The sequence below is a fragment of the Lissotriton vulgaris genome, chromosome 4_1 (genome assembly GCF_964263255.1).
Source record: "Lissotriton vulgaris chromosome 4_1, aLisVul1.2, whole genome shotgun sequence".
Classification (NCBI taxonomy): Eukaryota; Metazoa; Chordata; class Amphibia; order Caudata; family Salamandridae; genus Lissotriton; species Lissotriton vulgaris.
Genome location: NC_141691.1, coordinates 781,452,614 through 781,524,702, shown reverse-complemented (window position 1 = coordinate 781,524,702; position 72,089 = coordinate 781,452,614).

Here is a 72,089-nt window from a genome sequence, read left to right as displayed (position 1 = left end):
CAGAATAGGGCTCTCAGGCACGGTCCTGAAATGGTTTGCCTCTTTCCTCAATAACCGAACACAAAGGGTCAAATCCAACCAGTCTCTCTCCAACCTGAGTCCCTGCACACTGGGTGTTCCCCAAGGCTCCTCACTCGCCCCCACTCTCTTCATCCTCTTCATGGAACCACTGACTGTAATTCTTAAAGACTCCAACATCCAATATCACATGTATGTGGACGACACCCGACTCTACATGAAAATCTCCTCCCTCAAATACATCACATCTCTCAACGGAACCTTCTCAAAACCCTTAACTGGCTAACCTCCAACCATCTCAAATTACATGCCCTCAAGACGAATTCCTTCTCATTGCACCCACTAAGCAAACCCCACTGTTTTGAAATTTCTCTGTAACCTCACCGCCCTCAACTGCAGACCGCACATCGTTGACTCCACTAAATCACATGGAGTTGTGCTAGACAAAACTTAAACATGCAAGATCACATCAGATCATCAACCAAAGGAGCAAACTTTCAACTCTGCATCCTAAAAAAATTCAAACCCTACCTTCCCCAAGATGACTTTAAATCAGCGGTGCAAGCACTTGTCATTTCCAGACTAGAATACTGCAGTGCGACTCTTTGTGGTCTGCCTAAACTCAGTTTAGCACCTGCCAGAGCATCTCTAAATGCTGCCAATCAACTCATCACGGGCTCTAAGAAGGCCAATCACATTTCTCCAGATATGAAATCGCTCAATTGGCTTCAACCTAAGATCGCTTGTATGACCCATAGAGCACTACACTTCAACACCCCACTTTACCTGACAAACAAACTGGAACTTAAGGGTGGGTCCAGGTCCACACTGCTGATCAAGCCTAAGAAATTTAAGAAGCTTAAAACTTACAATCGTACATTCTCTGGCATTGCCCGAGCATCTGGAACTCCCTTCCAGTGGAAACAAGACTAATTCCCTCTACTCTTGCCTTCAAAATGTGATTGTTTTTTGTCTGGTTTACTCTTGATGTATATTGACCTTCTTTTAGCTATCACCCTTCCTGCTACCTTTGCCTGCCCCAATCTCTGCTTGGCCCTGTTGTATATCGCCTCACTGTTCCCATGATTTGTATCACCTACCTATTTTCCTTTGTCTAAATATACCTATGTAAAGTGCTCTGATACCCTCCGGGGTCATGTCCGCTCTATACAAAACGTAAAAAAAACTGAGAAAGGCATATGGTTTAGGGATGACCCTGCAAAAAGGGCCAAGTCCAACAATGACGAATAAAAAACCTTTGAATCTTCAAAGGAAGGCAAAAAGAATTGAGTCACACGCTGAAATTGTGCTCGAGTTCCTCAAGGCAGGAATTATTCCGAATGACATAAGGGTAAGAAATATTCCAGGTTTATTAGGAGAAATTAGGATATTTATGGAGAAGTGTTCCCTGATATCCAATCATTGTTCTCATGAATGGATGATTCTTATTATAGAGACATAAAGAGAGGTAGTAGCTATTTCGATCAAATAAATTGAGGCAATTGAAGAGAATTTGAGAAAAAAATAATGCTTTTGAAGAAGCTAAGTAATGAATCGAGAAAGTGAACCTGGAGTTGGACTCCATCAGTGATAATTTACTCAAGAAAATGACAGATACACTGAAAAAAGATATTAGGATTTTTTAGAAGAGCGAGTGTACCTGTATCTTAGTGAAAATTACTACAATACCTGAAAAGAGAGCACATACCCACCAGCTAATCAGAATTGGTTCAACATGAAAATCCTGACATTCTCAGACACATCTGAGTCAGAAGGGGAGGAACGTTCAAATCAATATGTTACATACAGTAACAGGTGAGCCAATAGGATGGATACAATCATAACAATCATTTTATAGGTTCCAGAAGGGTTAATCATAGAACCAGATTCAGGAACCAAATCGAGGGGAAGAAACCAGAACTCTGACCCATCACCCCATTTTCTATAGACCAGGTGCCAACAATATTGGAGGGATTGAACCCCATTCCCAAATTCAACCAGTCCACTATAGAAGTATATCAACGTATGCAAGATCTCCTCACATGGACAGTCATTTGTGCCAAGTATTATCATTGACAAATTTGATCTTACCAAAGACTTGTTTTGATTTTTCAGAAGGATTAGACGTAAAACATATTTTGTGAATAAGGAAATGGTAGCAGAAACTAATGTCTCTGGCCCTAAACCTCAATCTGCCTTTATTTCTAGCCTTGACATGTTTTGGCCAGAAGTTGACATTTTTGAAAAAGCTGTGGCTCTTAAGAATGTGTTAACATCTGTACACAAGCTACCTTACAATCTATCTGCCCAAAAGAATAGAGCATTTAAAACATTGGGAAATAACCAGCAGATAATGATCAAACGAGGTGAAAAGGGCAGGAACAGTCCTTCTAAATTTGGAAGGATACAAGAATGAAATTAAACAAATGCTTAATTTTCCTGCCCACTACTGTAAAGTCAAAGGAGACCTGGAGAAGAAAATCATAACCCCGATTTCTACCATTACCGAAAAGGCTACCAATCAGGGAAATACTTGTTTTTCAGGGGCCATCTTGTCTTATGTTGTTCTATATTTTTTCATTTCGTATACACATATCTTCTGGTGTTGGGACTCTTGGGTGGTAGCCTATTTTAGATACTTTTTCCTGCTCCTTGTCCATTCAGTTGGAAGATTCTTTAGCTCTCTCTATACGGTGTGGGTGAGTATTCTTTATCCCTATATATACTAGACACTCCGCTCATTTATTGAGGGCATCAAAACTTTTGGGTTTAGTGACAAAGACTTTAAATGACTTTTAAATGAGACAAATGTGGGCATTAGACCAATATCTACACCTAAGGGGCTGAATGATGAATCAAACAAATCTTGAAATCTTAAAAATAAGGCAAAGCGAATTGAGTCACATGCTGACATTATGCTCAACTTCCTCAAGGCGGGAATTATTCCTAATGGCGTAATGGTAAGGAACGTTCCAGGTTTATTAGAAGAAATTAAGACATTTATGTAGAGGTGTTCCATGATATCTAATCATTGTTCTCATGAATGGATGATACTTATCATAGAGACAGCAAGAGAGGGGGTGGCTATTTTGATCAAATGAATTGAGGCAATTGAAGAGAAATTGAGAAAAAAACAATGCTTTAGAAGAAGCCAAGTAATGAATTGAGAAAGTGAACCTGGAGTTGGACTCAATCAGTGATTATTTACTCAAGAAAATGACAGATCCACTGAAAAAAGATATTAGGCTTTTTTACAAGAGCGAGTGTACCTGTATCTTGGTGAAAATTACTACAGTACCTGAAGAGAGAGCACATACTCACCAGATAATCAGAATTGAATCACAAGAAAATCCTAACATTCTCAGACACATCTGAGTCAGAAGGCGAGGGAAGCTCAAATCAATATGTTACATATGGTAACAGCTGAACCAATACGATGGATCCAATCATAACAATCATGTTATAGATTCCAGAAGGGGTAATCATAGAACCAGATTCAGGAACCAATTGAGGGGCAGAAATCAGAACTCAGAACCCTCACCCCAGTTTCTACAGACCAGGTGCCAACAATACTGGAGGGATTGAACCCCATTCCCAGTTTCAACCTATCCACTATAGAAGTAGATCAGTGTATGCAAGATCTCCTCACAGGGACTCTCATTTGTGCCAAGTACTATCATTGACAAAGTTGAATTTACCAAAGACTTGTTTTCCTATTTCAGAAGGATGAGGCGTAAAAAATATCTTGTGAATAAGGAAATTGTAGCAGAAACTGATATCTCTGGCCTTAAACCTCAATCTACCTTTTTTCTATCCTTGATAGGTTTGGGCCAGAAGTTGACATTTTTTTAAAACCTGTGGCTCTTAATAACGTGTTAAAATCTGTAACACAAGCTACCTTACAATCTATCTGCCCAAAGAAATAGAGCATTTAAAATGTTAGAAGATAACCAGCAGATAATGATCAAACCAGGTGGAAAGGGGAAGAACAGTCCTTCTAAATATGGAAGGATACAAGAATAAAATCGAACAAATGCTTAATGTGCCTGCCCACTTCTGTAAAGTCAAAGGAGACCTGGGGAAGAAATTCATAAACCGGATTTCTACCATTACCAAAAAGGCCACCATAAAGGGAATTATCTGTAACCAAAATCGGAATCTTTCAACCATACCAACACTCGGATGCCATTAATCTAGGAGTTCCGAAGACCCATAACAACAGTCTGGATCCACCATTACACCACATTGTATCAACCATTGCGGTGGCCGTAGAATTACTGTTGAAGTATCTGGACATGTTATTTAAACATATGGTGAGTGCCTTACCAGTGTTCATGAAGGACACAAGACACATGATCGCCAAATTGGAGGGCCTTCAATTTGATCCCAGGAGAGAAATACTGGTCTCGATGTATATTGATGCATTGCACACAAACAAACCAGAACAACAAGCACTGGGGGCAGTCAGAGTGGCCCTAAACAATTCAGGGGAGAATGAACACCATGAGTTTGGCATGCAATGCTTAGACATTAAACTTGGTGAAAGTTTTTTTCAGTTTGATGGTACTCTATACCAGCAGACAAAGGGAACTAGCATGGGAGCAACTAATACCTCAAGCGTGGCCAATCTATATAAGGTTTTTTTAGGTGAAATTCATATACAAAAAATTAGCTCCTTTCTCTAAGAACATAAGACAGTGAACTAGATATATAGGTTACATTTTCTTCATTTAGAAGGGAGAAGAAGAACAACTCCAGGAATTCCTTCTTTGGATCCATTTCTATGAAACTATGAATTTAAAGATAGTATTTATCATACTCCCAATTGCTGAGAGTGAAGAAGATTTGTTCCCAAACTGGATCCTTAGAAGAAAACATACAGATACAAAAACAAAAGTTTACAGCTGGAGGGTTTTCCACAGAAATCCTCGATCAAGCAATAATACTCACAAACAGAATAGATCGGAAAACTTTACTAAAGAACCAACCTAAAAAGGATCAACATCATCAAGTGTTTCTGTCGAAATATCTCACGAGTTTACCAAAAGTCAAGAGGATAATCAATAAGAGATGAGAATTGTTACAAAATGAGGTAGACTTTAAGAACCTGTTTAAGGACAAACCGCTGTTTGCTTATAGAAGATCTAGGAACTTAAAAGAAATGTTGATGGCAACACCTAAAATTATCAGGCAAAAAAGTCAATGAATAAAGAAATGTCAAAATTGCACAAACTGTAACAATGTGATAGTGGGTAATAAGATCAATCACCCACATACAGGAGAAGCCATTAAACTGCATCACAACTCTGATTGCAATACACAAAAAATGTAATATACTGGATTAAAAGTCCCTGTGGGTTATATTACATAGGAAAACAGAAAGAAAAGTAAAAAAAAAATGGATGTATAAACATAAGAGTAACATTAGAACACAAAGCAGAACCAGCACGCTAGTGGTACTTTATATAGAGAGTAAACACACTATAGCGCAGTTTAAATTCCAAGTGATTGAAATAGTGACACCTACCCCAGGGAAAGATATCACTAGATCCTTACTACAGAGAGAGATTTTCCGGACAAGGAGATTGGACACTCAGGATCCGAAAGGTCTAAATGGGAAAATAGATTTTGGTTCTTTTTTGTAGAACACACACAGATGATCTATTATGTATATATACATGTATCATATGTACAAAAGCGCAGCATTGTATCCATCTCTCCACCCTGTGCTGCCTTTCTTTCATCTTTCTATTTTCACTTTCTTGTATTTATTTCATGTGAGGTTAAGCACGTTGTTTTCTTTGATTTTTGGTGATTTGCGTCCACACTGTCAGGTTAAGATTGGAAATCTGATTACCACGTTCACAAGTATATTCACTTTCATCCATTACAATATGGCGACCGTTTTCTGTTGGATAAGTTTGGTTCTTGGAAAGAGAATCCGCTGTTTATTTTGAAGTCTGAGTCACGTGGGTTTAGCAGCGGTCCGCCCACACACAGGGAAGCTAACGCGGTTTGTGACGAGCCGGTTAAAGCACATCGGTACGAGCTTGTTTAAACTTCAAGGTGAGAAGCGAAAACATATGGGGTGGTTCACTGATCAGGAATGAGTCTTTAGCAAATGGACCAGTGATCAGTAGGTGATGTTTTCACAGTGGAACGGATATTACGACTTTGGAAGGAGTTTGAGAAGAGGGTCAGTACAATCACTTGGGAGGAAGTAGCACCAGCGTTCCTAAAGCGAGTATTTCAACAGTGGTGTGGACTTTAGAGAAAGCCCCGTAAGTGTGATTAAAATGGGGAGACAACAGAGTTGAATTCAACACAGAGCTGGTTGTTGATTTTTTCAGAATCAGAAGAAGGGCAGCTGGATTGTATTTGACACGAACGGCAACAGCGTACACCTCAGAGGTCAGTACGGTTGAGAGCAGCATTGATATGTTTTCATTTATGTTGGTGGGAATGCAGACTGGTAAAAACTCTCATGTTTTTTCCTAGATCCGATTGCATTTGCTATATGCAGTAAGTACATGTACGCCGGCTCAGGAAATTTGGTTTGATAATGAATAAGCACAGTTTTTTAAGTTAGGGTGTTTTACAATGGTTGCAGCACTCATTTTAGTTTGTCTAACGGTGATGGGAACCTTTCCCTTTTCCGTATATGACCTCTTATTAAACCTCATGAAGTTGTTCTATGGTTCATGACTTTAAACACAACAAAATGGGTATCTGAGTGTACTATCCCACATCTGTGGTGATGAACAACTAGCAAGTAGTCCTAAAAGCATGTCACATTCAGCCATATTCATCAATCTCCCGTTTTGCGAGGCCCTAATAGCAAATTATTGCGATTCGCTATTAAGGACTCGCAAAACGGGATTCATGTAGGATTAGCAAAAAGTTTTGCGATTCCTACTGATTCCTTATTTGCGATTAGCAAATTGCTAATCGCAAATAAGGAAAAACTCCCCATTCATTCCTATGGGCCAAAAGGCCCATAGGAATGAATGGGGAGTATTCCTTATTTGCGATTAGCTATTTGCTAATCGCAAATAAGATTGTGATTTGAAGGGTGCCAGGGGTGTCCAAAGGACACCCTGTAGCACCCCTCAAATGCACATTTGAACAGGTGTTCCGCACACACATGTCCTGAGGACATGTGTGTGTGTAACATGCCAAAGAAAAAAATGCACTAAAGTGCTTTTTACTCTTTTTTCGCAATTTACCACGAAGTCAGATTTCGTGGTACATTGCGACCAAATATTGCAAATTCGCAATTTCAAATAGGGTGATGAATTGGATTTAAGGAATCTCTATTAGAGATTCCTTAAATCCAATTCCTCGCAAATATGCGATTTCGCAAATAGCAATTTTTGCATTTGTGATGATGAATCCCAAATGCAAAAATCGCACTCGCAAATGGCCAGATTCTCAGAATCTGGCCATTTGCGAGCGCAATTCAGGTTGATGAATATGGCTGATTGTGTTTTATTATTCCTTGTGCATTGAGTATCTGGCATTTAGGTAATGTTTCCGATATTTTCAGATTTTTCCCACTGAAGAAGGGCCACAAGACCGAAATGCATTGGGCACAAAAGAAGAATGGGTTTGTTGAGTTTCATATGTGAAAATTCAATATGTTTGTATAAACCAATATGAAAACAAATGTTGTCAATATCAATACAATTTCCTTTCGTTTATAAATTATGTTCGAGTGTCCATCTCTGTGAACCCAATATGAAGTTCACTCCCAAAATGAGTCAGGAAAAAGTGGAGTTCCTGGACATATAGATACAGCACCAAAATCAATAGATCCAGGTTTCTCTCTTCCCTAAACCCACAGCAAGAAATACCCCCTTGCACTTTCATAGCTTCTACCCTCAGTGCCAGAAGCAGGGAATTCCATTTAGCCAGTTCCTACATCTGCGTAATAACCTCATTAATATCCAGGGTTTCCTTACCAGTGCGGAGACCCCGAAGAGCAAATTACTGTCCAGAGGGTATCCCAAAAGCCTTGACCGCAACTCTCCTAAATAAGCAAGATAGAATGACAGGGATAGCATGTTTCAGAGCTGAACACAACAAAGAAAAATTGGTATGTGTAGTACGACATTCAAACCCTGATCACAAAATCAGACAGATGGTGCACTTCCAATTGCACATCCTCAATATGGATCCTATGAATGAAAGGCTACCCAAGCCCACCTTTGCGCTCAAGTGCAATCGTAACTTGAGAAACATCCTGGTGAAATCCCAGGTAGGCAACAGGAATGATTTGTCAAAAGTCTCAAACGGGACAAAGGCCAGTCAATGGGAGCCACAAATGTGGATCTTGCAATGCCTGTGAAGGAGCCCTGGTAGAAAACTTCATACAATTAAAGAAAAATCACCCTATTCTGACATAATTAACTGTAGAACATAGCCGAAATTCAGAGTAAGGAACAGCAAGCATAAGTCTGCTATTCCCAATAGAAAGCCTGGAGCGCTGTTGGTGGAAAATTGAATACCGAGAAGCACTCGGAAAAGGCTGGACAATATCCAACAGCACAAGAAAAAGGAAGTTTCTTAGATTTTCACCCTAGGGACCAAAAACAAGGACTCAATGAAATAATCCCATGGGAGAATGCTACTAATTAACTTCCTTCCCTTTCTTTCGATTTTTCTTCCTGGTTTGCTCCACTGCATTCTGTGCCATCTGCTTGTAATTGGATATGTAGTCACCTACATGATTAAGTTCTACTCTCATGGTTTCAGTTGAGTTTCGGAACGTTGTATTCTTGTAACCCGTGTATTTTGTGTCCTACATGGCAACTGAAGATTGCCTCCTAGTTAGGGAGGAGAAGCCCGCCTAGGTTTTTACCTATGGTCTCCTGCATTGACGCTGTAGTCTTTGTGTTACCCCCTGTATAATTCTTGAATTTGTCCAAATTTCTGTTAAGGTGCTCGTGCCAGGTTTAAGGAAGTTTTGTTCCATTTGGGTGCACTCTTCTCATTCAAGATTGTGCCGTAGTTAAAGCACTCGTTTTAAACAACATCCGTTGGAAGTGTGTCTTCCCCTGGCCTGAAATGGTGCCTGAGTTGATGCTCTAATTGTAGCTGCTAATTTTCGCCATCGCAATCCGACGTGCCGGTGGATTCTATCCTAATAATACATGGGTCTTATTACCACCTAGTACCATGGGAAGAGTTTAGCAGCACCTGCGTTCTGACCCGCGTTTGACAGGAGGGGCTTCGCATCCATATATCGGAAAGTTGCTCAAGAGGTTCCTTTTCAGCTTAGAAATGCCCCGGATCTCCTCTCCTGGCAGACGCGAGGGAAAGCATTGAGCGAGCTGCCCCTATGCGGTCGCACTAGTCCCCGGAAGTAGAAGAGGTGGGGGAGGTTGCGTCAGCAATGACGTGGGGCTGCCCCCCCAAAACCCCCCCTTTTGAACCGGAAGCACTTCTGTGCTTCCGGCTCAAAACGTACAGCAAGCGCCCAGGCAGACTGGTCTGGTCTGGTCTGCCCGGGTGGCGCCCACCCCCTTTATAAGAACTGAGTGGGGAGCAGAACAGTCTCTTGTTCTTGCTCCCCGCTAAGAGCAGTTCCCCAGGCAATAGCGGGCCTGTAACCTTTTTTCTTGCTTTGTTTTGCAGGTTATTCCGTGGAGCCATTAGAGAGTCGAGCCATGGGTCCGGAGGACGCGGCAGGAAAGAGTGGTGTGTCCCTGGTCTTCTGTTCCATTTTATCCCCCTGCAGGTACTCGGCAGGAGATGGAGCCGGGGATCTCTGTGGCCTTATCTTCTATTCCCCTGCAGGTGGAGTCGGCATCGAGTGGAGCCGGGAACCGCCTTCGGCAATGCAGGATTTCCTGACCAGACGGGTCGGCTGCGGAACATCCTCAGGAGAGCGGTGGTCCCCGATCGTAAAACGGCGTGGTGTGGGGGCACCAGATTTTAAAGCTACCGGGCCAGGCACGAGGGACCATTGTCGGCAGCTGCGCATGCTAAAGGTACAAGGGGCCCGTGTGAGTGCAGAGCAAGCGTGACATCGTCCATGACGAGCGCAGTCCTTCTTGGTTCATTTTAGGGCGTGCGCGAGCGGGTGGGGAAGTGATCATCTTGTCGATAGAGCATGCCAGGCAGCGCGAGGTGAATCGGATTTAACGTTTACAACGTTTGTCTCTTCATGAGTTTTACTCAAATCTTGTATCATAAACATTCCTCTCACGTCTTCACTGGGAAATTAATTATTGTTTTCATTTAGCAGTAGTTTCAGTTTCCCCCTTTGTAGCAGCAGATTATTGAATAAAACAAACACACTTTGTGGGGGAAATGGCCAATTCCAGATGCACACTGCGAGCAACAGGCTTTTAGTGCACAGCATTAGCACAGCCTAATTTTCAATCTCTAGATAGCATTCCCCTCAAATCGTTTCAATCGGTGCAGCATAATGAGCATCTCTAGTGTCTTTGGGGTAAATCTTTTGTAAGACACTAAGCAGTTCCTACACTATTTTTTAGGGCAGGGTGTAGTTTGGTGCATGAGAGTTTGTGAGTTTGGTGGGTGTCACTCATCCCAGTGTGCACAGCGGATTTATTGGCAGTGCTTACACAGAAGGTAGGGCCCTGCGCAACATGTATTCTTTCTTTCCGCAGGCACAGCACGCTTTCCCGGGTGAGCGGAGAAGTGTTCATGATTCACGAGGATCGGTGAAGGACATTGGAGGATTTGCGAGGGCAGTACCTGCTAGCCAGCATCCCACCGCTTCTGGGAGCCACAGAGGGTTTGAGCGGGCAGCTCACCTGAGCCTACTGGGCTAGGCAGTGGGTGGTGGCTCTGGTTGCGTGGGTGCAAAGGTTGGCCGGGCTGCTGCTACTTCGGGTAAGAGGTGACAAGGTCATCTGTCTGCGATCCACCCATCGGTGCAGGTTTTTTTGCGTACGCCCAGGGCACATATACAATACCTTCATTCGCCATGGCCCCTAAGGTGCGGTGGAAGGAGAAGCGGTCCCACATGGAGGTAATGCTGGAGACACTGATGCAGCAGGTCCAGGCTATGGGGCAGACCCTTAACAGGTTGCAGGATAAGGTCGAGGGTCCAGGGGTGCCGGAGGAGAGGCCCAGGCTGCCTATTGTACCACCGAGAACGTATTCCCCACCACCTCCAAAACGGAATAAGCATAGACCCAGTAGTAAAGGGGCTGGGGGGAAATCATGGGGGGGGGGGGCCTGTAAGCACACCTCAGGCGCCAGCAGGCATACCTCAGGCACCCGAAACACCTCCAGGGCCAAGTGACGGGGGTCACAGGGCCAGAGGTAGGACCAAATATCCCCACTAAGCACCCCCAAGAGGGGGGATGGTTACGCCGGCTGGTGGTGAGGCCCCTGTTCCTGCACCCCCACAAGGGGGGGGCACAGGAGAAGCAGCGCCAGTTCAGCCCAAAGCCACACCAGCTCTGCCTGACATGGCTGCCAGTTTGGCGGCGGCACTCCCATGGTTGCAGACGGCAGGGAACTGGTCCCATGCAGCGGGGGCATCCTCTGGAGGGGGATGCGATTGAGAGGGCTAAGAAACTGATGGCCGAATTGAGCAAAGGGAGGCCAAAAGAGGTGCCGGCAGTACCGGCGGTGGGTGCTACACCCCCGGCCACAGTACCGCTCCCTGGTGGCAAAGTCATACCAGTAGCGGCAAGCGATGCGAAGAAACCAGAAGCACACAAGCGGCTGATGCGGCAGCACCAGCAGGTAAACGACGTAAAGCCTGGATCTGAGTTCTAGATGAAATCGAACTTACTAATCCTGATTCAAAAAAGTACTACACTGTAGAGTACTTCGTTCCCCGCCGTCTATGGAGCCACAGGGCCCAACACTGCATTACAATTACCAAGGCTTCCTTGCCCCCCTGCACCCCCCACACATCACCCTGTCCTGAGGCAGACCCCGCAATAAGGTTACATCGATACCTAACTACACTGGGGTTGAAACGTCGACTTTTCTACGTCCTACAACCAGCCTGTGTTACCCAAACTGTGGACATATGTGGACATTAGACATGGTTTCTCACAAATGATACATTGTGTGTTCTGCAAACATTTGGCTCCTCTGACGCCAGTAACAAATCAGTGCTGTAAAGTTTATTCTTCTGCCACAGTCACGAGTAATTTGCACAAACCTTACCTTTCACTTGCACAATATCCATTTTCCTTTCTCTTGGGGCACTATTATTACTTCATGTTAATCCTAAAGTGTATTCAATGAATTATACTGAACACAGTGTGATTAAATAACAGTGTGTTGATGAGACTCTCTTAAATTTGTTTTTGTATCCTAATTCGATTACAATATGTTATGTTTATATTGACTGTTCCACTGGGACCCCTCTCCTTTCATACCGCTTTGCACCCAGGTCCCAGTGACTAGTATGGGTATACCCTCTTAACTGTAACATAGATTACCAGCAGACAAGGTCAGGGACTTTGGGATGGCGTTGCAACTCTGCCACCACAGAGGGAAGGTTACTCTTCACCAATTACAGCAAGTGGTTGGGCAATTGAACTTTGCACTGCGCATTATCCCGATGGCGCGCCCCTTTTCTCGCACCATCGCACATGCCATGTCAGGTCTCAGGGAAAAGCATCATCACATCAGGCTGTCCAGCGAAGTCAGGCAGGACATGCTGATTTGGAAAGCATTCCTGCGTGATTTCAATGGCATAGTGGTGTGGCCCAGCCCACCCGTGTCCAGCTTGGAACTGGGTCTGATGACTGACGCTGCAGGCAGCGAAGGTTTTGGGGCCATTCTGGGGCGCGACTGGGTGGCGCAGTGTTGGCCGGACTGGTGGAGGAGCTCTGGGCTCACAAGTAACATAAGCTTCCTGGAGCTTTTTCCAACTCTGGTAGCACTGTCTGTGTGGGCCGAAGATTTGAGAAATCAATCTGTAATTTTCTGGTCTGACAACATGGCGGTCGTAGAATGCATAAACAACCAAACCGCTACATGCACCATGATGCTGCGTCTGTTGAAAGAAATTGTGTTACAATGCATGAAATTGAATGTCCTGTTTAAAGTGAAACACGTGCCGGGGGTTTAGAACCATGCGGCTGATGCATTATCTCATTTTAAAATGCAGGCATTCAGGTCACACATCCCAGAAGCTGCAGTTCACCCGACATCTTTCCCAGGGCAGCTTTGGCAGCTTGGTGCCCCCGAGTATCAAACCTCGTGGCAGCAAGCCTAGCACCCAGAACCAGGAGTGTTTACGAAGGGGCGTTTAACTCTTTTTGTCTTTACTTGGGTGAACAGTGGAACACAAGTGGCACAAACATGAGTCGGTAGTGGAATATCTGGCTTTTATGAGGGAGCAGGGGGACACAGTATCAGGGGCAAGGAGGCATATCTCAGCTAAAACTAAAAATAAATGGTCATTGCAAGACAAGGCTATCATTTAAAAGTAAAAAATATTGATGTGACTGTTTTGAAGTTCTTGTTCTAAGATGTGAACATATATTCATTCGAAAACTTCATTGCTTTTCAGCAGAATATGGTTCTGTTTGTTTTGGCAATATACAGATCATAACATCTTCCTGGACAGCTGAGAAAATCAGTAGAAATACATCTACAACGCATCATACAGAAGAAATTATGCAAAGTTTTTGCTCTTAATTTACCGTCTCGTTGTGCAGCCTTCTTGTGAGATCTTTCACCCAAGAATCAGCCTGCAAATCGGGTGGCAGAATCCCGTAAAGGCACCTCTGCAGACTTGCATATTTGAATCTCCTTTTTGATTTTGGCCTCCTATAACGATTTCGAATATTGTAAAGCAACACCATTTCGAATGTAGATGCATTAAAACATGTTTACTAGCCATAAATGTGGTTAATCTTATTTTGAAACCATCAGAGCAATGAGAAGGCCAGGCTTTTCATTTCTGTAAATCAGAGACACAGTTTAATCTAACAACATTAACTCCTTTGGTGCTGCGGATGGCCCCCGGCCGTCCCACGTGACGGTGGGCGTGTGCGGAGGACGGCCGGGAGCCACTCGCTAATTCGCCCACACAGCGAGAGAATTAGCGCAGAGCGCAAGGGGTTAAGGTTATGCCAACTGAAAAGTGTGAAAAAACAATCCACTGCGCATTGCAACGCAGAAATGAAAACGTTCATTGTGTTTATTCACACACCAAACGCCTCTTTAGCACTTAAAGTCAGACTTAATCTTTAATTTGTGGTTAAAGTCCTTGCTAAAGGGCTAAAAACATGCATGCAATTTGTGTGTTAATGTTTCATTAAGGGGCATATTCTCAATGAGGTATATCTGAGTTAATAGCACTTTATGGCAGCCAAAGACGCGATAACTTTATCGCCCCATTCACAAGCTGGTGCTAACAGCCCATAGCACCAGTTTACCTGCAATAGCAGCCACAAAAAACATCGCCACCGATGGCCCCCTCAACTATCGCTAATGAGATGCAGTGTAGGCATTCCTGAGCAAAAACCCACAACAACACCACTCCACAACATTCTGAATGACCAGCCAGATCGGCGATAAGATCAGAAAACTTTCAATAAGGCGCATTAGCAGCAGGAAACAAACACCTGCTCTTACCTGGTGTAAAGTTGGACCACGGCCTCCACCACAAATGGGAGCCCGACCCAGAGCCACACCTGAAGAACAACAGATGCCATGGAGCCACTGATCATGCAGCCTGGACACTCCAGAGGGCCACAACACCCACCGCCACCACCCCCAGGACCCCCTCCTCGTAATCCTCCCCCAGACAAAGACATGCCATATCAACTACATGGAATCATGTACCAAATATGCCACCAGATGTTGCACAATCACATCTGGTTACATGCATGTGTCTACACAAAAATGAGCATCACACGTTCACCTTTGAAGTAACAAATAAAAATGTATTAAAACAAACACAGAACAGAAATGAAGACACATGGCAGCACCACTCGGGACACTCCATAGGTCACAGCCTGCAAGACAAAAATCATGATGAGAAGGTGTGTCCTGCACACATCAAGGGACAGAGAGAGAGAGCAAGAGGGAGAAAGGGATAGACGGACAGAGAGGAAGAGAGGGAGATAGACAGACAGAGAGGGAGAGAGAGATAGATGGACAGAGAGGGTGAGAGAGAGATAGAGGGACAGAGAGCGAGTGAATGAGAGAGAGAGAAAGAGAGGGAGAGAGAGATATATGGACAAAGAGGGGAGAGAGACACAGATAACAGAAGAGATAGACCGGGAGAGAGAGTGCTGACACTGCAAACCCAGGCCACACTGCTCACCTGCTGCCACCGGTGTGTCTCCAACCCCGTGCCGATATGTAGTGCAGTTCACCAGGTCCCACATTTGAGACTAACCCATCATCTGAAACAGAGTCCAGATACAGGAATGGCAAAGTACATACAAATGCACATGCCATCATCACCTGTCCGCCCCTGCGCACGCAGGCAGCTGCACCCCAGCCCCTACCGCCGCCCAGCTCACTGCTCACCTTCCGCCTTCAGCGTGTAGACAAGACAGTACACCACATGCTGCTGCAAGCCACAAGCCCGGGGCCCGTGGACATGGCACCCTCCACATCATGCAGCCCCGCTCCGCAGGCCACCGGGTCTCACATTTGGTGCTGGGTCTTGATTTTGCAAAGGTAGAGGACATACCAGTGCACCCGGCATCATCGCAGGCTGCACACCCGCTCAGCACTTGAGGTGCCACTAACTCTGGGAACCGTGAGGCGACGCCATGTGGCGGTAGGCCCTTGCTGTCTGCAAGCTCAGGCCAACACTGTGGTCCAGCAGGGCACACAAAACCTGAGCCGTCCAGACCGCCAGGATGGGGACTCATCGTAGGCTGCACACCAGTTCAGCACTTAAGGTGCCCCTACCTCAGTGCACCAAAAGTCATCATCTTGTGGTGGTATGCCTGAGCCGGCCGCAGTGTATCCGGTGCCACCAAGTCTGTGCCCCAAAAGTCATGGACCCTCCATGATAGGGTATTGTGGTGCAAAAGCCATCATGTCACCTCTGGGCCTGCGGATTGTGATGTGGCAGGCCCCTAGCCCCCCATGAATACATGCACACCACACAATACACCCCAAGAGATGTTGGAAATGGCGTCGTGAACGTGTGCCTGGGGCTTTTTATTGTCAATGTCACATGTCCTGTGATGGGTGTGCTGGATGGGTGTGATGTGGGTGTATACCAGCCATGAGGGAGTGGCTGTGGCATGCAAACAACTAGACCTGTGATCAGCAGATCACTACAGGGAAGTCCTGGCCCAGGTAGCGTTGTTGTCCCCCCCTGGAGCGTAAGCATAGTGGGTTGGCCTGGTGTATGCCAGTCCAGTGTAAGGGTTTGAACAATGACTCCGGGCCTCTAGGCATGGTACCGAATGGGTCTGGACAAGGAAGTAACAAATGCATGTGTCGCTGTTGTTGCGTCTGCGCCACCCGGATAACATTGGGCAATGTGTCACCCTGTGACCCAAGTCCAACGACAAGAGCCACATAGACGTAGGGGGAATTCACTGACCGTACATTCCTCAATACTACCACACATGAAAGACCATAGACACAACACATCTGTGTGATTCGGAATGTTTAATGCACATTCAGTGGAGTGTTGCATCTGGAGCAGTACAGGGCCATGCACACCCTACTTTACAATGTTGGCCCGTGGAGGGCCAGGCAGAGTCTTTCAGGGAATGACAAGTCCAAAGGAAGAGGAAGAGTTCAGTCATCAGTCTGTTTGCTATGTCGTTGGCGATCAAACAGAATATTGCAGTCCATTTTGAGGTCCAAGGTGAGTGTCGCAGAGTGCATCCGGGGACAATGGGAGGTGATGATGCAGAGGGCAGAACCAAGCTGAAATCGGCCAGATGGCTGAGATGAATGCTACTGCATCCTTCTTACCATGATGGCGCTTTAATCTGCCTCTTCATCCTCTGCTGTTCTATGTGCCTCACGTGTGGGTGGTGCTGGCCTTTCTCCAGCACTGTGTGGCAGTGACACCTCAGGGGTCGAAGGTGGATTGTCTGCGCACTGTCTGGCACTGACATTTCAGGGAGCAAAGATGTGGACCTAGTGGTAGCAGCAGCATGCATCAGCGCCAGGTCTTGTTGCAGCAGTGCCTTGAGGATGGTTTTGAGGTCATTGAGGAACCCAGCTACCACTCGCAGGTGAGCAGCCATGGCAGCCGCTCTTTCTGCATTTGCCCGCTCCATGGTCTCCATGAGCCTCCGCATGTTTCCCAACGCCCGGGGAGCTCGCTGGAGCCACTCTAACTAGTCAGTCATTCTTGTCTCTGAGTCAGGACAATGTCAGCCTTCGTTTGTTGGAGAGCATCAAGCGGACTGTGCGTGTCCGTTAGGGACAATGTGTTCACATATGTGATGTCGCATTGTACATGTTTACATACAGACAGCATGACTGTGTACATCGTGGCTGTTTGGGGGAGGAGCTGCATATTTGATGAGGGACAGTGGACATTTCGACAACCGATTAGTGTGTGGTTGTACTTGTACATTATCATCTCACATTTCCCTCCAATGCCACTTGTGATTGGCCATTGTCTACACCCAGTCTGCACAAGTTGAGTCCTGTGTACTGTTGTGGACGTGTTGTAGATTGTGCCACACTGTTGTCAGTGTTGCTGTGCTCTGTATGTTTTGTGTGTGTGCTGCATTTTGGGGGTGTGCCCCAGCTGCTCTGTTTTGCTGCACCTTATCCCTTTTCTGTGATGTGACTTTGCCTTCTGTGCTTATGCAGTGCTGATATGTTGCATACTTGGGTAAATTGATCTCTTGGTGGGAGTTGGGGTCTGGGGCATGGTTTGTCTGTAGATGTGCTCAGCTCAATTGCCTCAATTCCCTGACACTGAGGTCCCGGGCCAGTCCTCCGGGGGGCTTTTGGGGTTCTGGTTCTCCTCCGTACTTGCTCCGGCAACATCCATTGTGCTTCGCTGTTGTTCAGCTTTTGTTTGTAAGTTTTTTTTCTACTTTTATGGCGATTTTTCCCGCATGACGCATGTGAATTGCAGGCCTGTAGCTGGTTTTCGCTGATTTTAGTATTGCGATTGGCCTCATCGCAGCTTTTTTTGCGTTCGCGTTTTTGCATTTTTGCGGCGTGGCGGTGAATTTAATGCGGTCAGTTGACGTGTTATCTGGAGACTATTGCATGGTACCGCCATGTTGAGAACGCTTGGTTAACATGGCGTAATTTTCCCACGATAAACTGCTATGTTGGAAGTTCCGTTAAGTTACTTTTGCAATGGTTATCACACGTTCTTGAGAATATGCCCCTAAATTGTTTACCCTGCAATAGCATTCTCGAGTCTTTTGGGTCCACCTGGTAAATCAGAGAGGCCGAGCTGCTTTAGGGGTTCTTGTTGCTCAATTGGTAGCAGAAGTATTGTGAGGGTTTGTCAACGAGACTGATGGAAAAGACATACATGACAGACTATGCTCTTAAATGTTGCCATGTTTTCTAAATTTGACGTGATGCCACTTCAATTTGCTGTTGCTCATTCTCATTTAAGGTAAATAGTGCTTAGAGCAATCTGAAAAGGAGAGCGCAGAGTGAACTCTGGTTGCCCTAGGAATAAGCGTGTGCTGCTTAGTGTTCCTCTTGGTAATGGTGGATGAATAGCATTCTGCTGTGTTACCTGCATTTTTGTTCTCAGTACATCTGGTATTTTTGAACGCTGAAGTAATTGAAACAATTGTAATAGGGCCTTAATCACATATGAGTTGTTTATAGAGGACAACCATTCAGCTTCATTTTAGACAGGTTTAGCTCCCTAGGAGACCTCATGTTATCAATAGTTTACAGACTGTGAGGCCCAAAATTACAAAGATTTTCCATCGGGTTGTGCAACCTTTTTAATACAAGTGGGAATTAAATGGGAGGTGCATGGGCATTCCACCCATTGATTCTGACTCAACTCGATATCTCCAAAGAACTTTAGACATATGTTTGCACAATGATCCTGTACCTTCCTGAGGCTGATGTAACAAGGAAAATAATATTTATTTTTTTCCTTACTTTTTCCTCTTTAAAACGAGGAAATTACCTTAAAGCATAGTTTTTGTTCAAGAAGGTACCCCTTCCTTCACCAAAACTATGCTGACCACTACACAGACACCCATGCTCTATGGCAGCAGGGTTAATTTATTGTTGATTGGATGCTGAATTTGCTATGATATTGGTTCGTTTATCAAACCCATGGCATGTTGTAGGATGTCACATTTCCCCAAAACTGTTCCCCTTTATGTTTTGGTATTCTGCCATGAAGAATACTTGCATTGAAAAGCACTATGGAATAGCATTAACTTGAAAACATATCATTAGATCAGAAATGTGCCACGTTTCGTCAAAGCTTAAGAGAGGAATAGATAGGAATATAAGACTAATTTGGTAAGGGGTCATTAATGGCAGACTTGTTCACCCTTTAAGTTGCCATCAGCCACGGCCTGTGTAGGTAAGATCGTCGGGGAGTGGGGTCGGGTGGAGGGGGGGATTTCAACAAACTAAGACACGGGAATAATAATTATTTATTTAATTTTCCCTCTTGTTCGTTTTTCGAAATCCCCCCTAACCCGGCCCCACCGCTCTTACCTGCACTGGCCGAGGCTGTTTGTCATACAAGACAATTTCCTGAAGAAAGCTGATTAGGACCAAAGGACACAAAACAATATTGATGCCCCTTTATTAAAGATGTTAGTGACTACCTATCCAGGTTTGGAACTAGAAAGATGCTCTGAGGTATAATGATGCTAGTCGCTTACCAACTCCATTGATGCATGGGTTCAGTAAAGCCTTCTTATCACAACAAAATGTCCTTTTGGTGTCTGGAGAGTGAATAACACCTTGGAACAAAGAAAGATATGGCCTGGAAGAAACCTAGTACATAATTTACAACTGAATATTTCAGCAGCCAGCTCCTGTAAACCTCCTCTCCTATGCATGAGGAGTTGAGTTAGTGGTGATGAAGGTGCTTGACTAAAATAATAAATACAAAATATCATGGCTCACAAATATCTTTGTCAAAATATTGTGATGTCTAAAGTAATGTGTGACATAATGTTGAAGGTAAGAATATTGTTTTTTAGGCAGTTATATCTTTTCTTTAAATATACTCAAGAGAAATAGATAGTTGTATATTACATCTTCATTAATTTAGTTGGATGTATATTAGTTATTTTATTATTATAAGTTATTAGAATTATAATAATATTTGTGTTTAATTTCTTCTAGTAAAGTTGATAAGTATTAACATGAAATGTAATTTATTTTAATTTAGTTAGAAATTGTTAATTTCGTAGTGGGCTGTGTAGGGAATTAGGTTGGGAATGTTTTTGAAAAGTAAAATATTGTTTTTTATATTTACAATTAATGTTTTATGAATTTCATTTTTTAATTAATAATTAAATATAGACAGTAATTGACTAATTGTTATTTTAGTTAGCTGTTGATTTTTAATTCATTGTTGGTTAATTTATTTGAATGTTAAACAGTATTTAATTAAGGGATGTGTCTGGTGGCCAGTGGACTAAGTCATCCACTCCAGGGGCCTGTGTTCAATCTCATGGTCACAGTTTTCATTTTTGTATTTTTGTAATGTAATTTTATTTGTTCAATATTAAGTTATAAAAAGTATTATTTGAATATATGTAGTATTTGTGAGTGTGTGTGTATGTATATATAAATATTTTATTTAAAAAATGTAGGAGTGGGGATAGTAAATCTGACACCTACAAATGTCGAACATTTTCCCTACTGTTGGTTAAATTGAAATTGGAAAGTAAATCTGACCCCCTACAAACTTTCCCTACTTTTGCTTATGTCGGTGTGGGCATAATAAATGTAACCCCTACAAAACCCCGACACTTTCCCTTCCGTTGCTCAGATGGAAATGGAAATTATAATTTGAACACCCCAAAGCCCCACACTTTACCTACTGTTGCTTACACTGGAGTGAAAATAGCAAATCTAACCAAAGTGCACCACTCTTCGTACTGTTGCTTACATTGGAGTGGGAATAGTAAATCCGACCCTGGAATAGTCCAGTACTGTCCCTACTGATGCTTAGGTTGAAGTAGGAAGTAGGGTAAGAGTTCAGAACATAAGACTCTCAGGTTTTGATGATTTGATCATGAAGTGGATGCATAGCATCTAATCATACAGACCTTGAATGCAATGGACCTTGATACAGGGGTCCACGTCAGAGGGCTTATTCAGCTTTTGCATGACATGAATTTCACCAGCAGAGTTGCACAGGCGCTGCTGGAAGTTTGGTTAAGCATTAAGGTTTTCCCCAGGGAATGAATGTGGTCCATCAAAACAACAATACATTTGAAAATTGTAAATAAAAATAACATTTCCAAGCCACAACAGATATGTAATGAATAAAATGGTACAAAGATATATATCCTAATATCCTTTAATGCTTCTCTAGCTTCCTCACACTTATTTCCAGCTATAAAGCACTCATCAGAGAACAACCATAGAGGAAGAGCCACTTCGTAGACTCTGGTTACTCCAGGTGGAAGAGAGGGACTCTGAGGGTTGTACTAGGAACGGAGGCCTAATAGGACATAGTTTAGTCAAAACTGCCAAGAATACAGGGGCATATTACCAACGATTAGCGATATTTATCACTAACTAGGCTTAGCAATGATTTTTTTATCGCTAAGCATCGCCGGAAATTATCGCTGAGATAACGTGCTATTAGCTACGTTTATCTCCAAAGCGATAATTTTTCCGGCAATAGCGTGAATATCGCTGTGAATACAGCGATATTCACGAATTAGCGACTAAATGCTCTTAGCCATGTTATCCACCTCCAATTGGATAACATGGCTTAGAACTGGTCTGGGCAGGTGCTTAGCGCGAATATTGCCATCGCTGAGCCTGCCTTGCTGCAAGACTAGACCCGACTATCACATACGGTAGTGAAGCTGCGATGGGTAGGGATACTGAAACCCTGAATAAAAACATAACCAGAGTATATCGGGCGTTATTTCGTCTTCCAGCAAACGCTTCTCCTGCACAAGTAAGATTGGAGTTTGGACTAATTAATCAACAATATACAAGGAAAGCACATTTCATAAAAGTTTGGAACCAAATAAAAACTGATCACCGAAATGAAATATCGCAACTTTTATGGAAGAATTAAGTAATGACACAAACTCTCTGGCAGGGCTGTATCTAACGAAAGCGATAAAAGAGTTTGAGGTGACATCAATATGGGATACAAATATTACCAAGACATCATTTAAGAGGATAATTAACAAAACTGCAAGCTTTCTATCTATTCTAAACGATAAAGCTATCCTTACCAAAAGAAAACATGCTTGGACAATAATAAATGGTTACAAAAAGAAAGAAATCCAACAATACTTGGTGACACCCTGGACGGAAAAAAATAAGCATGTGCTTCTCAATGCAAGATTTGGCAAAATACCAGGCCTGTGCCATCGTCCACCTTGAGCAAGAACGGTAACGCAAACTGAATGTAGATTGTGCAACACCTGTGAGGAGGATATCCTTCATCTTCTTTGTATTTGTCCGGAACTCTCCCAGGAGAGAAAAACTTTGCTTAAGATTCCACTTAATGCACGAGGCAAAAGGACATGCAGGCAGGCCCTATTAAGGTGTTTGGACTCAAATGATATTGTTTTAAATGCTACGTTTGTAAAATTTCTAAAGACTGCTAAAAGGAAATTAGGAGATGTAACTATTTTAACTTTTTAAATTTTGAATCATATTTTAACTGTTTTGTCCATTAATATAGTTTTTATTGATTTTTTTTTCTTCTTTTCGAATGTGCAATATTGTAAGATTTTAAATAATCAACACTTTTTCAATTCAATTATCTTTATTCGGTTTCCATTGTTACAAAAAACCATAAAAGTTCATAAAAATAGATCAATTACATTTCCATATAAAAACATATTGAATACACTATAAAAAGTTCATGACTTTGAACTTCGAATATTTAAAATACACATTTTTTACTTTTCCAGAATTTATATGTTTTTTTAAAAGAATTTTATCCCCTTATCATAAATCGGTGCGATGTCTGACACAAAATCTAAAAAAGTGAACTATGGACCTTGTTATAAGTTCATTGTCCAGAAACTGTAGGGCCAAATAGGCCGGTCGACACTGACGCAACTTCAAAGCCTTTAAAATTGGTAGTATCCAACGCCTGCGTGGTATACCATAAAATTTACAGAAAAAAAGAACGTGAATGGTTGATTGTGAAGAAATAAAATCACAGGGGCAGGGGGGAAGTTTTACAGACCAGTCATTTTGGGATGGAAAAGTAATCATACGATGGAATATGTTAAACCTAAAACGGGTCAACAGAAATGTAGCATAATAATTTAAATCAAGCTGTAGATATGGTTGGATAGTAGTGGCAACTTGTACAAGTAGACAATGCTGCACAGTTGTTTTCCTTTTTTCAATTAACAAGCGCTTTTGGGACAGGTACAACAAGCATGCGTTTTTTAAGTCTGTTTTTGAAAGTTCTGCTGCTGATGGAGGATCCTCAAAAAATCTTGATAGACCAATGTCGGTGAGGAAAGTTTTAACATAGGCTAGCCATCTTATCTTTCCCATTTTGTCTAATTTCATACAATCTTGAACGATTGTTCTCGTGAGATGGCATTGTTCTGTTACCCATATCCTTCTCCACAACATAACTGGTTGGATTTTAATTATATCCGTGATATAGTCCAGTCCAAGTTCAAGATGGCAGCCATATGTTGTGGTGCTTTTTGGGACTGCCAGCAGAAACCTTAAAAAAGAGTTTTCAATTTTTTGAAGCTGTTCTATGTTGGCCGTGCCCCAGACCCCGGCGCCGTAGGTTGCGATGCTGAGACACTTTGCATTATAAATTTTGATCAGCACTGTCGGTGGTCTCTTTCCTAGGCAAAGTGAAAAGGCCTTCAATGCGCCAACGGCCCTTGAGAACGCCAGTGTGCGAGAATTCACAGCTTGTCTCCATTTAAAAGCCTCATCTATTAGGATCCCTAGGTATGGATAAGTTTCTGTTCTTTCAATTGGTAAATTGTCCACATAGATTTTCATAGATTTTTTATGCTTTATGCCCGCGTGCATCACGTAGGTCTTTTTTATATTCACTTTGAGGTTCAGGCTGGTCATGACATGTTCAGTACCCTTTGGAGCTGGACTGCGGTTCTAGATAGAATTACCGCGTCGTCGGCGTATAATAGGGCTGGTATCTGCCGACGACCGGCAGCTGGGAGATCTTCTGCACCATCTAACATTTTGGCCTCCAACCCGTTGGTGTACAGGGTAAATAGGTAGGGGGCCAACACACATCCCTGTCTGACCCCCTTCTCTATGGAAAAACTATTAGTTAGCTGGCCTCCAGTCCCTTATCTCACTCTGCCCGAAGCCCCTGAATATAATTCTCGTAAGAAATCAACTATTGGGGGGTCAATTCCCATTTGTAGCATGATGGACCAAAGTCTTGAATGTACAACACAGTCAAACGCTGCTGTCAGGTCAACGTATACCATATGCAAACTAGAATTTTTTGCATCCACGTATTTTCCTGCCAGCAGCGTCAAATTCAGAGCCTGGTCCACCGTTCTCAATCCTGCCCTGAACCCGTATTGCAGGTCCAAGATTGAGTTTTGATCGATCGTCCACTCCTGGAGTCGGTCGAGAAGAATTCGCCCTGCCATCTTCCCAAGCGAGTCCAGGAGTGAAATGGGTCGATAGCAGGCAGGACTGTCTCTATTTCCCTTTTTAAAAATGGGAATCAGTATTGAGGACGACCATGAGTCGACCAAGCCAACGTCTTTGGCCGCGTTCAAAACTTTGGTGAGTAGCGGGGACCACAGATCTGGGTTGTTTTTAAACAGGTCCACAGGGACTGAATCTGGACCTGGGGCCTTACCCGGTTTAGCCGTTTTTATTGCATTTTGCATCTCACTTAGTGAGAAATGTAAATCTAAAGGGTATTTTACAGGTGTCAAGAGATCCATATGTTCTGGTTCAAGGACTTTTTTCCAGCTAAAAACCTCGGAGAAGTGTTGTACCCATACGTCTGCATCTATTGCGACGTCTAGAGATGGCATGTCTGCTTTATCTGTTAAAAAGGGTGACTTCACTATCTGCCAAAAATGTGTGCTGTCCTTTAGAGTACTACTTCTCTGTAGTTGGGCCCATAGATTTGATTGTATTTGTTTTTTCCTGGTGCGGATTGCAGATGCATACGCCTTCCTTAGCTTAACTATCTCCTCTCTATCTCTTTCTACTTTATTTTGTATAGGCTTTCGTGCAATCTGTATCAAATGATATTGTTTTAAATGCTACGTTTGTAAAATTTCTAAAGACTGCTAAAAGGAAAGTAGGAGATGTAACTATTTTAACTTTTTAAATTTTGAATCATATTTTAACTGTTTTGTCCATTAATACAGTTTTTATTGATTTTTTTTTTCTTCTTTTCGAATGTGCAATATTGTAAGATTTTAAATAATCAACACAATAAACTTTACTTACTTACTTACACTTCTTACCACTGCGTACTACCTTTCTAATGACTGTCATGAAGATGCAACCAATGAAATGTAAAATCAAGAGTAAGTGTTGTCATTATTTTCACCTCACTCATGCTTGTCTAGCTTTTTTGTGTACATTCATAGGTTATTTTCACTCAGTAGAAGAAATGCCCTCTGTTTTATTTTTAAATTGTGTTGCATGGAGCAGCCCTAAAGCTCTTTTTTTCTCGATTCTAAACCGCACAACTTAACTATATTGATGTACCTCACCTCGCTGCATAGTGCATTTTAGAGTTGTTAATCCGCTGCAGGCTACAGCTGAAAGCGTCCGTGCTTTCTAAACAGTCGGGTGTGCTTACAGAAGAAGAGTGATCATATATTTGGTTTCTTCATTGTAACCTGGGAAACCCGCAGTCCAATGTTCAATAATTCATGATTCAATACCTTCCCCTAATTCATCAGCAAGGCTCAGAGCACCTACTAGGGTAGTTACAAAATGGTATACTACAGTTTCCTTTATTACTCTTACAGTTTGCTCTTGTTGATTTTTGTCATTCTTTGTGTTAACTGTAGGCCACTCCTTAAACTTGATCTAGTGTAAAACTCACTGGCTGTAGTGTACGGGTAGGGAAAATACTAAAATCACTTTTCTGACCTTATTATATTGCCACAATTGTTTAAATCACGCCAGCCTGACTACTTGCCCGACTTTTAAATTAACAGAGAATATTTACACGAGTTAATTGAAAAAGTAAGGACATCGAAAATGACATGCGAGGTTGACTTTGGCTTACTATTTCTGATCATCCTCCTACTCTTCGGTCTTGGTGTATTCCTATTCGGGCTGGTCTGTAACCTTTCCAACTAGTGACTGGTATTTATTTATTTATTATGCAATTTGTACCGCGCAAACTAAACCCGAAGGTGTCAAGGCGCCTTGTACAAAAACGGCGTCCATGACTGTTCAATATAGAGCGCTCGTGTTTTGGTACTTCATATGTGTGCATACGTCACACTGCAGCCCACATCCCAAAAGTGTGTGTATCATTGCCTGGAACCTGCTAATCTAGTCTTAGGGATGTGGGGTTCTTCTTCGCAGGTGCCTATTTCTGAAGTGTTTCCACACAATCTCCTTCCACAGATTGGGTAGCAAATGTCTAACTTCTCTGGTTTGATGAGCAGTAAGTCATCAGGTGCATGCAGCATCTAACCCACATTGCCTCTGCATTTCATATCTGAGTGACAGTCGAGCAGTACTTGCCATGTCCACCATGGCTGCAATCTCGATAGTGCCACCAGTACGAGGCATATTCAGAACTGCCTTATGTACATGGAAGGCAAATGTGGACTGACTCTGAAACTTGCATTGATTTCCTCACCTGGAGTGAGAGGCAGGAAGAGTTCTCCCTCAGAAAATCTCTGCCCCTTGACATTGTACTAATTACCGTTTCTACCAATGATGTGGTTTTGGGGCCAACCCCCTGCTGGCAGTCAACCACCCCCACCATGCACGGCCTTAGGCTGAGCAAGGTGTGGTAATGACCATGGGCCAACCGCCCATGACCAGTCACCCAATTTTGCCCTTTTTTACATTTTGTTTTCAATCTTGTGGGATCCCTGCAAGCGCTCTGGCTTCCACAGTAGTCCAGCAGAACCTCATGAATGGGTGGCTGTGCAGGTACCCACGGAATCAATCAAAATCTCTTTGAGAGTACCAATGGTCCAACAGTTGAAAAACAAGTCTTACTTTGGCCCCAGGAGGAGTCCCTCTTGGATCCACCTCATACAGGCAGAGGGGGCATTGTAGCTGTCCCCTTCTACTTAATTTTACTTTCAATTTCCAGGACGTGAAGATCGAGTCTCCATGTCCAAAAATGGCAGCAGCAAACATAAAATTCATGTTGTGTCCTGCCAATGAGAATGCTCGGTCACATGGGACCAATCAGATTGATGGGAAACCAAGTCCTCACCATCAATCAAAACACTCTAGGGCAGAGTTATTGACATTTGGGGCTACGCAACACAGCAAGACAACTTGTTACGCAGTGCTGTGTTAAATAGAAAGGGCAGGAATGCCATATTTACTAATATAAGGCACATTCCTTCTCTCCCTCTGCTCTGGCACACTTGTGACGGCCAGGCACCAGCGCAGACACCCTTGCACCTTAGTATAAGGCTGCCTGCGTTACAGCCACTATCGTTTTAGTGTGGGAAGGTACACACAAAACCAATCCTCTGAGTTTGTAGAAAGAGATAAAAACAAGGTGAAAAAACATATTTCTCTTTGTCATGTCTCCCTTGGGAAGGCATAGCATTTTGTTGCATTTCCAGGGTTACTAGTGTGAGTACATCTGGGAATTCCCCCAAAACCTTAGGTGGATGCTTGGTAACACCCACGCTCCAACCATAGAACGCCTTCCCAGGGCAGAGTAAGGCAAGGCAATGAATGGCGCTGAATTGCATTACTCCAAATTTACTATGCCACGCAAAATAGCTCAGTTTGGCATGATAAACCTCACCCAAGGGCTTGCATTGGCCTTGTGCCAACTTGCTTGATGCAAGGGCAACAAAAGCCCATGATTAATCTGGCCCTCTATGTTTTTCATCTGCTGTCTCACAGACTCCAGTTTTGCATTTTTGGAACCCCATTTTCTCAGCCCTGCTTGACTGTGAAGGAGTTAAAGCAGATGATTTTTTTAAAAGTGTTTCATGAAGATTCGTCAAACAGTATCAAAGTTATTAGCAAAACAAAAGCGCTCTTCCTATGGAAAGTGTGACCTAATCATTACGATTCCCACAGGTTGGACTGCTGGCTACTATTACGGCAGTCGGCAGACCGCACTATGAGCACGCGATCGCCATGTTAGGATACGACTGCCGGGCGCGCAGTCAGAAAGTTGGCGGTCTCACCGCAGCTGCATGGCTAGGACATTTAGAAGGGCTGCAGCAGATTCTGCTGTGGTGCACCGTGTGCCATTCACCATACTGTGCATGGCACACAGTGCATTGAGGTGGTGGAGGCACTGTATGTACCCCCAGGGCCACTTTTAAGTGGCCTATGATGGTAGGGTGCCCTGCTTGGGCCCCCATATCCCTTTCTGAACCTTTTAATGGCAGGGTTCCTGCAATGAAAAGGCTGTCTGAAAGAGATATCATAATCCTGATGGCGGTGCCTGCCTCCGCACCGCCGCCACTGTAGGATGCTGCTCCAACCACCGCACTGTCAGGATCAATGATCCTGGTAGAGCTGGCAGTCTTGCGTCTGACAGACTAGGGTCCAACCGCCACTATCATAATACACAGGTCAGACCAAAAGGATGTCAGAGGTCAGACCACCACCAACGGCTTGTCAGTTATTCGACCGCCCAACATCATAATCAGGGCCATAGTAACTATAAGTGGCAATTGCCACTGTGTAATTATCGTTAGGGCCAGGTTTCCATTAGAAAATCAAATTTTGGTTTGCTAATAACTTTAGTGATGTTTGAAAAATCTCTGTGTAACTTAAAAAAACAGGTTCATCCACCTCAGCTCCAACGTTTTGTGGTGATTCATCAAGCAGAGGTAAAAAAAATAAGAAGGGTCGCAAAATGTGTTTTCTCCATCCAGTTTCTCTTAGGAACAAATAGCTACAGCAATAACAACTGAATTCAATCACACCAAATTTAGCGGAGAGCTAGATCTTATTCTTTACCCAGAAAGTGTGCTTTTTGTGACGCAGGGGTACTGTAGGGCTCACAGATAAAAAGATAACATCCAATTGGCTGCCACACATCAACAAAGAAATTTGGTAGCCATTTTAGGACTCTGGGACTGAGTGCCTGCACCCTGAAATAAAAATACAAATAACCTCAAGGAGGGAGGGTAGAGAGCCACAACTACCTGGACTTATGAGGGGGTCCCTGAGAGACTACCCTGGGCCCCAAATGTATTTTTCTCTGTACCGCAGTATAGAAGGAAACAATAAAAAATGGCCGAAATGCCCTTTTAGGATAAAACCTGGAGGAGTTTGCACATTCCCTTTTTTTCTTAAGTTTTTAAACACATATGGGGCCCTGTTACAGATGGAGTGCACTTTTCCTGTTTGAGCCTGTGCGCAGACAGGAAAAGTGTACAATATCACGAAGAATGTGCTACCCTCAGGGCAGCCACCAACTCCTGCTGCCCCGGACGCAACACATTCAAGTGAAATGCAGAGCAGCTGCTTCAAAGCCACTTAGTATTTCACTTTGCAGGCAGCAGCCTGCCTGTACTTTTAAAATGGATTAGAAATCCTGTTGCAGGTGGGTGCAATGAGTGACTGCACCCGCATGCAAGAGGATGTCTAGGGTCTTAGAGAACCCCCTTTCCCATCCAGAGGTATGCCCTCAGAAGTGCACTGATTGTGCATCATCTCTTTGTGGCTCACTTTCAGTGCACCGCCTGTCAGCTTCATTCCCTTTGCAGTTGCATCCATAATACAGCTCATAGGCAGAGAAATTCCTTCGTTTGCATGGGACCATGGCCCCTTGCAAATGAGGGAATGCCCTCTTGAGATAGCATTGGCGCTACAGGTGCGCCAGCGCTCCTTTTATTACAGAAATGTCCTTACAAGTGTCTGCAGCCCAGCCTGTAACACCAAAGTGCCCTGGAGATGCACAAAGCGGGTGCACTGCTTGTTGGGGCTCTGGGGCACTTTCTATAATACATCCCATGGGGAGAGGGGAGTAACCCGTTCCTTAGGCCACATATTACTCCTAGAGACTCCTGAAAATGTATTTTTAAAATAAATTAGGGAAGGAAGCCTCTGCGTGACCCCTCTCCCTGAGCCCCATATTGACCCTGTGGACATCATCCCCGGGTAAATTACAAACGTTGCTCCTGTCACAGGTGGGTGTACACAGACTCCTACCAAGTGGGGGCAGAAAACTTCATCCCAGCTGTAGGAAGGTAGAATCCTTCTAGCATGATTACCCCCACTTTCCGTCTGGTGTCAGTGTGTTTTTGACTAGTCTGACTGAGATTCTGCTAGTCAGGACACCTATCACTGTGCTTCCTCCCTAAATGTGACCATGGTAAATACTTCTGAACATTCACATTTGGCTGCTGGTGTACCCTTGTATGTCCCTAGTATATGGTGTTAAGGTACCCAGGGCATAGGTACACCAGGTGTCTCCCCTGGGCTGCAACATGTATTGTACCACCCATGAGAGACTGCTTAAACTGTGACTACAGGCCTGCCATTACAGCCGGTGTGAGTTGGTGCTTGCACCCCTAATAAAAGATATACATTTTCTTATATCCAATGTCACTGCACTTAAAACCTATGTTACCCCAAATGGCAGGCCAATCAGTCCTGAAGGGTGGCCCTGCAGGAGAAGGACACCCCTGCAAACACTGGAGTCGATTCTCCAGGCTTTCTAAATGCAGTCAGCCATTTTTATATATATATATATATTCATCACGAGATGTCTAACTATATACTGGCTGCACCGAACCCAGTCAACTTTGGTATCAAACATGTTGGAATCATACCCGAAAACCGATTCCAGTGTTGGCAGTATGATTCCATGTACAGGGGGCTCTCTTGGGATATCCCCTGCACTTCTGGTAACAGCCTTTCAGAGTCTGACAGCAAGCTATTGCTGCTGCCGACCACATACATGATTCTGCCTTCCTGCTGCTGAGCCAAGCTCAAGCAGGGGAAGGTAAAACAATAGGTTTTATTGTTGCAGGGAGGTGTGACCATCTCCCAGTCAAGACTTGGTGTATTGGGATTATCATTATTATTTATTATTAAAGCAATTTGTAAAATGCGCGGCTACTTGACAGACTGTCTCAACGCTGGCAAAGGGAGAACAGGCTGCAGGAAATAGGGCTAGTCATTAAACAGATGGGTTTAGAGTTTCTTCTTAAACAATTCAAGACTGTCTATCAGCCTGAGGGACTGCAGAAGACTGTTCCATGCTTGGGGACCCAAATAAGCAAAGGATCTCCCACTTATCCGGAGACGGTTAAATCGAGGGACCTTTGTCATATGAGTTGAAGAAGAGTGAAGAGAGCAGACCCGTCCCATTCAAGGATTTATGCATCAGGACCATGTCTTTAAATGTCACCCTCTGTTCCATGGGAAGCCAATGGAGGGCCTTTAAGTGCAGAGTCACGTAAGATCTTGAGGGGGGAGAGAAAGCAAATATCTAGCTGCAGAATTCTGCCCTACCTCGAGTCTGTTAAAAAGGTAGTCAGGAAGGCCCAGGTAGTGCATTACTGTAGTCCAGTCTAGCACACTGAAGCATGTCCCCGTCAAAGCTTGTTTCTACATGAGGAAAGATAAAGAACTGTCAATTTTAATTCCTAAGTTCTTGACACCATTTTTAGGAGATCCTGGATGTGGACAATTGCTAGGCCAACAGTCTACCACAGAATTGTGTGGGACAGCTCCAAAGGTCAAAATTTCCGTTTTCTCTGGGTTGCATCTAAGGCAGTGCAACTCCAACCACTGGAAGACAACATGAGACAATTGGCTATTGCTTTCTTGTCTAAATCATTGTCTTTATCACATGAGAACAACAACTGAGTGTCATCTGCGAATGAGATGACTTTAGCCCCAATAGACTCTGCCAACTTTAAAAGAGGGGTTAAATACATGTTGAACAAAGTGGGGTTGAGAGCCGATCCCTGTGGCACTCCCACCCCCAGAGGCTTTGCCTGAGCTGTAAACGTAGGCAGCCAGACGTCCATGGACCGTTCACCCAAAAAATATGCCAGCCAATTGTAGGCCTGATGTCTGATTCCTATTTCATGTAGTTGTTTCAGCAGCTTGTGGTGAGGTACCATGTCAAATGCTGCTGTACGGTCGAGCAATATCAGCATTGCTTTTCCTCCCCTGTCAAGGACATTACGGATGTGCTCCGTCACCTCCAAAAGTGCTGTCTCAGTGCTAAATTGAGGGCGGAAGCCAGATTGCGTGGCATGAAAAATACTGTTGGCCTCCAGGTATATGGTCAATAGGCAGTTCACTCCTTTCTCCAGAATTTTGGAAAAGGCTGGGAGTAGCAAAATAGGCCTATAGTTTGTAATTAGCTTAGGGTCTACCTTAGTTTTTTTTAGCAGTGGCAGGACTTTCGCGTTTTCCACATGCATGGACGCATCTCCGACGCAAAAGAGGAGTTAAAAATATGGTTTCTTACAGGGTTAATTATTGGTGCCACCATATTTAAGACTGAGATAGGGCAGGGATCAAGAGGGGAGCCAGATTTAAGATTTTTTATTGGTGCTAAGGACTAAGTAAAGGGGATGGAGGTAAAGGCGTCTAAGGTGGTATACGTCTGTGAAGAGGGAACTAATCACAGCCTCAGATTCTGTGCCCCGGGAGCAGAAGTTCCAAAACTTTTGACTGACATGATCTTATCATGAAAGAATAGATCAAGCTCTTTGCATCACTCCATAGAGGGGGAGCAGGCTCTCGAGGTGACCACTGGATGCATGAAGGAGTAGACTATTTTAAAAAACAGCCTTTGCTTTCTTATCTGCTTCCATAACTCAAGTGTCAAAGAAACTTTTTTAGCAAGATGCAGTTTCATTTGATATAGCTTTAAGGCAGCTTTATAAGCAACTTTATCTTCATTGGAATATCCTCGTCTCCATATTCTATCCAGCTTCTAACACTGGCCCTTACAAAAACTCAGCTCAGTATTATACCAAGGAGCCGTTGGGCAAGCTCTTGATTGAGAGGACTTCTCTATGGGTGCTTGTGCATTCACCGTCTCGCCAATCCAATTATTCAGCGGGATGGTGTTGCATTCTACGTTCCCTGTCATAGCTAGGACAGAGGAGAATAAGGCATGATTAAATAGCCTCTGGTTGGAATTTGTGATAGGCCCGATAAGTGGCCGGGCCATTACTACTATTTATCTATACTTACTGCACATCTGAGCCCATGTCAGGGTGATTAGGTAGTGATCTGTCCAGGGGAGAGGGATGGACACAGTGGTAACAGTATTTAGATAGGAGAAGACCTGAGCAAGAGTATGACCAGCCAGATGGGTGGGTACGAAAACCTCCTGCTTTCAGTCCCAGTGGGCTCATATTCTCCTGAAAGGCCACGGTTTATAACCCTGTAACGTTATCTAAATGTATGTTAAAGTCTCCCAGTACCATGAAGTTAGTACATCTCATTGCCCTTGATGCCAGTGCATTTTCCAACGGCGGAGACACTTGCTAGTTGGACCAGGGGATCAGTATACCAGCACCCCTACTAACTTCTGATTTGGTGAGCGGGTGAGGCAAAAACCTAAGGCTTCAATCTCAAGATGGTCTGCTACCTCAAAACAGGCACAGTCGTAGTATTTTTTAAATATGATAGCAATCCCCCCTCCTCTACCAGAGTTGTGGTCCTTCCTAAGAATTCTATAGTTGGAGGGAATGGCTGCTGCTAATATGGGATTTGATGTCTCCTTGAGGAACAACAAATCTAGTTCCTCATCCTTAAGTAGGTCAAATCAAGCGCTTTATGTTTCTGAAGTGATATAGTATTGAGTAGCGTAGCCTTCAACTTAATCGGAGTGCTCCCAGTGGCAGGAAAGCAAACTCTCAGACTAATAGGGGCCGGGAGATCAATAGTCCAGGCACACTTAGGACAGACAAACTCATCGCACAGGGTGCCCGGGGACCATATAGTCAAGCATTTAATAAGTAACATTGTCCTATCATAACACACCAGCTCTGTCTTACAGATGGTATTTGGGCATAGTGGCTGGCGCTGGCCGCTACTGGGACGCTGATGGGTGCAGACGGACTTGCTTCAGACGTGCGCACCGGAGGCACGCCCGCGCTGCGGCCAGATATATCTCCATGAATACAGGGAGGGCGAACCATTAGAGCGCATCCCTCTCCAAGATGGTGCTTCCCCCTGAGTCTCCTCCCCACCTGTCCGAATCTGGAGGGTAGAGTGAATACCATGCCGCCCTCTGAATCGGTAAGTGCAGGAGAGAATAGAATGACAGCAGATTTAAAATCCCAGCCTGTTAAAATGTCAAACACTTAGGGGCAGATATACAAGCCCCCTGCACCTCTTTTACGCCGCAGTTGCGTCACTTTTGTGCAAGATTTCACTCAGTCACTTTTGGGCCCATGCTGCGTCAAAACCCTGCACCTGCTTGAAGCAGGCGTAAGGATTGACGCAGCATTGTGGAGATAGGGTCCCCCAGAGCATTGCTGGAGCTGCATCGCGCTTGCAACGCAACTCCAGAAATGCGCCGCTTTTACGGCACAGATGCGTGATGCATCTGAGCCGTTTTTGCCCCATGGTGCGCCGCATTGTAAATGTGGTGCATCCAGGGTGGCGGAGCTGGGGCGCACAATAACTGGTGCATCCCTGCTGATATGCAGGGATGCGCCAGTTATTGTAAATCTGCCCCTAAGTTTCAAACATATTCAAATTCAATACAGTGCATTAAAAAACGAGACAAGCAGTAAATGATAAAGTGCAGCGTGCAGCAGAGCAACTAGCTCTTCAGAACTCCCAGAGCCTTTATTACGCAAAACTCTAAAACATAAGTAAAATTCAAAATTGGTATCAGGGTATTTATAGCAGAAAAAGTCCTTACAGAGTTTTAAAGCAAGGGTGTGTATTTTGCAGCCCCTGTGGTTTATTTATTATTTATTTATTTAAAATTATTTAAAACATTTGTAGAGCGCGGCTGTCACCTGGCAGGTATCCTGGCGCTGGTAGCTACTCCTGGGTTAATTGGGCCGGGGAGGTGACTATGGGCGAGCGGGTTTAGAGGGGTGAGGGAAGAGCCATGTTTTGATTCGCTTCCTGAAGGGAAGGAGGTGTGGGATTTGGGGAATATCAGCAGGCAGACTGTTCCAGAGCTTGGCCACAGCCACTCTGAAGGATCTTCCCCCAATCCTGGCTTTCTTGCATCTGGGTACTTTCACAAGGCAGGCGGTTGCGGACCTAAGTGTTCTGGTGGGGATGTACCACGAGAACAGACGTTGTAGAGGTCTAGGTCCTGCACCATGTAGTGCCTTGAAGACCAGGCAAAGGGCTTTGAAGGCGATGCGTTGCTTCAAAGGAAGCCAGTGCAGCTCGGCCAGGGCAGCGGTGGCCGAGGATCTCCTGGTCCAACCAAGAGCCAGTTTGGCTGCTGCCGACTGAACTCGTTGGAGTCTGTCTAGCAGTGTCGCAGGGGATTCAAACAGGAGAGCATTACAATAGTCAAGGCGACTAAGAATAGTGCACCTGACTATCAGTGCTCGGGCTGACGATGGTAATAGAGGCAGGATTTTGCGCAGTGAGCGCATAAGGGCTGAGCAGGTGGCAACTGTTCTTGAAACCTGCGTTTCCATGCTCAGTTGGTGATTTAGCATGACACCCAAATTGCGAACACTGGTAACAGGTAGCGGGTTGTTGGAGTTTTCCGGGGGCCAGAACTCAGCAGGCAGAGGGCGGGATATGCGGCTCGCGGGACAGAACAGAACCTCGGTTTTCGAGGAGTTAAACTGGAGGGAGTTCCGGTGCAACCAGCCTGCGGTGTCTCTTAGGCAGTTATGGAAGGCTTCAAAAGAGATGGAATCTTCACCCTCCCAAGAGAAAAGGAGCTGGGTATCGTCCGCATAGTTTACTGTGGTCATATTGTGCGATATAATTAAAACGACCAGTGGTTTCAAGTAAACATTAAAAAGAATCGGACTGATGGAGGAGCCCTGGGGAACACCGTGAGGGACAGGGGAGAAGACCGATTGGAAAGGGGGAAGGGATACAGCCTGTTTTCTGTTACTGAGATAGGAGTGAAACCAGAGCAGGGCCGTACCATCGACCCCTGCCTCTCTCGGCCTCTCAAGCAGGATCCCATGATTGACAGTATCGAATGCGGCAGACAGGTCTAATAAAATCAGGGCCACGGCTTGGCCCCTGTCTGCACGCATTCGAAGCTCTTCCATGGCAGTGAGCACTGCAGTTTCAGTGCCATGGGCTGGGCGAAAACCAAATTGGAATTCGTCCAGAACGTGGTTCTGCTCGAGGTGGGTTGAGAGGCAATTGCTGACCCAACGTTCAAGCACCTTCGCCGGAAATGGCAGAAGTGATATGGGGCGGAAATTGGACAAACATTCTGGATTCAGCGAAGGTTTCTTAAGTAGCGGGGTGATAAGCGCTTGCTTCCAGGGGGTGGGGACGAAACCACAGCTGAGAGATTGATTGCAGATCATCCGCAGGGTGTGGAATAACTCGTGCCCGCAAGCTTTCCAGATTTTCGGGGGCAAAGGATCAAGCTCTAGGTGTGTCCTTGAGCAAGGTAAGCACGCTTCCTCCTACATTTTGCAGCCTCCAATTAAATATGTTACAATATGCAGAGGATATTCTAATTTTGGAGATACCTGCAATCAGTCTATAAAGAGCACTAAAGAATTAGAAACCTATTGCCTTATTGTTAAGCTCAACATCAACACAGGGAAAACACGGGTTATAGTGTTTGGCCAAAAAATCCTTAAGAAAAGCAGTTGGTATTTAGATGCTATCAACATAGAGCAATTATAGGACTATAGGTATTTTGGGCTACGACTTTAGGAGTAAGGAAGGTTCATATTCTACCAGGAGGCGCTGAGATCAACAGTTCTAGCTCTCAATGCTTCTTTTATAAGGCTTAGGCAGACCCTCTTGGCCCCAATTTTACGAGTGATCTCAAGTAAATTGATCCCTAACTTAAGTCCTGGGATGGCCAACTTCTATTGTAAATTGTCTATTTGGGCTGATATTGCACATTTCTCTACTTACAGAGCTCTGTTTGGATTATCATAAATACACAATGCAAGCATAAGTCAGTTTGGAGTGTCTTCTGTTCAAGCAAAACCGCATACATGAGGTCCGTTTTGTTTCACTATTGGAATGTTGTACTAAGTGGGCGCAACCACTTTGGCCCACGATCAGTAGTGCTGTATTGGGTTTCCCCCCAGACGCAAGTTCAATGGTTCCGCTCGACGTGGATACGGAGGGCACGTTCTAGAAGTAATAAAAAGCCCAGGGCCCTGGGCGTGGCGGGCATTGTACTGACCACTATTACAATACCGTGTGGTCTCCAATCTATGTGCAGGGTAGGCCTAGCCACGACTTTACACTGGCGACAAGGTGGTCTTACCACCCCATTGCGTGCCACGCTCCGCCCCTCTGCTCCAGCGAGCCTGCCTCTGTGGCCCCTGCAGTGTGCCCCGCTCAGCTGGCCGCCCAGCTGCTTCATCGTCGTCGAGCGGCGGCCCAGCCGCGCCGCCCTACCGCTGACTCCTGGCTCTCCGGGCAGGTCGTTCCCGTCACTCGAGCCCTGCCTGCAAGTGGCCCCGCCGCCTATGACCAGTGGATCCAGCCTCGTGGCCTCAGGTGCGTGCCCTCCGCCTCAGCGCCCAGCAGCACTACCGCACTCGCCTGCTCCGGCCCCAGCTTCGCGCCAGCCTGGTAGGCCTGCCGCGCAACGCCGGCGTGCTCTTTCACCACGCATCACGCGTGCACCGCGACAACCCTACCATCTGCCACGCATCTCGCGTGAGGAAGCCCTGCCATTTCTCACGCATTGCGCGTGCAACGCTACAAGACCCCTCAGCGCCTGCCCAAAGCTGCCTGCAAGCGCCCCAAGCGTATTTTTGGACTTTTGGCTCTCTAGAGACAGGACACCCCTTTGCTGTCTGTCCTCCCACCCCCCTCAGGGCCATGGCCGCCGTGCCGCCGCTGGAGCCCTTTGCCGTCACGGGCACGCCTCCTTCTCAGGCGGCTCGGTGGAGGAAATGGGTGGAACGCCTGGAGAACTACTTTATAGCAGCAGACATCGCAGTCGAGCGGCGGCGAGCAATGCTCTTGCACCTAGGAGGGGAAGCCATACATGACATCTCGAAGGACGTGGTGGAAGGGGGCCCGCCCCGAAACTACACCACGCTACGCGACGCCATCACGCAATACTTCGAACCTTTTGCCAGCGCAGATTACGAAAGGTTTCTACTCCGCCAAGCCCGCCAGCTCTCTGAAGAGTCCGTCGACGTTTTCTATGCAAGACTCAAAAATCTAGCCAGCACATGCACCCTCCCAGATGCTGACGACGAAATCCGCGCTCAATTCATACAAGGCTGCGCCTCCTCGAAACTGTGAGAAAGAGTCCTAGAAACAGACAACATGCCCATGCGCGACATCCTGGCGCTAGGGTGATCTAAAGAACTACGAAAGCCAGAGCTGCGCATATGGAGCCTAAACCTACTGTCGCAGTCAAAGTTGAACCTGTGTGTGCCATCAAGACGAGCACCACCGACACACGCACGAAGCCACCCCGAAGATCACGGCCAGGCCCAGCTCAATCACCTCACGACCGCCCCTGCGAGTGGTGCGGAGGAGCAACCCCCCACAACGGGGCATGCCCTGCACATGGAAAGATCTGCAGCGCCTGTGGAAAAGCCAACCATTTCGCGAGTGTATGCCTGTCATCGCAAAGGAAAACGCTCAACGGCCCGCCCCGAAGAGTGAGACAAATAGAGCCACTGCCAGGTACCTCCGCCAACAGCGACATGGACGAAGACGAAGCGGACGCAGCGTCCGTCCACGTGGTACGAATGCTCAACACGGTGGCCGCTACACCATCCGCAGAACCTATGTGCACAGTGAATGTACACGATCAAGAGGTGGCGGCCCTAATCGACACCGGGGCAACGATCAACCTAATGGCAGCCAGCGTATACCGGACATTAGACACTCCACCAGTGCTCCACCCCACGAGAGTACAAGTGTACGCCTACGGCACCAGTCGACCCCTACGCCTGTGCGGAGTCTTCCGGACAACCGTATCACATGACTCCCATCACTTACACGCCAAGATCTATGTGTCGCAAGAAGGATCCGGGTTTCTGCTTGGCTGCAGAACCGCCCAAGACCTAGGACTGATTCACTTCGCCCTCACAGTCCAAGCACACAGCCTCGACCATCTCGTGCTGCAACACACCTCACTGTTCGACGGGATTGGCTGTTTGAGAGGACCTGCCGTTCGCCTTCACATAGATCACTCAGTCGCTCCAGTGACCCTCAGGCACCGACGCATAGCGTTCCACCTGCGACCCAAAGTAAAATCGGAACTACGTGTGCTCGAGAGGGCCGGGATCATAGAAAGAGTCAGCGGGCCCACTCCATGGGTGTCACCCATCGCGGTGGCCAAGAAACCGAAGCAACCGGACGCTGTGCGGATTTTCGTGGACATGCGCATTCCCAACCTCGCAATCAAGAGAGAACGCCATCTGACGCCAACCATAGACGACATCATCGGTGAACTGTCAGGTTCAAAGTGGTTTTCGAAGATGGACCTGAGGTCAGGATACCACCAAATCCCTCTGCACCCGGACTCCCGCCCGATAACGACTTTCTCCACCCATGCAGGCTTGTGGAGATACACAGACTCAACTTCGGGATATCCAGCGCAGCCGAAGTATTTCAGAACATTATCCAAAACGTCCTGCAAGGACTAGACGGCGTGCTGAACGTGAGCGATGATATCTTGGTCCACGCGGCGACACTAGACGAACACATCCGGCGCCTCCAAGCCGTGTTCGCCAGGCTGCAAGAGCGGGGTCTAACCCTTCACAGGGAGAAGTGCGAATTCCTCCGAAAAGACATCAGCTTTTTTGGATACAGATTCTCTGACCAGGGCGTTGGACCAGACCCCGACAAAGTCAAAGACATCCATGATGCTCCCGCCCCAACGTCCGTGACCGTTGTCCGCAGTTTTCTGGGGATGGTGACGTACTGTGGGCATTTCATTAAAGACCTATCCGACCTCACCGGCCCTCTTCGTGACCGCACGAGATCCACAGCAACCTGGGAGTGGGGACCGGAACAGCAAGACGCCTTCCAAAAGACCAAAGCTGCACTCTCAGCAGACACGACTCTGGCCTATTTCAACCCTCGTTATGAATCACAGCTCGTGGTGGATGCCAGCCCGACCGGCCTCGGCGCTGTCCTGACCCAACAACAACCGTGTGGAGAGTGGGCACCCGTCACGTATGCAAGTAGGACTGCGACGGAACAAAGATATTTACAGATCGAAAAGGAGGCCATCGCCATCCTCTGGGGGTGCCGTCACTTCCATATCTACTTATACGGACACCCATTTGTGGTAATCACAGACCACAAACCGCTTCTTCCACTATTCCAAGGATCATCCTCACGGCCCCCCCCCCCTCGAATCGAGAAGTGGGTGCTCCAGCTCAGGGAATACCAACTCACAGTAGAATATCGGCCGGGATCCAGAAACCCCGCCGACTATCTGTCGAGGCATGCCCGCCCGGTCACTGAAGCAGAAGCCGCAGAAGCCGACGCTACTGAAGAGTATGTCAGGATGATTGTAGAGCGCTCAAGGCCTTTGCCAATCTCCCTAGGAGACGTGACACAAGCCACCAAGGACGATGACTGCCTACAAATCGCCATCCAGGCCATCCAGTCAGGAAACTGGAAACCACTCCATAGCCCGGCCTTGTTCCGCACCCTAGAAGCCCAGGCAACGCTGAAAGCACTCTACCAAGTCCGAAGCGAGCTGTCCATCTCGCCGGAAGGATGCCTCCTAAGAGGCCCCCGCCTGGTACTGCCTGACAGTCTCACACAGCAAGCGGTCCTCCTAGCCCATGGCGCTCACCAGGGCATTGTGAAATCGAAGAATCGCATCCGAACCAAACTCTGATTCCCAGGGCTCGACAAAAAAGTCGAAGAAGTCATCCAATGATGTCCAGTGTGCCTAGCGACCAGCCTGCCCAACCCCCCAGCGCCTGTAATCACAGAAGAAGGACCGACTGCCCCGTGGGCGCGGGCCAGCGCAGGCCTCCCGGGCGGGAAGTATATGTTTGTGGTAGTAGACGATTTCTCAAGATACCCCGAAATCGCAATCCTGCCCTCCACCGCAGCCTCTGAAGTGATCCCTAAGCTAGAGAAAATCATTGCGACCCATGGCCTCATAGGGGAACTATGCACGGACAATGGACCCCCCTTCAACTGCGGTGAACTAGCAGAGTATCCACAATCACACCGCATCAAACTCCAAAAGATCACCCGAAGATGGCCCCAAGCCAATGGCGAAGTTGAGAGACTGATGAGAACTCTAAATAAGACCATCCAAATTGCCATGACAGATGGCCAGAACCTAGAACTAGCCCTCTTCCAGTTTTTAAGAGAGTACAGACTGATGCCCCACTGCACCACTGGGGTTCCTCCAAGCCTCCTATGCTTCAATAGAGCAGTTGTGGACACTCTCCCGCACCATACCACGTGGGCCTCAGCTCCAACTCCGTGCAACCGGTCCATGGAACAGCGAACAAAGTCTAACAGAGCAGCATCGAGGCGAAGAAGAGCCGCAGGCAGCCCCATTCAAGTTGGCGACCTGGTGCTGGTGAGAGATCGCCATCCTGGAGGAAAGTTCTGCCTCCCTTTCGAGTTACACCCCTGGACTGTCACCAATGTCAACGGCACCATGATCACTGCAGTGAAGGGGAGTGAGAAAGCCACCAGGAACGTGTCATTCTTTAAAAGGATCTTGAATGGAGAGGACGACGAGCTCCCTGACTCGGCAGAGCAAGACACAAGACCGACCCAAGGCCCACGAGAAACAGAGGAGAAGGACGTTCCCAGCGAGGAAGAAACCCCGCAAGCCGACTCAGCTACACCAGTCAGGAATGAACAAGAATCGCAAGCGGGCCAAAGCCACCCCGGAACTGCTGTAGCCAAAGACTCTGAGGAACTAACTCCCACCCAATCAGGCGAGCGCAGCCAGAGCCGATATAATCTGCGCCCCTGCCCAAAGCCATCCCAGAAGTACCATGACTTTGTGGCCTGTTGCGGACGTTGAAGAGTCCGAGCTGCATCTCAGCCGCTGCAAAAGTAAGACTGCTCCTTTTTGCATTTTTGAAACTCTCAGAGACGGTAAGCAGAAAAGTTGATATGTGATGTTATGTGTGTTTTGGTTTTACTTTAAGGTAAAGGAGGAATGTAATGTTGTACTAAGTGGGCGCAACCACTTTGGCCCACGATCAGTAGTGCTGTATTGGGTTTCCCCCCCCAGTGGTGGAGAAGTGTGGATCAGGGGTTAGAGGCGGCAGACCCGGAAGCTGAGATCGGTCCTGGACCAGGGTTCAATTCCCCGCCTCGGCGGGTCTTGGGCTCAAAAATTCCACGGACTTGATAATTCTCGTTCCGGTGCCTACTCGACTCACGGGTTCACACTCTGCGACTCTGGGCAATAGCTTGCTTAATCTCTACTACGGCCCCTCGCGGCGGGATGCCTGGCTTTCACCTTGTGGATACCCTGCTGGGGTTATCTCACAGGGGAATACCAGGACGGGTTCCCAAGGCAAGCGCCTTGATGCCTTCGGGTGATACGTGCGCTATATAAATCGCAATACATTTACATTTAGACGCAAGTTCAATGGTTCCGCCCGACGTGGATACGGAGGGCACGTTCTAGAAGTAATAAAAAGCCCAGGGCCCTGGGCGTGGCGGGCATTGTACTGACCACTAACACAATACCGTGTGGTCTCCAAACTATGTGCAGGGTAGGTCTAGCCACGACTTTACAACTATGTCCAAAATTACGATCCGACCGGTAGGCAGACTGAAATATTTACTATGGCACAAAAGAGAACAAGTCACTCAGACACTCTCAAAAACGGAGGGTGATATTAGCAACAACTTGCGGTAATTATTTCAAAACAATGATTATATTTCTGCAGGATTGTGTGCTGTTCAAAGACAATTATGGAGACACTCTTTTAATTGTCTGAGAGTTAGTAAAGGTAAAGATGCAGTCATTGCACGTGTACCTACTGACTGATTGTTAACTGGGTGATTTAGAAATGTGGGGCATATTACCAAGCAATAGCGATAATTATCGCTATTGCTTGGTTAGAGACAAAAATTTACCGCAGCGCTGCGGCGATTTTTACCGCAAATAAACCTCGGTATTACCAAGGTTTAACGCAAATGCGGTAAAAATCGCCGCAAAGCATGAATATCGCTGAAAAGTCAGCGATATTCATGCATTAGCGAGCTAATGCTCTTAGCCATGTTATCCACCTCCCATTGGATAACATGGCTAAGAACTGCTCAGGGCAGGTGTTAGATTTTGGAGATATTCCCGCTTAGCGCAAATATCTCCAAAAGTTGGTAATAGGAGATAGCGATGTTAGCGACTGTTTTCAGTCTCTAACATTTTGGCACGCCCACTTTGCATGTCATTAGTGATAAATATCACTGACATGCAAAGTGGGGCCCAAGATGGTCGCTATCTCCTACTAGCTGTCGCTAACTGGTGTTAGCGGCAGCTAGGTAATAGGGAGATAATTTTATCTCCGCTTTCTTGGCTTTTAAAGCCAAAAAAGCGGAGATAAACCCCCTTGATAATATGCCCCGTATGGCTTTGGTTTAGTGCAACCCCTTTAGAATGCGGAGACTTCTCTAAATCGTACAGTTTGATGCGAAGGCATGTTTTTAGGAACAGTAATGCTGCATTTCTGGCTCTGTGACTGACTTGATTATAGTGTCTGTAAGCAGAGGCCACTGCGGGTTTATTGTGATTTAGTGTGATTTTAAATCTTTAATGAATGACCTTGAAAGTTATTGTAAAGTGGATGCCTGACAACTCTTAGATTTAACTCCTCTTGGTCTCATTGAGTAGCACCCACCTGACTACATTGTGGGACAGCAACGCTAGTCAGATGACGATCGTTGAAAAGCTAGTATTCTCAGTGCATTACCTAGCTGGCTAGATCTCTTTTGATTTCAGCAGACATGGAATTGAGCATGGCTGCCTGTTCATTTTGAACAGTGGGGGGTATGGAGAGCTAGATGCCCAGAAGGGAGACTGAGTTTTTACAGAAATCTGCTAATATACTGTACTTTTGCAATGATCTGAAAAAATCAGAGTAGGTGTGTGTGAGTGTGAAAATGCAAGCTACCACCTTGAATGCTTATAAGTGTAACGCCCCCTCAGATAACGATTCTGGAACCGAAGAGGAGAGGAAAGGGAAGGAAGCAGGTTTGTCCTGCAATGATAACATCAGGTGTGTCCTGCTCATGCAGAAGAGCACCCTTTGACAGAATCTGGAGCTAAAACTTCTCACCAGGATGTGCTGTCTGATAGTCCAGGAGACTGATTTTGAGAGATGCAGACAATGCAGACCTTAAATGATACAGATTGTCTGTGGCACCCTTGAGAGTCTGTGCTGCACGGTAAGCCTGTTCTTGATAACAAAGAGCAAGTGTATGTATGTATGTACATACATACATACATACATACATACACACAAACATACATACAACGGTGGTCCTGGCATTCTCCGCCTTAGAGAAGATCTCCAGGGAAGTGTGCCTGTGAGGTTGCCTGCTGGAGTGGATAGCTTTCTTGTGGCTACTGTTGCAGTAGAAGACCATGGCCTGAAGTCTGGATTAGGGATCTGCCTAGCAATAATTGGTCTGAGACTGTGATTTTAGGGTCAAAGTGTAGAGTAGCATGTCTTTACCCCTGTGGGCTATCAGCCCTCTATTGAAAACCTGTGGGAATTTCACGGTAATAAGAGATCGAGGGTTCTTAGCCCAGGAGCACAATCTTATTATCAGTGTTTTGGCACTGTGTCTTGTGGTATCCATCAAGACTGATTGAACCAAAGCTTCTGAGCTATAACTGGACCACATAAACCTGCAGGTGACTCTTTACCTTCACTGTGATTTTTCTAAGGTGTCAAATTAGGTCTTTTTGTCCTTCTCCTCTGGAGATACTATACATTCTACATTTCGAAAAGGTGGAGAAAAGGTAAGTTTGTTGTACCTGATTTCCTCGAAGTAGCCACACTTGACACAAACTTGCTGCCTCCACCAATGACTGCATCTGTAGCTGCTGCTCATAAGTGCACAGCTGCTATGACTGACATCGTCTTTTGATTCACGGCATGTAAAACAAAAATGCTGGTAACACAGCAACATCACTCATTAAATGTGGCTAACATGTTTTATCCTAAGAAAGGCTTCTAAGCTCAATGTACATAAATGGGTTCTTTCATCTGATTATCTTTTAACCTGGCTAAACCCAGTAAAAGTCTGCAAAGGGGTTAAATTAACAGGAGCTCAGGGCTGAACATTTAATTATATATTAATTGATTATATATAAAACTTACGTTTTATAGTTACTGCCACCATCTTCTCTTAACGTGTTTTTGCACTGGCCGATCTAGAGGACAACAAGACAACTGATTATCTGTTGCTTTCTTTGTGAAGATTAGTTGAAAGAGGAAAATGTATCAAATGAGTCAAAGGAGTATTTAATGTTGAGAGATGTGCCCTTGATCCCAAGGGTGACGGAGGAACATGGCGGCCGCTAGCTAAACGGCCGTGGTCACGCTCCCTTGGGTGCTTCATTGGGCGTTTTTTTATGCCGGGAACCTGATGCTTTCTTCATTATTGGTGTAACTCCCTCTCCCGCTTACCTCGGAGGTGTGATGCGCAGCAAGTTTCTCTGGTGGACGGGCGGTCTTACTTCCCCACTTGTCGGAGGTCAGTGACTGGCGCAGGAGGTGGGAGGAAGCAGCGCGGCTGTGGAGACACCAGGAAGCTGCCTGCTTCCTGCTGCGGATCGCGAGAGGCAGGGCAGCACCGACGCCGGCTTCCATTCGTGCCCTGAGACAAAGATTGAGCTACGAGCAGATTTTGGGAGGCAGGTACTGTCAGCTGGGCAGAATAAGTTAAGAGGGGGCATATAGCACCCCCAGGCAGCCTTACTATCAGTCCCACCTGCAGAGCCTATTCGACTCGATGAAAGAAGACTTCCACATTAACAACCACAAGTCCACCTGTGGCGGGAGAGGTACCCCCTTGCCGCATGGAGACAGGAGAAGCAGCGAAAGTGGCTACAGTGAACTCCCCACCTTCTAAAATCAGCAGATACACGCTGCGAGCTAGAGTGGCCCACTCATCCCGTAATACCAATATCACCCAGCCTATTCTGACTCACTGAGTCTCCCCTCCTATCTCAGAAATTAAAGCATTAGTCAAGCAGCGCAAACAGAGAGGACACAACGGACGGGTCTGATTTTAAGGGGAGAGAGGTCGGCAAGGGGAAGGGGAGGGGCAGGGAGAAGAAAATATCCTCTTTAAATGTGAAAATCACTCCCTCTCTGAAAACATATTACAAAGTTATGGCTACTTCAACAGCAACTACAGGCAAGCCTACAAAAAAGTGCTGTTCAGGATTGTCCCCCGAGTGGCCTGCATAATTCATCAGTCGACGATACAGGTAAACCTTCAGACCAAATAAATGTAGCCTCAGAGGCTGCGTTTTCTACCCAGCAATGTAATCTGAAGTGATCCAAGCCATGGACCCCTCTGGGCAAGCAAGCTGAAAGCTCAGATAGATCAGGGGGATCAACAGTAACTTCACTAGCTAATCACTCCGCAGTCAGCCTCTCTAACAGGTATTCTGTCCTGGAAATTCAGGACAGTCAGGCCTCAGACTCTATGACTCGTTCATTGTTCGATACACTGCTCGCTATGAAGGAAGAAATGCCGGGCAGGCTTTTGGTCTCAAAGATGAACCAGGCTGAGATGGCCCAGGTTCACCTTGTCAGGAGCGAATCAAGCGACTATTCAATCATCCTGTGAGGTGTCAGACCAGAAACTAGAGGAGGTCACCAGGAGGACAGACGCAATAGAGTCAGAGATTCTGAAGCTCAGTGAAGCGATTCACGCTACTTCAGTGGATGTGGCAAAACTATCAGCCCAAAATAAAGAGCTTAAGGATGATCTTGATCGTCTGTAAAACCATTCTAGGAAAAATAACCTGAGGCACCTAAATATCCCTGAAGCCCTTGAGGGGTCAGATATAAAAGGGTTTATTATCTCTCTGTTAAAGGGAACTGTCTCAAAAAAACTCGCCTAGTATTGATCTTTTACATGAGATCCAAAGGGTACACCATGATCGCTTTAAGTGGAATCCTGGCAGACAAAGACCAAGGAAGATATTGATTAATTTTCTCTCATACTCTGTTAAGGAGTTCATTTTATCTTCTGCCCTTAAGGAAAGTACTATAACATTTACACCAACAGGCCAAAAGCCATTCCCCTTCTCTATACGATCTGATATTTAGCAATTTACTGCAAAAGAGACAGTGGGAGTTGGGGAAGAGACTTGAGGTTCTAAAAAGTTTGGGGGCAAAGGCTCAGTTGAAGTATCCGGCACAATTATGCGTAATGTGGGACAATCAGATACATCCGTTTCGCTCAACAGAAGAGGTGGATGCCTTCATTGTTAAAATCAAAATGGAGTCCGAGGATAGAGGGGGAGGGCATTGATGATATGGAGATTTCTTGACATTAAGTCCCCAGATTTAACTAATAGCACCCAAGTACATGATTAAAAGCCAGAGGGAGCAGTGATCGAATAGACATTGCCTATTGGAGAACAGGGTTCCTCATGGGGTAAGGGGTCAGAGGGCGGGGGAGAGGGGAGCACTAGGTGGGGAGCAGTGGATAAAATAAAAAAAATATTCCTTGTCTCACTTAAATTTTAGGAAATGCACGTCTAGCCAGCATCAACGGTTTGTAAGCTGATGGCAGGTTTTTCCATAAATGATAGTACGGTCTGCTTTATCTATTGGAATGTAAATGGGTTAAGATGTCCACGAAGGCAAAGGCTGATATTGAAATATTTAGAGCATTCCTCAGCCCAGGTTTGTCTCTTACAGGAGACACACTTGAGTTTTGTAGAAAGCCACACAATATTCTCTAGAATCCCCTGGATAAAAGGTTATTGTGCCTCACAGCAAATGATTAAAGGTAGGGGAGTCGCAATCTTGATTAAGCAGGGGCTACTTGTTCTATTAAATCTGTACAGACGGACCAGACGAGGAGGTGGATAGTGGCACAACTGGATTTTGGAGGGACAGGAGTAGTCTGTGCCTCCTTCTACGGACCATGTTGCAAACAACAGGGTTGTACCCATGCAGTCAAGGGGATTTGGGTGAGTAAACGTTATGGACAGAGGGGTCCCAGACTCGAGAAAACAGTCAATATGCAGTATAACAAAAGTTTATAGATAAATGAGGATGAAGAACAAATCACAAGTTAAATGTTTATTATTCACACTGTACTTATATCAACCTTATTATGGTTAAACATATCAAAAGGAGACATTATTTTCAATTTTTTTCAGTGATTTTTTGTGCCCATATAGGAAGGAGGGAGGGAGGGGAGTGCTGGGTGAGGGTCAAGGAAAAGTTGTGACTCAGTATTCACTAATATGTACTATAGACAACATTCATTTTTGCTCATGTATATATTCTTCAGAGTGGTCCCCAAGGTTCAGGGCCACACAACACATGCAAAAATCAATAGGTTTTTGTTACATAATCAGACTCCTATACGGCTGTATATATCCTGCTGGTGATAAGAGTTGATAACAGTAGGCAGCAGTCTACGTTTTGACCCTAGAGGTATGTAGGGTGGATTTCCCTTACAACGCGGGTCTTCATCAGGACAAACGGGTGAAGGGAGGTAGGGGGATTTGAACGTTGGGCAAACCTCCTGCCATATTAGGTAAACAGAAGGCGTCAATTGTGGCCAAAGTCGCTCCGTAAATTATCTATGTGGAAGCAAGGACCGGGTAAGAATGAGTTTATAATTATTACGATGATGTCAGACACGCTGATGTGGCAGTGATTTACCTTATCTTCCAGAGGAAGGGGGAGGGCTGAGAAAGACCGTTCAGCTACACGTATCTATTTAAACGAAAATTCAAGGTTTGTACGAGGTCCCGGAGATGTCAATCACTGCCTCTCTCGTAACCGGGGAGTAACAATTACAAATTTATTGCCAACCGTATTTACAAATCAGGTGCCGTCGAGTAGGGCTAAACTCGCTCCGTAGTTATTCTTATATTCCAGAGGAGAGAAGGGCTGGGGAGGATCATTCAACTGCCTGTATCTATTCCAACAAAATTTCGGGGCTTGTACGAGGTCTCGAGGCAAAAGATTTACGTGTCTCCCGTAACCAGGTTACGGGAGACGCGTAAATCTCACCATTCTTTTTCCAGTTCCTTTTGTCAACCACAGTTAGATATAGGAATCTTGCTTCGTATAGCATATTGATGTATAAGAGACTAGCAGTCTCATTACACAGCGGACGAGTTAATTACTTATGCGCATTCCAAGTAATTAGCGAACACCTCCTTCCGCAGTGTGACGCTTTATTATCTGAGTGCGCATGCGCGGAAAACTAGCGCTAAAGCTGTGGCTCTATTTACTATCGCGCAGGTCCATCTCCCGATAGTTCAGCTCCGCGGAAATCGCACACATGCGCCATAGCACCCGTGCTCTTACCACCTTTAGTTTTGGCGGGCAATTAGGAGCTAATCTGACTAATTATCCAATCACCGTCAGTGTAAAAGGGAGGAGTCCGGTCCGAGTCGGTACCTCCACTCCCTCTCGGATGACAGAGAGAGGTACCGACGGACAGGTAAGGACTCCTCCTTGTAGGCTTTGGGTAACTTTTAAACCAACTCCTAGTCTTTAACTATTTACCCCTGACAATATGGGCTAACCAGTATGCTTATCCCTTGTGTTTTGTTGTGGGCCAGACTGACTTTGTCCACATGAGGATAGGTAGTAATAGGATGCTAGAGCCAATAGGCAGGGCATATAACTTTGAGATTTATGCCTTTTTTCCCTTTTGCACCTTAGAGCGGGGCCTCATATTTCCCGAGCGGTTGCCAGGCGAGGTGAGGTCATCTCCCTCGCAGAGCGCGGTGAGTACACACAGATAGATTATTTGGTAAAAGTTGCTGTGTGTAAGAGTGAATATACTCAATAATAAGCTAAGTACAAATTTCTTATGCTTTGTGTGTTGTCCGTACAGTATCTTGTGAATAATTGGATATATATGTGAATATTGTTTGTTTTCGTTTTTCAATAGGATTGAGAAATAATGTACATCTCCCCTGTGAACATTGGGGCTCCAGGTTCCTGGTAGATATATGTACTTCTATTATTTAAATATATTGTTATTTTTTCTTGCACTCACATTTATATAGTTGCAGTAGCTTACCATTTAGGTCCTGATGAAAGCCGGATAGTATCTAGTTTGGCTGAAACATGTTGACCTCCTGCACAGCGCCATAGTGTAGTTATAAATTCACTACCAGGCGTGTTTTTATGTTTAAAACTTAGACACTTTCCATTAAATATATTTTCTGTCTAAGTCGTTAATTTTAACTTTTCACCCCAGCACTGCACCACACACCCAGAGGACTATTCTTGAGTAACAGCTTGGCTAGAGATTTCGATCCCACATCCATATCCGCACCATCTTTTGATGGGTTGGGCGGCCGGTTGGATGTACTAACAAACATCCCATATGATGAAACTATGCCAGAAGGGTGGTCTGATGGGAATATCTCAGTCAGCTGTAATACTCTTCACTATTCACATACTCCAGTTTTCTTAAGTTTCTAGTACAACAACTCATACTTGACCGATCATTTCCATGTGTGTTTGGGTTTAGTCTATTAAATATCGGTTCCACTACTCTAGACCTCGTCTGGGAGGCCTTTAAGGCCAACCTGAGGGGCAGGCTGCTTGGCCTTATCTGTTCCAAAAATCGAGCTGAAGCCCGGGAGCTACACACTATCGAGGGTAGAATCCGGCAATTGGAAGTTAAGAGGAATCGACTCAGTGACGGGTGTCCAGGATAGTTGGCAAAAATCCAGGGAGACCTAGAGGGGGCCAGGCTGGAGTATAGGGGAAAACGGGGCCAGAAGTGCCAGGCCCAATGGCTCATTAAGAGCATGCAAAACTTTGAGTATGGGGAAAAGGCTGGTGCTCTCCTGGCTTGGAAGGCTAGGGTTGATCACTCAAAAAATAATATCAGTGAGCTTGTAATAAATAATAATGGGGAAAAATCTAGCAGGGTGGAAGATATGCAGACCTGCCTCCTCTCTCTCTTCTCGGGCCTCAATAAAAACAGCTTAGCTCCTTCCCAAGAACAATTACAAACTTGGTTGTGGGGTTAATCCTTGTCAACATTAACTGAAGCTAGTTGCGACCTCCTTGATGCGACTATTACATTAGAAGAGATCAAAAGTCAAATAAAGAAATCTAAAAATAACAAAGCTTCAGGAATTGGCGCACTGCCAAATGAAGTCTATAAACTACTATCAGATGAATTGACTCCGGCACTGGGTACCTTGTTTAAATCAGTATATAGTTTAACAGGCCAGGAACCAAGCTCCTGGAAGGAAGCAACCATTGCATTAATATTAAAACCCGGTAAGGTCCCACTTAAAGCCGATTCATACCGTCTGATCTCCCTGCTGAATGCCGATAATAAGATCTCTATGGGTATTTTGGCAGGGAGACTGGCCAAGTTGGGCCCTAATCTGGTTAAACATTGATCAGAAGGACTTTGTAACCGGGAGACACATTCAGGAGCAGACACAATTGCTGATAGCCAATATTGACTTGGCCATAGTAAGATCAGATCCCTTGGCAGTAGTTGCCTTGGACGAGGCCAAGGGTTTTGACAGGGTCTGCTGGGTGTATCTCTGGGAGGTATTAGGGGCAATGGGCTTCGGCCCCATATTTATTCAAACTCTGAGGAAATGCTTTCAGGGAGCCTTAGCAAAGATTCTGTTAAACGGCATGCTTACCTCCAGTTTCAACATCCAGAGGGGAACAAGACAGGGGTGCCCCATTTACCTTTGCTGTTCAACATCTACATAGAGCCACTGGCACAAGCCAATAGATTGGATGACTTAATATATTCCTTTAAATCTCAGCATTACCAATGTAAATTAGCCCTATATGCTGACGATATAATGTTATACACTAGCAATCCAGGGGCGACTATTCCGCGGGTTGAAGCTCTTTTGGTGAAATGTGGCTCCATCTCTGGCTGTTTAGCCAACTCCTCCAAAACAGAGGTGATGTGTTGGAATATTGATCTATTAGCAGCAAGCTAAAATACATGGGTATCTATATCATTAAAGAACTGGATACAATTCCTCAGATCAACTTGAACAAAACTATTAAGGAAATTGATCGCCTTTTCGCAAGCTGGAGAAATCTTCCCCTGACAATCTACGGGAAGGTTAACCTGGTGAAGATGGTTATCCTCCCCAAGTTGACTTATTTGTTCAATGCAGTTTCTTTGGTTTTTCCCAAACAGTGTATTTGTAAGATTCAAAGCAAGATTGGAGCTTCATCTGGGGCAGTAAAGGAGTAAGGTTATCATGGAAGTAATTGAGGCGCAGACTCACTAAAGGTGGGTTGGCCCTCCCGGACATCATCTGGTATTCTGTTGCATTCCAATTTAAAGGTATATGGATGCTACTTTCTAATCCAGCAGAGACATCATGGGGTAGGTTGCTTGGCAAGATGGCAATAATCGAGGGCGGAGAAGGTTTTCTATATAAGTTCGGGGCCCGAGGTCCTTTAAACGAGTGCGTCTGCAGGTCCTTAAGGCCGTGCTGGAAACCTGGTATGAAGTGAGAACTAGATGGGGAATCGAATACTATTCAGATTTTGCTCCTATATGGGACTCCCCTGGGACACCACTCTGTCTTCAAGATTGCTTGGCTGGACCAATCAAGAGAGCAGGCTTATCCCTCTGGTCCGACTTGGTGGACGCAAATGGAATCCATCCGTGGGAGCTATCAAGAGCCCAAGAAAGGTCCTGGTTTTTCTAAGTTTAAGTATTTACAACTTAAATCTTGGTTTGATGAAGGAAAGGGAGGCATAAGAGGAGATTGGGAGACAGAGATTCTTCTTCAATCAGTACCGCAAATGAAAAAAGAAATCTCCATCTGGTATAAGAAGTTCTGGACGCAGAAGACATAGAAATTCCACCACAATCTTCGGTCTGGAACCAATCCCTCTTTCAGTCCACCATAGTAGACCTTTTAGAACCATCTCTGAAATAACTTTACAAATTCATTAAATCAGCCAGCTTAAAGAATAATCACTTTTTTGTCACCAACCGTCTTTATTATACGCCTGCCAGGATTGCCAAGTTTGCCCCGCTGCCATCTCCTTTATGCCTCAGGTGTATGACATCCAACGCCAATGACATCAATATCTTCTATGAGTGCCCCGAATTAAGAACTTCTGGAAGAGCGTGGGAGACTCGCTGCGTGGCATTTTTAAAGTAAACATCGAGGTTAATCTATCACTAATGTTCTTTGGGAATGATGGCTTATCCACTTTGGACTTTGTACAGATTCATTGTGGGTTGGTGTTATACCTGGTGTTGCTTGCCCGGAGATAAATATGCATGAAGTAGAAAGACTCCTAACCCCTGAAGAGAGAAGAATGGCTTAAATCCTCATTTGCTATGGCCCACCTAGACCAGGACGGAACTGGAGATAGCCCTATAAATATCTGGCGACCCCTTATGAGCTGGGGTCGAGACTTGAGATTAATATAAGTTATGTGGGTCTTTCCTATGGTCCTATGATTACACAAAGCCCCTATTAAAAGGCGCCGGTCGAGTGGATCTAAGCAAGTGCAGTAAGCCGAAGGACGCCCGGTTGGAGAATGACGACTTTTTAAAGATCTGCAGTAGCTTATTGGTGAGATGAGGACAAAAAAAGAGTATTTTTAAAGTAAACAGCAATAAATTGTTTATACTTTAAAGAAATTGAAAAACACCTTAGCGTCCATGCCACAGGGACTGTAAGGCTGCATACAAGTCCAGTTTAGGGGTGTTGCAGAAAAGGAATATTAGATTCTTGTAAGTTGTATTTCAGCATTAGACCTACACATTTAAACCACATCCTATCAAGCAAGCTAAATGAGAGTAGAAGTTAATGAACTCGAAGAATGGTACATTATGAATTTACGATGGAATCGTATTTGACTTTTATGTTAATGGTGCATACAGAATTACAGTCCGAACCAGCTGCCTGCTACATCAAATTGTGCTTAACATCACTCACCACAATAGCATTTGGCGTTAGATTTACAGGTAACACTGTCAGGGGTTTGTTAAAGTGCCTCAACTAGTTATTCATATGTGCATGTGGATACTTCTTTAGAGCAGCATCTTCTGCTGTGCCTTTTCTCTTTATTATTGTAAACTAAATTACATAGCTACACAAAGTGGGGCCAGATTTTCTGCGGTTACATTTAAACATTTTTTAGTTTTTTTGTTTGGCTTGAAATAAACATTCAACAACATGTCCACGCTAAGAATGGATATACTGTTTCCCTAAGTTATTTTCCCCACCTCAAATAAAACATTCTGTTTCTCGCGCATGCGTGAAATAGTTTCACAGCCTTGCCCTGGTACAAATTACGGATTTGTAGCAAGCATTTGATGATTCCGTTAACGAGCTTCGTTGTGGGGCACTCGCACCAAAGTTACTGCTAGCAATATTAGATAACCCCTTTGTTTGTGGTGAGATTATGCGGGTTAGCCTTTTTGCAAGAGTTCAATATGCGTGCAAATGTTTGCCAGCCTAGGCATCTAACATCAACAAATGTCCTTCCGTCAGTCAGTATGGCTTATTCACGCTACAGCACCTGGCCGGGGCACAAAAGTGGCTTCATTACTTTCTACGCTATAAATAATTTTTAAATCAGAAGAAGGAAGATATTAAATTTCCAGAAATTATATAGTGTTTCATTAGCAGACATATACACGTGCCGAGAAAAGTTGTAATTCATTTGAAACAAACTCGGGGAAGTTCATAAAAATATCAGTAATGATCGATATGCATTGCGCTATTATTTTTATTGGCAGCAGTTTCAGGCCAGATAATCTTTTATCACCATTCTTTATTATGCCCGAAAAGGTATCCGGCACATTGCCAGGCATTTCTGACAGATGATAATGTCGAGGGCAGAGATTCCCAGTCTGCTAATGAAATGCGAGGGCATGCCAAAGACAGTGAGGTAGCACAGTGTCGCATCGTGTATTTCACTGCCCTTTTCTGTGAACATTATTTCTGCTCATAGTTCATACTACAGAGCACCAAATACTAAACGTTAACATGTGACATAAAGTGGAAGCCTAATGCCGTGTGTTTAGAAAAAAGGAACATGCTGATTACTCGGATTTAATTTATCACGTTTACTTTAAAAAATGCACAAAAAGCGTGCCATAATGTTTAGAAAAAACGAACATGCTGATTACTCAGGTTTAATTTATCACGTTTACTTTACAAAATGCACAAAAAGCGTGACATAATTGTGTATTACTGATATGATTCTCAAATAATTATTCTCGTACAATGCCTTTATAAATATTCATAAAGTGAACAAAATGCAAAGCATCTAATTATAGCGTGGCCTATTTTAAATCTATCACAATCTAATTTGTCCTCAAATACATGGTGTTAGACCTGACCTTCTCCTGTTTTGACTGTTCACTGACTTCGTTTTTGCTGGTTTTAAGAATCTGGGCACTTTACCACTGTTAATCAGTGCTAAAGTGCTTGTGCTCTTTACGTAACACATGGTAACATTGGGATATCCACAATTGGCATATTTTATTTACTTATAAGCCCCTAGTAAAGTGCAATACATGTGCCCAGGGCCTGGAAATCAAATGCTATTAGTTGGTCTGCAGCACCGATTATGCCCCCCTCTCAAGTAGCCTTTTCAACATGTCTCAGCCCTGCCACTGCAGAGCCTGTATGTGCAGTTTTAAACTGCAATGTCAACCTGGCAAGTTAATCTACTTGTCAGATTCAAAGCTTCCTTTTTATTATATACAGGTCAACCCTAAGGTAGGCAGTGGAAAGCCCATGGGCAGGATGCAGTGTATTTAAAAAGTAGGACATGTACTTTTATGTTCTACATGTCCTAGTGGTGAAATACTCTTAAAGTCGTTTTCACTACTGCAGACCTATCTCTCCTGTAGGATAACATTGGGATTGCCTTATTACATTTTATAAGTGCAATTTCCAATTGGGAAAAGATGGAACCCCCAAATGTGGTGTCTCTAGAATCACAATTTAACAACTCAGCTTGTATTGAAGTTGGTTTTTAAATTGCAATTCTGAAAATGCAATTTTTAGAAAGCTGACATTTTCTTACTGTAACCATTTGATCCCTTCTGCTGGTCTCTGGAAAACATATCTCGGGTGGGTGACAGCTGGCTTCCTCCATTCCCTCTAGACAGCGACACACAATGGAAGGGTAGGTGTGACTGAGTGCCATCTGTATGCTGATGGGTAATTATGAGCAGGAAGGCAGGGAGGATCTGACACTTACACCAAAAGGGCTTTCCCCACACGAAGGGTTGCACCCCACCTATAGTGAGTCTGGAGCCAGGGCAGGAAAGAAAGGGACTCTGGGCACTTCAAAGCAACTTTTTGAAGTCGCCCCCACTTCAAAGGCCTAACTGCGTATAAGTACTGAACCTCTAACACAACCAAATCAGAATACGTCTGGAACTGAGAACATTCTACCAGGAAGAAGGACTGCTGTGGTGCTGGAGGGACTGCTACTTTAGTGAACTCCTTTGCGGTGTTGGCCTGCTGCCTGCTGCCTCTTGGTGGGAGTGAGAAGCACTAGACGTGCATCTCTATATCCCAGAACCTAAGTTGGCTTGCCTCCTGTTTCTGAAGTCACAGGGATATTAACAACTTCTTTTTCATCTTCAAAACAGCACTGGGACTTTGCTTGCTTCAAGTCTTGCTCTGCCAAGTGGTACCAACTCAGTCCAGGGCCCTTGGAAGTAAATATAAAGTGCTGCATCTGCCAGAACCCACTAAACGATTCATCCCCACCACTGCGGGAACCAGATCGATTCATCACACACGGAACTGCTGCATCACCTCCAAAACCACCACATCATAACCAACACATCACCACCACTGCAAGGAGAAGTTCAACACTTTGCCTCCATAACATGGGGAAACCTGGTGCATCGAGCTCTTAACTGCTGCACCTCAAAACTTTCACATCGCTCACAGAACTGACGCCTCACTGCCGCATCATGGAGAAGTCTGGTGCATCACCCCAACTGTGTGGGGATCACTGACGCATTTCGTTGTTTGCAACCTGGATCAAGGTACTTTTGCTCAGCGGGCCCTGCTTGAGTCATGTATCTGGCCCAAGCTCCATCACAGTCAGCATGAACTCTTGACTTTGTCCTGGTCCAGCGTGATCAATTAACTCCTTAAGTGCTTAGCACTTCTAAGTGCTATTTTTGCATTTGATATTTTAAAATGTATACCTCGACTGATACTGTATGGATTTTGTCATTTTTATTTTTTTACTTGTTTTATTTATTAAATTATTCTCTAATTTTCTAAACAGGTGTGGAGTCTTTTGTGGTGTTTTCACTGAGTTACGATATGATGTGTTGCACAAATACACATTGCCTCTTAATTTAAACCTGACTGCCCTGTGACAAGCAACCAGAGGGTGACACAGGTTAATTTAAAGTGTTTTACATATTTATCCTGTCTAGGATTGTGGTTCCTGCTTATACAGGGTGCATACCTCTGCCAACCAGAAACCCAATTTCTATCATCTTATTTTCTCAGAAATGAGAGGGGCCAATTCACTTGAATGAATATGAATCGGACACATCAGTTCTTCCTTATGTTCAGTAACAGACAATTCAAGACCTTCCCCATAAGTATTAAGGTGTTACATGTTTTCTATTTTAGTGGTATCACTCTTGTATATTAAAAGTGTCTCAAGATGTTCTCATGTTTTGAACGATGTGCACCACAGCGCAATAGCTGCCTCACTGGAACATTTGCAGTCAGATTACCTGAATAATGCAAGCAACAAAGGTTCCTTCAGAATTCCCTTTGAGTTAATTCTTGAATATATCCTGGTCAACTACTGCATGCCTATTCAAAGTAAGGTGTACAGTACCATCCGTAAAATCAAAAACCAAACATCAACCTGTAGTAGGTCGACAACGTTAATATATGAAATAATCAAGGCAATATTGACAATCATACAAAATCAATGTCAAATAATTCCAACAAAGATAGGGCTTTCTGAATAATAAAGGTGACTGTAGAGTGCTCGTGAATGATGCTAATGAAAATATATGAGCTATGAACAATTAAAAAAGGAGATTGTTTAAAAGATTTCAAAAAGATGTGGTTTTAACAAACAAACAGGGAATTAGGCAGTGTTGAACTTGGCTGACTTTGCGGGATCACTCTAAACTTTTTGCCTCGATGTCCGGTTTTCTGAATTCGTTTTTAATGTTTAGGACTGTGTGCACTTTACAACTGCTAACCAGTTCTAAAGTGCTTGTGTTATTTCCGTTAAACATGGTAGAATTGACCTACACACATTTGGCACATTTAAGTTACTTGTAAGTCCCTAGTAAATTGTTCCATATGCCCAAGATTTGTGAATGAAATGATTCTAATGGGCATGCAGCACGCCTTGTGCCACCCACCAAGATAGCATTTTGAAACATGTCTTAGGCCGCCTGCCAATGCAGTCAGTAGTGCAGTTGTAAACTGCCAATCAACCTGGCAAAATAAACCTTTGTGCCAGGCCTAAACCTTCCTGTTGAATACATACTCCTAAAGGTGTTTTTGACTATTGTAAGGCCTATCTCTTCCACAGGATAACATTGGGTTACCTTATTTCACTTAATAGGTGATAACTAAAGTTTGGGAGCAGATAGAAAACTTATTTTTTAACTCAAACTAATTATACTTTGATACCATCTTTTATGGTTACATCAGATTTTAAGCCATAATTCTGAAAATACCACTTTTAGAAAGTTTACATTTTTTTGTCCTGCCAATTTAGTGCCTGCTGCCTGGGTTCTGGGTCTCATGACTATATTTGCATATTGGTGTTTGTGTATTCCCCCAGACAGTGATACAAAAAGGGAACTAGATGCTAAGATGGTTGGGTGAGAGCTTTTTCCTGCCCCTCATACATTTCAAAAGTCTGCCTCCAGCGCACCCACACAAAGGAACTTGACAGCAGCCTTTTATCACCTTAACTTCTCAGAGCCTTGGAGGGGAGGGGAAAACTTTCCAGAACCAGATGTGGGGGCAGTGTAAGGAGTCCTCTCATTTCAAAAGTCGGCAAAAGGTATAAATATTGTACTAATTGAACAACTCATCAGATCACTTCTAAACCTGTGGAAGACTTAGAAGAAGGACCCTCCCACTGCACTGCTGCCCTGCTGCCCTGATGCCCTACTGCCCTGCTGCCCTGCTGCCCTGCTACTCTGCTGCCCTGTTGCTTAAAGGATTGCCCTGCTCCCTGAGGAAGGAAGACCGGACCTCTTCCTTGAGCCCAGAACCACCACGGTGACACCAAGAGATAGCTGACTGGCCTCCTGTTATGAGATACAGGGATACAACATGCTCTAGAGACCAGCCTGCATTGCCCAGCTGATTTACTGCAACTGACACGGTCTCTGTTAGAGTAAGTCCCTGAGCCCCCAGAGGCGTCCCCCAGGTCTTGGACCCTTGGCTGGCATCAAAGTTCACTCCTCTGAAAGAAATCCAAACTTTTTGGACTATTTGTGACTGGGAGTGGTTCCGTTGGTGCTGAGACTCTGCTACCAATGACGACCACTAAGGCAAAGTTCTGGTGAACCTGATTCCTAATGGTACAGCGATTGCCAGTGACGGCAGGCAATAAAAGATTTGCAATTTATGCTACAGCATCAACAGCCTGGGGTTACTGCCAACCTGAAGTTCCGGTAGAGACGGTCCATGATGTATGACTGGATCTTCATGCAACAGTAGCGAATGTCCATGATCCCAGGCTGGCTTAATGTGCTACTGCAATGAACGATGCCCAGGTGAACAATGTCCTTCTGCTCACGCATTTGACGACTCGTTACTCGTGTAACATGGGCTCTGGCTAAATCCCACCAATCACCACATGGAGGAGTTTTTTTCCCTTAAGGCTCCAGAAAAATGAACTGGCGAGCACTAGAGAGATTTGTATCCCTTTGCAAGATTTCTGGTTACTACAAGAATTTCAAATGAGATTTTCTAATGTGGGTGGTCACGGTCAGAGGACTGCTTCTCAAGCAACTTTGCTACTTAAGTGACAGCAAAATCAACTTCATATTCAATGAGCTCTTAGGCAGTGCATGGTGATGGTCACACTGATTCTTCAGAGTGGAATTCACTACGAGTGTTAATAGCAGTGAGAGCAGCACATCGTACATATTTCTGCATATTGGCAGAATTCCGCTTAACCTTTTTGTGTAACTCTGCAGAATTCCACTAGTGAATTCATGAGACCTACCCAGGTTTACAATGAAAAGCTGTGATGCGGTCCCTGCTCCTCGCTTGACTTCTTCGCCATGAGATGTACTCTCTGGAAGCTAACATTTTCAGCAGGACTAACCAGGTCCCTGTATCTGGCCCACATTCCAATGCAGTCAGTCCAAACTTGTGACTATCTACCGGTCCAACACGACCCGATGACCACTCGTTGCGCTTTGTGCTTTTAGGTGCTTTACTTATCTAAAACTTGAAAATTGCATATTTCTGGTTCAACATATTGAATTTTTGTTGTTCTGATATCATTTTATGTATTAAAATGTACTCTATTTGTCTAAATTAGTGTGAGATTTTCTTTTATTGTGTTTCCACTTTCTTACAGTTTGTATATTACATACAAACCTTGCACATTTCCTTTAAGTTAAGCCTGAATGTTTTTGTGTCAAGCTACCAGAGGGTTATGTACGGGTTAATTTAGTGGCTTTTTATGGTTCATCCTGACAGGGATTGTGATGGTCTTCAACCCCTCAACCAAAAACCCAATTTCCTACAGGAAACATAATTTGTAATCAGGTGTTTGTCTGATTATGTGTTTCTTTGAGAGTGGACACACCAGAACCATAGTTTACATATTTTGACCCCAGAAAATTAACTTGAGATGGTATTTATTAGAGCTTAGGGGCAGGACCAATAGGCTGTAGCACCCAACACAAGGTAGTATGTTCCAGAAATATTAGAACAAATAAAAGAAGAATAGGTTCAACATACATCACTTGACAGCAAATCACCTGCTCTATATGGAAAATCATAGTCAACACAAGGTGACTATCCATGTAAAAAGCAAATTACATAAACAGCACAGATGTATTGTTGGTACTAAAGTGCACTGTAGGAAAGTAGGGCCTTCTTCCTCTGGTTACCCCCACTTTTTGCTTGATGTGTGTGTACTGTTTTTGACTAGTCTGACTGGGTCCTGTCAATCAGGACCCCATTCTATCTTGTTTATCCCTAAATTGGTAAGTTCAGTACTTAGGTACATCCCAGATTGGATGCTGGGGTACCCTTGTCAGTCCCTAGTATATAATACCCATTTACCCAGGGCATAGGTACCCTAGAGGCCCCCCATGGGCTGAAGCATGCATTATGCCACCCATGGGAGACCATTCAGATTAAAACTACAGACCTGCCATTGCAGACTGTGTAAGCTGGTGCAGGCACCACTTACTAAAGATGTAGGTTTACTATATCTAAGGGTCACTGCACTTAAATCATATAAGTCACCCCAATAGCAGGCCTTTACAATCCTGAAGGCAGGGTGCATGGTTCTAAGTGAGGTGGTGCCCTTGCACGAGCAGGACACCCCTGCAGCCTATGGAGTCCATTCTCCCGGGTTGTCAGTGAAGAAGCCATATACTATATAGATGGGCACCACATACTTCCACGGTGAACATCTCGAAAATGGCTGCAACAAATCCTATCAGGTTTGGTATCAAACATGTTGGAATCATACCTTTCACACAGTAAATAGTGTGGGAGGTATGATTCAAATCACTGGACGAGCCCTCCGTTAGGTTCTCAGCGTTCCTGGTACCAGCCTTCTTGAACCGGACAGCACAAAATGGTTGCTGCCAACCACAGACACATTTCTGCCCTCCTGCTGCTGAGCCAGGCGCGAGCAGAGGAAGGTGGAACATTAGGCATTCTGTCACAGGGAGGTGTGACCACCTCCCAGTCAGGATTTAGTGTATAAGGGCTGGGTGGATTCGCTTGCCAGCGCGAGAAATTCTGCATAAGGGGCACATGTAGAGTCCCTCTGAACAGTCCGGTTTAAACCAGTCCTGGGAGCTGTTGGCTCCAACTCTGGTGCGGAACCGGACAAAAGACATTGGAGTAACCTTCCCCATGTCCAGACCCTCCACTGGGAGGGTCCCCTGAATTTTCCCAATTCTTTCCCTAGAGTAACTTAAGGGCTTACCTGGTTGTAGGTATTTGCATTTGCCGTGGGATAAGATTCAGATCAGACACCTTGCACTTCCACTGCTCTTGGCACTCTGGACTTTGCTGGACTTTATTTGGGCCTGACTTTATCTCCGTTCCAGTCTGCTGCATCGTCTGTGCCTGTGCATCATATAGGAACCTTCAAAAATCTGTGAAGCATCAAGGACAACTGAAGTAATCTCCCTTGGAGTGAAGGAGTCACTCCCCTGCATTCGCAGGCACCACAAATGAGTCGACCGATATGCAGTCCCTGTTCTCCTCCGGAATCTGTGGGCTCTGCAATCCAGGTGGTAGTGGGTTTTTTTTTGTTGTTTTTTTTGCAGAGTTTTATATAACGCGAACTTGACCCGAATCGAATCGGGTATCAGAGAGCTTTACATAGAACCAGTTACATTACATGAGGAGACACATTCATTTTTGTTAGGCACGGGGAGATTAAATGATTTGCCCAGAATCACAGGATGTCTGGCGTCGTTACAGAGACTCAAACCCAGATCCCCAGGTCCGAGGTCGAGCGCCTTAGCTGTTAGGCCAACTCCTCTGTTCCACAGCTCTTGAGGCCTGCTCTACCCTCTCACTGAGTTTGAGGGCAGTAGTTCTCGTGGGGTTGCAATAACCAAACCCATGAGTAATGCATCCCCTTTGCAAGTGCAAAGCCTTGTTGTCGTCTTTGCAAGAATATCTTTGGGCTCCAAGTAGCCCCAACCTCAAGCACCTCCAGCCACCAGAATCTTTGTCCACACCGCAATGTGTGCATCGTGGCCTGCATCTTTTGTTGAGCTTCTTGAGGTCCTCTCGTGACTGCAGTGCCTCCAGCCTCTGGGTCCACTTGAGAGTCACTCACATTTGTTTCCTTTGGGCTCCCCTGATTACTCGGGTCCCGCCCTGACTCACCTGCTCTTTGGGAGTCTCCTGTACCTTGCTGGTCCTAACTTTGTAAATGTTTTATTTCCAGCCTGGGGTACATTTACCAAGGCTTGTTGGTGCTTCCGCTTGACACCGACCCCTCAGCACTTGACATCCTTCATGGAACAGTTCATATCTGGCTTCTGGTTGTCCTCAGCATTGCCTGGTCCCCACAGTTGCAGAGTCAAGGTCATCAAAATCATCCTTGAAGCACCCAACTTGGGAGGGCATTTGTCTTCCAAGTCTCTTGGTCACCCCTGAGTGACATTGACTCTGTCTACTCTGCTTTCAGGTACTCCTCTTCAAGAATCCACGCTTGGATTCCTCCAGACATCTTCTTCTCTACCAGCAGTGGCACTTTCATGAAGTCCTTTGAAAATAACAAGGACCCCCTGATTGTGGATAAAATTCCTGGGTCAGGGTAAAACAATTTGTGTACAGTAACAGGCCTAAAGGAAACAATATATGCACTGAAAGTAGCAAAAGTATTCAATTTAATGAACTCAAGATAAAATGATAAAAGTGCCTTATGATATGTATACTTAAAAATACATAGAATAAAAAAGTTCTTTTCTATTAATAGATACAATTTAGAACAATTAGGATAGCAATAGCCCAATTCATATGGTTAGACAAGATGGTTTCTTCTAGGCGTTTCGACACAGGCGTGTCTTCATCAGGAAACTACCATCTTTAATGGCGAATCTAAAAAAAAGTAAACAGTTTTTAAAAAAAACAATATATAATATATAAGCTTTTTATACAAGGTGCATATACAGAGACCAATGTGAAATACAATACATTGCCTTCAATTTGATAGGTAGAATATGATTTACTGCTATTAACATCTTGTTCTAACAGAGGTGTCTACTTCTAATGGTTGGTAGGCTAATTGGTTTACAGTAGTCACAATTCATTTCCTAGGAGCTAGTAGAGAACTTAAAGCGTAAATAGAAAAATGAAATTAGGAGAAGAATAAAGATGAGAACTAAAGAATTAGCCATAGTTGTACATTGTTAAGGGTAATGGGCCATGGAAGGGGGGTGTTTATTATATGTAGAGTAGCAACAATGTGTGTAGTATGTACAATAGAACTTTATGCATGGAAAGGCTTTGGTATATAGGTGAGGCTTTGTTGATAACCTATACAAAAGAGACTTGAGTTAAAAGGGAACTTGAGTTTGTTATTAGGTGATTGACATTGTAAGTCATCTGCGATTGTTCATTAACTAGGTCTACCTTGACTTTTAGTAACTCATATAGGGGAGACTTAAGTTGAATACAGGCTTAATTTGGTTATTAGATGAAAAGCGTCTACGCCATCTATTGTTGGTATCATTAGCTACATATGTCTTACCTTATTTTCATAAAGAGATGATGATATTGGATGAAAGTCACGATGTGACGGCCAGTTAACTAAAAAGGTTTTTTGGGCGTTGGTGTCTAAACTGTAAGAAAGGTAGGAACACAGGATGAACCTGAGAATTAAGACAGGGTATTCTAAAGAAAGTTGTGATGAGAAATCTCTGGAATGAGGAGTATTTGTAAATACCTGTGGGCTCCGTTTAGCTAATTTACTGTATCAAGCTGTGACTGCCGCAATGGGGTTACTCGATCGAAGTTATCGATAAATTTTAGGGCAACTGAGATTGTTGGGCTGGGATGGTATCAGCGAGTGGCATTCAGACATATGATGACATTCCTTAGTGCCCTATAAGATAAGAATGAACCTAAGTACATGAGTATCATTTAAATAAAAGGGCAGGTCGGTGGTTTAAAGTACAGGATACCTTAATTAAAATAACGCAGGTGGATGATGCAGTCTGTTGGAAGGCGCATATTGTTGAATGTTCCTCTCTTTTGTTCGGAACTGATGTTTGTAGGAATGATTACGCGGAGAAGAAATGATATACATCAGTAACGAACATGCTAGAGGGCATGTATGTCGATGGAGTAACTATCCTCAACTGATTGGCAGTTTAGAGTTATGATTATATGAAGTACCTGTGCTAGCGCTGCAAGTATGAAGAGATGCATTTCATACGGTGGTGCGTTTAATCGGTAGTTTCGCTCTCAATTCAGGGCGTATTATTCACATGCAGGCTCTTTCTATTAGGAAAAAAGTGAATGACCCAAGTTAGTTATGTTCGCGTTTACACCGGTGATAATAGCGAATGCATCCAGAAGCATGTATATCGTTTAAGGGACATGGTCCTAGTGGATAGTGCTTCAGTGTTTTCTCATGTTAAATACCTAAGAAAAGATACATGACTCGAGTTAGTTAACAGTCACGTATGATTCTAGATTAAACTGCGGAAATTAGCGGTCAGGTACATACCTCGATACAGGGCGGTTTGGTTCTCGCGGAATGCTCTGTGGTTTCTCTAGCCGGCAGCAACGGGTGTAAGGTGGCTGTTGGTAGGTTTATATGTGCGGCCAGATGATAGGATGGGTGTGGATGTCCCGCCTATTTCTAAAGTGAAAGATATCTAAATTAGGGGTCCGTTGAATAGAGGCTACGATCTAAAGTAAACACCGAGGTTTGGTAGCTGAATTTCTTAAAGGTCTCATAGTGTGTGTGAAATCTAGGGCTGATATCTAACCTAGTGGACATGCGGTGATTTGAATAGTCTATAGATGTTGCATAATTAGTGAACAGAATGGAGGCTTATTTTTAAGTAAAGCTTAAACAGACGGGAGTGGCAATTTTTCCTGTGAATAAGTGATTATATGATTGCATTCTCCCATGGCAGTTCGTTGTTGAGGCCGTGACGAAAGGTGTCAAGAGAAAATATCCAGAACACCTCACTTTTTTTTACGGATTAGGTCCCCATCATTCTCAGCATTCTGTGGATCTTTTCTAGAATGCGCCATCTGATGTCCATGGGTGAATGTTTGAACTCAAGAAAATGACTGACTAGAGGTGCTGAGTGTTTCTTTGTTTTAATAGCTGACCTGTGTTCTGTAAGTCGGGTTTTGATAGTGCAGGAGGTTTCTCCCACATATCCCAAGTTACATGGACATGTAATTAAGTAGAGAACATTACGTGTGTTACATGTCCATAATTCTTGTGCACAGATTTTATAGTTATTGAACAGCAAGATTTCTCCAGTGAGTATGCTGTTACAGGATAAACAGGCTGCACAGCGGGTGGTACCTCTAACCAGATTGGTGCCATCAATGGATTTCTGAATAAATGGTTGGTTAGTAACTGTTGCAGTATATCTGGATCTTACTATCATATCTTTAAGATTCTTATTGCGGCGATGCGCAAAAAGGGGCTTAGATATCTTTTTTTGAGTTTGATCTACATTTAGCAGATGCCATTTAGAGTTATTTACTTGTTTAATAGTAGAATCAAGTGTGGAATGTTTAGATATGCATAAAAAACTTTCCTGAAGTCCTCCATTGGGTTCGAAGGCGATTTCCTACGCCAATTCACACCTATGCACCCGTATTTTTACTGGGATAGGTAACTTCGGTACCAAGGTATCCATGGGTGGGTGGTTCTCCAACCTTCTGTCTTCCACAGGGTTTCCTCAGAGTCCACTGTGAAGGCTCCCTAATCTTTAAAAATCTTACTGCAACTTACACATAGACTTGTACGAAGCCCACAGTCATGTTCCCACGCTGCACACACTCGCTCTGGGGTCCCTATCTACTTACCTTGGGTGGTTCTGTGGCTCCCCAGAAATTCAATGCCCTCTCAGCATCATCCTGACTCGAATAGTGGTTTTTATACCACTTTCTTAGTATATGGTTTGCCCCCCCCCCCCCCCCCCCCCCCCGGGCCCCACTGTGTATTAGTGCTATTTACTGTGATTTCTTTGCTAAAGTATTGTGTGTTTTGTATCCATCTACAGGTCAGAGATACTGTAACATACTAGGTAGTGTTATATAATAAATACATATTTTTATAAATACTTTGTGTGGTTCCTTTTCATTTATTCTATACTTTACACTCCTTCAAGACTAAGCCTGAAGGCTTCTGTCCACAGCTAACACTAGAGCGCTTTCTAAGGTTGTCTAAGACCTCTTAAATCACCATAAGGGTTGCCTGGACTGGTGCAAGATGCCCACTTACATTAGTGGACATCATTTACCGGGCCAGTCTCTCAAATGCACAGATTACATGAACAGCATAGATGTCATTTGAGATGTCATGAGTGATATCATCAGTGATGTCACTGACCATGTCATGAGTGATGTAATATGTGAAGTCATCAGCAGTGCATTGCGGGGGCGCGAGTTAGAATTAGCTCTTCTAACTATAAGGTTCGAATTTCTTTGGTTTTGTACGAGTGAAATGTCCAACTAACTATAACGTCCCTGAAACCTATGGTTTTTTCAATGAATTTCTAAGATTTTTTAAATGCTAATTTCTAACTATAACATCCCTAAAACCTATGTTTTTTTCAGTGAATTTTAATGTTTTTTTAAATGCTAATTTCTAATTATAATGTTCATTAAAACTATCGTCTTTTCAGTGATTTTAAATTATCATTGCATATTCAACCTGGTGAAAACAGCCGATATCGCCAGTTTTCCAGCGATAGCATTCCGCGAAAAAAATTGCCACAAATGAGAGCACCAACTAACGCTAATAATATGCAGAGTAGGCGTTCCCGTGCAAAAAGTAACACGAAAACCACTTCCCGATATTTTCAATGAGCAGCCAAATATGCGGTGCGATCCAAAAAGAGGCGATAAGGCGCGTTGGCAGTAAGAATCAAGCATCTGTCTTTTACTGGTGTAAAGCAGGATGACTACCTGCAGTGTGAAAGTGAGCCTAGCCTAGAATCACATCTGAAGACCAACACATGTTATAGAGGTACTGATCATGCTTCTTCGACACCCAAGAAGGTCACAACATCCACCACCACCATCCCCAGGACCTCCCCCCCCGGACAACCCCCCCACTACCACCGAGGCAGCGCACAACCAGACAGCGGGCCTTCTAAGAACTGCATGGCCCCTCAGCCACACAATAGCTGAATGTTGGGAGATGTAGCAACCATGTGTGAAGGACGCAAGTCACCCACCAATAATAATGTACACAATGCCAGGTATAGCGGTAATGTGCTGGACAGACCACACTATGCAGAGCACAAACCTCTCCATGTGGACATATACTGCTGATGCTTGTAGTGTTGTGGACAGTGGATGCAACCATCTTTCCTCAGGAAGTGTTGATGATCTCGGTCATGTACCTGTGTAGTCGTCCCATGTAAGTGGAAGCGCAGTGGGCTGGTCCAACGTACGCCACTCCAGGATAGAAGTGTGAATAAACAGGCCGGGGCTCTGTGCGGGGTTCACTTCTGTGAGGGCCAACACGTCTGCCAGAGCGGCGGCTCTCATCCTGCTACATAGCTGCTGCCATGACCTGGGGCCTCCTCGACACAGAGCCCCTGCAAACACAGCAGCACAGCACCGCAGTGTTATGTCTATACAGACCACTGCCTTTGATCTACACTGCGGACAGTAGGGCTCACAATTCAGATCGAGTCGCGATTGCAGATGACGCAGTCCAGTAGGCAAGACACATTGCTCCCAGTGCGGCCCCCCGGACAACGCATCATCGCAGGCTGCATACACGTTGAGCGCCAGAGGAACCACTAACTTAGTGCACCACAACTCAATGCCATGTGGCCTTATTAAGGCAGAATTAATTGGACTAAAGACATTGCTAACAGTGCGGCCCGCCAGGACCACGCATCATCACAGGGTGCGCAGAAACTGAGTGCTTCAGGTGCCACTTACTCAGTGCACCACAAGTCATCGCCACATAGCCTTATTAAGACAGAATTCCTTAGACAAAAGACATTGCTAACAGTGCGGCCCGCCCGGACCACTCATCATCGCAGGCTCCAAACACACTGAATGCTTCTGGTGCCACTAACTGTGCAGCTCAACTCAACACTACATGGCTGTTGGCCCTTGCTGACCGCTGCCTCTGACCTACACTGTCGTCAGCAGGGCTCACAATTAAAATTGAGTCTTGATTTATTAATTACAGAGTCCAGTAGGCAGCTAACTACAATGTCGTTAAAACCTACATAATATCCTTTTAGTATCCTTGCTTCAAGAACTTTTTTGATATCAATTATAGCTTTCGTACACTGACCAAATTCATCTTGCAAGTCTAAAGGAACACTGAATGGCAGTCTACACTGCAGACAGCAGAGCTCACTGTTTGAATTCAGTTTTGATTTATTTATTTCAGAGTGAACTGTACCCTATGTTGTTGGATTTTCTCGAGAGGAAGTCACAAAAAGCATTCCTCAATGTCTGTGCTGACTACTGCCTTCAATCTACACTGCGGACAGCAGGGCTCGCAATTCAGATGGGGTCGCAATTGGATATAACGCAGTCCAGTAGGCAAGAGACATTGCTCCCAGTGCGGCCCACCCACAACACGCATCATCGCTGGCTGCGCATATGCTGAGCTCTACACGTTTCACTAACTCTATACAGCTCAAGTCAACGCCACGTGGCTGTGGGCCTTTCCTGACCACTGCCTCCAGTCTACACTGCGGTCAGCAGGGCTCACAATTCAAGATTAGTACGATGCAAATTGTGTAAGAGACTATAATCGGTTGAGAAAACCAAATGCTCCCAATCTGTGCAGCTCAAATAAATTCCAAGTGGCTGCGGCCCTTTGCTGACCGCTGCCTCTGGCCTACACAGTGCTCAGCAGGGCTCACAATTCAAACTCAGTCTTCATTCATTAATTTCGCAGTCCCATAGGCAACTAACTATAACGTCCCTGAAACCTACATATTTCGACAGTGTAATCAATGAATGTTTCATCTTTTGTTCCATACGCCTACACTGCGGTCAGCAGAACTCACAAACTCAATTCAGTCTTGATTTATTACTTGCAGACAGTCAGTCAGTCAGTCAAATTATCTTTATTCGATTATTAAAAATCATAAAAGAAACAAGCATAAATATATAGCAATAGCAATTCATCAGAGCACAAATTCATACATGAGTTTACATAATCAACATCTTTAAAAAACTTTTTAAAATCACAATATATAAACGATATGCATTAAAAATATTAAGAAGTATTAAATAGTATTAAAAAGAGACCCTCCAAAAGACAAGGAATTAGAATTTAAAATGGGAGACATTATTCATGGTCAGTAAGGTGCCTAACTCTAGTGCGGTTTTTATTTATCCGTGCTCCAGCAACTAAAAAGCTGGCCACATGGAAGGCAACTTTTGCATTTGGAAGGAGTTGCAGAAACATCAGGGCGGGTTTAACCTGAGTAAAACCTTGGTTACGCAGGATTGGAAACAGATATTTTTTTCTAATATCACTATAATGTTCACAGAACATAATGAGGTGTGTCGTGTCCTGAATAGAAAAGTGGTCACAGTCACATGGTTCAGCATCAACAGGTCTACTCCAAGTTTTATAATTGCCTAGGATAGGATGGATCAGGTCAAAACGAAATCTCGTTAAGAGGAAACGATGGTATGGTTTAGTTACCAGGAGAAGGTATGGTTCCATTCCTGGGCCAGATTTCAACATACAATGTTTCCTTAACTCTATAGCTTCCCTCTCCAGAACATATAGCTCAGTCAGGGTATGTTTTACTGTTTTAAGATCATCTTGAGTTATTAAGTCTGGAGAGGAAAAAAGCTCCGGGCGACCAGCAAGAGTCAACTGTATTTGTACAAATTTTATCCACGGTATATATAAGGCTCTATCCAAGGCTAAACAATCTTTTAAGATAATATGATTTAATGTAAGCTCCTGGTTGAGCCAAGTTTTCATCCATCCTATAACAGGGGCTAATTTTAAAGAGTCCATTATATAGCCCAAACCTAACTCTGCATGTAATACATAAGTGGGAGTCGATTGGGGGACTGAAAGCAGAGATCTCAGGAATTTATTTTCTACTTTCTGAATTTTATCATGGCTAGTATACCCCCAAATAGCAGAGCCATACTGGGCAATGGACACACATTTTGCTTTGTAAATTTTGAAGATGCTTTCCATGGGACGGGCACCTAATTTCTTAGCAAAACCGAGCAACCCTGCAGCCGCTCTAGCAACAGCGTTGCTTTTAACGGATTGCTGGGGGCCCCAAGTGCCCTTTTCATCAAAGGTCACACCTAAATATGGGAAAGATGGGACTCTCCTTACCTCTTTCCCTGTACAGTAAAATGTTTTGGTCTTTCTTTTCCTACCTGCTGCTCCTGCAATCATCACATGGGATTTCTCTGTGTTAGTTTTCATGTCCAAAGAGGTCATGAATTCTCCAAAGGATGAGAGGAGTTTATTTAGGGCCACTCCTGAACGAGCTAGTAGGACTGCATCGTCCGCGTACAGGAGGACAGGTAACTTTGTCTCGCCTGCACGTTGAATATCGATGTGAGATGCGGCCATGACTTTCTCAAGATCGTTTATATA